This window comes from Pyrus communis, chromosome 17, assembly GCF_963583255.1.
Source record: "Pyrus communis chromosome 17, drPyrComm1.1, whole genome shotgun sequence".
In the NCBI taxonomy this organism is placed as follows: Eukaryota; Viridiplantae; Streptophyta; class Magnoliopsida; order Rosales; family Rosaceae; genus Pyrus; species Pyrus communis.
The window spans coordinates 5,137,024-5,206,882 of NC_084819.1; the positions used below are offsets into that span (position 1 = coordinate 5,137,024).

The 69,859-nt window shown below is 36.0% G+C and overlaps 6 protein-coding genes and 1 pseudogene across 8 annotated transcripts in view; 2 read left to right on the plus strand and 5 right to left on the minus strand.

The window, feature by feature from the left end:
* Positions 1 to 2,879, plus strand: part of LOC137723053 (O-fucosyltransferase 30-like) — a 3,105-nt gene extending 226 nt beyond the window's left edge. Inside the window, exons 1-3 of one of the 2 annotated variants that reach the window (XR_011066840.1) lie at positions 1 to 383; positions 748 to 2,056; positions 2,338 to 2,879. The exon at positions 1 to 383 is cut by the window's left edge and continues 226 nt beyond it. Coding sequence is in view for 1 of the 2 variants with exons in the window: in XM_068462205.1 (XP_068318306.1) it covers positions 1 to 383; positions 748 to 1,801 (1,437 nt within the window). In the remaining variant the exon portion in view is untranslated. The other variant, XM_068462205.1, reaches the window with a different exon arrangement.
* Positions 2,880 to 11,529: 8,650 nt separating this feature from the next.
* LOC137723314 (transcription factor KUA1-like) lies at positions 11,530 to 14,356 on the minus strand. The gene is made up of 3 exons (XM_068462476.1): positions 13,848 to 14,356; positions 12,582 to 12,790; positions 11,530 to 12,235 (listed from the first exon to the last, which is right to left on the minus strand). Exons 1-3 carry the CDS (start codon positions 14,122 to 14,124, stop codon positions 11,735 to 11,737), a joined length of 987 nt encoding a protein of 328 aa, XP_068318577.1. The 5' UTR covers positions 14,125 to 14,356; the 3' UTR covers positions 11,530 to 11,734.
* A 2,292-nt stretch (positions 14,357 to 16,648) lies between these two features.
* On the minus strand, positions 16,649 to 20,359 carry LOC137721725 (2-oxoglutarate-Fe(II) type oxidoreductase hxnY-like). Its single transcript, XM_068460747.1, has 11 exons — positions 20,223 to 20,359; positions 19,882 to 20,074; positions 19,307 to 19,384; positions 19,135 to 19,186; positions 18,685 to 18,806; positions 18,436 to 18,536; positions 18,271 to 18,329; positions 17,838 to 17,894; positions 17,677 to 17,722; positions 17,456 to 17,535; positions 16,649 to 16,983 (listed from the first exon to the last, which is right to left on the minus strand). Exons 1-11 carry the CDS (start codon positions 20,301 to 20,303, stop codon positions 16,920 to 16,922), a joined length of 933 nt encoding a protein of 310 aa, XP_068316848.1. The 5' UTR covers positions 20,304 to 20,359; the 3' UTR covers positions 16,649 to 16,919.
* A 1,757-nt stretch (positions 20,360 to 22,116) lies between these two features.
* On the minus strand, positions 22,117 to 25,652 carry LOC137721724 (2-oxoglutarate-Fe(II) type oxidoreductase hxnY-like). Its single transcript, XM_068460745.1, has 11 exons — positions 25,499 to 25,652; positions 25,151 to 25,343; positions 24,584 to 24,661; positions 24,404 to 24,455; positions 23,986 to 24,107; positions 23,734 to 23,834; positions 23,569 to 23,627; positions 23,133 to 23,189; positions 22,971 to 23,016; positions 22,806 to 22,885; positions 22,117 to 22,472 (listed from the first exon to the last, which is right to left on the minus strand). Exons 1-11 carry the CDS (start codon positions 25,577 to 25,579, stop codon positions 22,409 to 22,411), a joined length of 933 nt encoding a protein of 310 aa, XP_068316846.1. The 5' UTR covers positions 25,580 to 25,652; the 3' UTR covers positions 22,117 to 22,408.
* Positions 25,653 to 27,905: 2,253 nt separating this feature from the next.
* Positions 27,906 to 31,637, minus strand: LOC137721723 (2-oxoglutarate-Fe(II) type oxidoreductase hxnY-like; annotated as a pseudogene).
* Positions 31,638 to 34,529: 2,892 nt separating this feature from the next.
* LOC137723512 (E3 ubiquitin-protein ligase HOS1-like) lies at positions 34,530 to 41,423 on the minus strand. Its single transcript, XM_068462711.1, has 10 exons — positions 41,182 to 41,423; positions 40,166 to 40,556; positions 39,674 to 39,808; positions 39,385 to 39,560; positions 38,501 to 38,905; positions 38,225 to 38,383; positions 37,161 to 37,661; positions 36,442 to 36,579; positions 35,348 to 36,072; positions 34,530 to 35,212 (listed from the first exon to the last, which is right to left on the minus strand). The coding sequence occupies exons 1-10, from the start codon at positions 41,293 to 41,295 to the stop codon at positions 35,038 to 35,040; spliced, it is 2,919 nt and encodes a 972-aa protein (XP_068318812.1). The 5' UTR covers positions 41,296 to 41,423; the 3' UTR covers positions 34,530 to 35,037.
* A 4,628-nt stretch (positions 41,424 to 46,051) lies between these two features.
* LOC137723109 (uncharacterized) lies at positions 46,052 to 47,565 on the plus strand. Of its 2 annotated transcripts, none has more exons than XM_068462271.1 (3): positions 46,052 to 46,869; positions 47,007 to 47,078; positions 47,163 to 47,565. In XM_068462271.1, the coding sequence occupies exons 1-3, from the start codon at positions 46,249 to 46,251 to the stop codon at positions 47,166 to 47,168; spliced, it is 699 nt and encodes a 232-aa protein (XP_068318372.1). In that variant the 5' UTR covers positions 46,052 to 46,248; the 3' UTR covers positions 47,169 to 47,565. The 2 variants fall into 2 exon arrangements, with proteins under 2 accessions (XP_068318372.1, XP_068318373.1); XM_068462272.1 differs by having other exon boundaries at positions 47,007 to 47,073.
* The last annotated feature ends 22,294 nt before the right edge of the window (positions 47,566 to 69,859 follow it).

A 69,859-nucleotide genomic window follows, 5' to 3' on the forward strand; every position in this document is an offset into this window, starting at 1 on the left:
CTCAGAAGACACTCCTCCTCCGCCTCCCCTCTCCTCTACCTGACCCTCCTCTTCTCCCTCCTCCTCTTCCTCTCCTACTTCTTCTCCCTCACTCCCGATTCCCTCTTCATCAAGACCTCACTTTCCATTTCGCCAAATTGCCCCTCCTTCGGAGGACAAAAGTTCATCTGGTACGCTCCCCACAGTGGCTTCAGCAACCAGCTTACTGAGTTCAAGAACGCCCTTCTCATGGCCGCCATTCTGAACCGGACCTTGGTCGTCCCTCCAGTTCTCGATCACCACGCGGTTGCTCTCGGCAGTTGCCCAAAGTTTCGGGTTTTGAGCCCTGATGAGATCAGGATTTCGGTCTGGAATCATACGATTGAGCTCATTCGTAGTGGGAGGTATGTGGGTTTTCCCCTGTTTCTCTTCCTTTTGGTCTAATTTGGGGCAAAATTGTAGAATTTTGGGGGAATTGGAATGTGGGTTTAATTGGGTTTCCTTTTATTTGTATGTTGATGGCTCCAAGTTTTGGATTTTGCTTGATCCATTATCTGGTTTGTAATATGATGCTGGAAAGGTATTCGATTCGATTTGATATTGGTAGGATTTCCGTGTGGGTTTATTGGGTTTGGTTTAGTTTTCTGTTAATGGTTGAGCAGAGATTTTGAGACTCAAAAAATATAATGCACCTCATTTGATATACGATGGCTGGATACTTCTTATGATTTGTTAAATAATTACGACTATGTTTCTCTCTTGTTTCAGGTATGTTTCCGTGGCTGACATTGTTGATATATCATCATTAGTTTCTTCTTCGTTAGTTCGAGTTGTAGATTTACGGGTTTTCTTATCCTCATGGTGCAATGTGAATGTAGATTTTACTTGCTACAATGAGTTGGATGCACGGGCCTCTGTGTTTGATAGACTACAGCAATGTAGGTCTCTTCTATCTGGGATGGATGGTGACGCAAAGTGTTCATATGCTGTTAACGAAGACTGCAGAACTACCGTTTGGACATACCAAAATGGTAATGAGGACGGGGCATTGGATTCTTTCCAGCCGGATGAACAACTAAAGAGGAAAAAGAAAATTTCATATGTTAGGAAGCAGCGAGATGTATATAACGCTCTTGGACCTGGTTCTGAAGCTGAATCGGCTATTCTGCTGGCATTTGGGAGTCTTTTCACTGCTCCTTACAAAGGTTCGCAGCTACACATTAGTATCCCTGAAGCTTCGAGTGATCGAAGGATACAAACGTTGATTGACAAGATTGAATTCCTTCGATTTGCCCCAGAAATCATAAGTGCAGGAAAGAAGTATGCTTATGATACTATAAAGGCTCCTTTTCTTTGTGCACAGCTCAGATTGCTAGACGGGCAGTTCAAGAACCACTGGAATGCTACTTTTTTGAAGCTAAAACAAACACTGGATGCTTTGACACGGAGCCCTCCCCCTATTCATATTTTTGTGATGACTGATCTTCCTGAAAGTAACTGGACAGGAACTTATTTGAGGGAATTGGTTGAAGATTTGCGTCAGTTTAAACTGTTCTTTCTGAAAGAAAAAGACGAGTTGATAATACAAACTGCTAAACAAATTGTGGATGCAAGTCATGGCTTGAAGCTTGGGACTGTCCCAAAGAATCATGATGGAACCGATCAGTTTAAGAAGGTTTGCCCTCCAGGATTGCCTGATGTTCTTCTATACATAGAGCAAACAATTTGTAGTTGTGCTTCTCTTGGATTTGTTGGGACTGCAGGGTCAACTATTGCAGACATTATAGAGTCGATGAGGAAGTTTGGTGTATGTTCTAGCTAATTTCTGATTACATTGTGAAATGCCTAACGACATGAGAAATTGTAATTCAATGAGCTGTACGAAAGCAACTATGGTTCAGAAGCATGCCTGAAACTGGTCCTTTTCTTCCACTATGAAAGCTTGAATTCTGAGCATGTACCTGAATCATAACTTAACGGCACCAGCAGGCTGTCTCGACAGTCTAGGCAGGGTGCTCGAGAGCAAGGGATTTGTTGAACATGGTGGAATTCAGAAACGGTTGCAGTCTTGATGAAGGTAATACACATCTCACGCTTCGGTTTTGAGAAGCAATTTGGAATCGTCGCATCCCTATTCAGTTCAGTTTTGACTCGATAACTTTCTTCTTTTGGCTTGTCGATTGGTGCGTGGTGGTTCTTTGAGTCCAATATTTTGGTCATGCCATTAATTATAAAGACTCTTGTTGACTTTAGATGCATATTTGAAGTTCTTTTACCACAATTCAATTTTTCTTCTGTAATGTATAAATTTCTTGGAACATTATTGTTATCTCTCGTTTGTAATTTTATTTATTTTAGGGCACGTTTGGTGGGCCGGGATGAATTGGCATGGATATGACTTGCAGTACAGGACTTGATTGGATTCATGTCCATTATTTGGTACTCACTAAGCCAGTAGGACCGGACTGGCTTTGATGCATACGGAGTAGGTTGGAATTGAAAAGCTAATTAGGCTCGTCACCCCCAAAAAAATTTCTCTCGCGACGTCAGTTCATTTGCTCGCGCGCAGGAGACCATCCCTAGTTCATCGTTCAAGGTATTGGAAGAAGGGTTACGTGAGCTGGATTTTCCCGTATGCCCGTTGTATAGTAATGCACTGAAATCCTTTTTTGTTGAATTTTCTGTTAATTGAATCTTTAACCGCATATCCAACCGTCCATTGCCTGATACATGTCATACATGGGGATTATAATATTTCGCGTGAGCAGCAATCCAAGTTGAAGTTGCCCACCTTTGGCAAAAGCCAAATTCGTAACAAAATATGGACATAACTTTTCCACCCTTGACAAGTTTCCGTTGATTCAAAGGTGTGAACGCTTACCTGCTGACCAGAATGTAACACACGAAAATGTTTCTTATTCTTTTGGTTAATAATATAAAACTTTCTGGGTGCCTTGTACAAATTTCCTTGTTCTTATTAATTTTACCGAGAAGCAGTGACCTTTGGTTTATATTTTTCTTCCGAGGAAACATAAGAATTAACAAGTTGTAGAATACTTAAACACAATAGGCGGTTTATTTGCACATAGTTTACTAATTCATGTGCTATAATACGCACACTTAAGTAAAATTTATTTGCACGTAGTTTCACTAAATATATGCACTTACTATAGCATGAGCGGATTAATAATGCCATGCATTTTTGTGAAAGTCGCACTGAAAAATTAATCCTTCGAAGTTGCACTTTTCACCAATTTTATATTAATAATAAAATATCCAAAACCAAATATCTAGGGTAGTGAATTTACTAAATTGTCCTTCAGCTTCAAAGTTTTATAAAATCTACATCTTAGCTCCAAATTCGATTCCTTGCGCCCATGTGTCAATAGCAACGAATACTGCAAAAATACACTAAGAGAATGGGTCACGATACAACGGTCAACGAAAGTCAAAATTCTCGCCTCTATGAGCATTTGGGTATAACTTTTTATATTAAAGTATCGTAAAATCAAGGACGGAGCCTAACAGTCTCCAGTATACAATTTTTCTCAGAAAAAATCCTATATGATTTTATTTTGTTTTATGTATTTTGCATACATAATGTTAATGACCTCTGTTTTTCTTTTATATTCTTGTTTTGTGGAAAGAAATAATGAGCCGTAATAATTTGGTCTAACCTGGTAGGTCAAATTTTGACCCAAAAAAAAAGAAGGGAGTTTTAACGAAACATTTCCGGTACTATTCACTTTTAACGAAAAATCATAATTTTGTCTTTTTCTAATACTATTCACTACACCTTTATTTGTTATTTTTCATTAAAACTAAAGTTTTTTTGGACTTTTCGTTAGTATCCCCAATAAAAAATAAAAAAAGGCAGGTTGGATTTGCAAGATTACTGTCGAGTCTGATTCAAGGGAAACTATCCTTTGTTTGACAGGTTTCATTTTTAATGGCAGATGGGAGACTTTCCCTATTTTCCATGAAGTTATCAAAATGGAGGAAGAATTCCAAGTCTATTGCTGGTCATGGGTTTCTAGATCGGCTAATAGGGCGGCAGATTGGATGGTGTCCTTTAAAAATATGGAGATGAGCGTTTTTACTTGGGTCAACAGACATCTATCTTTGTTAGTGGATGCCTCAACAAAGATGGCCTGCCCTGTCCACATTGAGCTTGTGTTTTGCTTTGGTATTGGTGGGGTGTTGCTGCTGGAGTTGTTGCATTAACCTCTTCTCTGTATCCTCCCAAGTACCTTGTTTCAGTTGTTGCTTGCCTTGTTTATGCTTTGTTAGCCTGTCGTGGGCTTTCCCTGTAATCTTTGGCTTTTGTCCTGGTAATGTTATTTCTATTTAACCAAAAAAAAAAAAAAAACAGCAGGCAGGTCAAATCGTTTCCTCCGCCACTGTTAATATTTAATATCAGCTACGACTACAAGAAAAATAACATCCCAAGGCTTGGACCAAAACATTTCGATACACTCAACTACTAATACTATGAAGAGGATTCTCTCCGGATTCACTTTGTGAGAATTCTAGGGATTCTCATATCCTTATCGTTCATCGTACATTTTACGGTCAGTTTTTATTAGATATTATTTGTGTTTAATTTTAAATAAAAAATCAAATAATTTATGACTGTAAGATGCACGATAAATAATTAAGATATAAGAATCCCTAAAATCCCTACAATTTGAATCCGGATGAAATTAAAATCCCAAATACTATATCTGCTAATTACTAAAGCTTGCCAAAAATCCTTGACCTTGACTAAACACAATCAACAAGTTTTGGTCAAACTTTCACAATATGGACAAATACATTTTGGATGCCGTTTGATTCCCTAAATTAAAAAAGTTGGAAACGAATATAAAATCGTTGTTTTCATGTTGGATAAGTACATTCTTTTTAGAGAAATTGGTGAGTGCAATGTTGAGAATGTGGCACCTATTACATGAATATGCTTTTGCCATGGAGAGTGGGTGAAATAATTTGCTTTTTCTCAACCATTGAGAAAGCACTTATTACATTTCTTCATGACATACCAAACCTCATTAAAGTTGTGTTGACTTTAAAAATTACTAAATCTATATGGCGTGCATGACGAGTAACAAAGAGCTAATTACGTCTTCTGATGAATGTAAGCGTGCCAACTTACGACTGAGCTCGGTTGGCGAATAGAATGAATGTGATGGTCGTGTTGGACGCGCTGCTAATTTATGCGTACAAATGATCACGGCCGAGAAACTTCTCACCTTGGTATGTGTTAGACACTTCTGGGGACAACTCACTCTGTTGAAAAAACTAATGAAATGATCTCTTTAATGAGAAGACCAAAGATGCTCCTCGGCCTTAAATAGATAACGAGCCGAATTCAAACCAGTGTTGTTACTCTAAAGTAAAAATGCTCTACGATCGCTTGTAAAAATGTTTGATTGCCTGATTCATTCGAATTCAACACAGTACTGTTGATTCAAATTGAAGGTGTGTTAAGGAAGTTAGAATATTTAATGATTTCTTAGAATACAGGAGATTTGCGCAGAGCGAGATTTGGACGGCTTTTTTTTATTCAACAAAAAGTCTTGTATTTATAGGGTTGGATATTCACTTGGACCCGATGTTGTTCCAACCGTGGATCTTTAAATCAACTTCTGATGATAAAAGCAAAAATGGCCTTCTGATATATCACACATGTGGCTTAAGTGAATATTCCAAAAAGATCCACAATTGGAAGCTGTCTTCATTAATCCTTGCTTGCTGACCAACCGATTTTATCCTCTATTCAAAGGATAATCACCAAATCCCCAACGGCATCATGCATGACCTTATGCTCCTTTTTAGGTGGCCTGACATTGCAAATGGAATTCTTGGCCGATTTGCTATCTATCCCAAACATGGAGATGACCGTTATAACCAATTCACCATGTTATCATGTTAATCCCACCTTGCTAATACAAATTCTAGTCTAGCAACGGAAGGTGAATCACAATATTATCTCTTAACAATAACCACAAATTATCCTAATCGAACGGTCTAGAACACCATTTATTCAACGGTCTCGATTACACATGATGATTGTTGAGCCAAAAATAATCAAGAAAACTATAGAGGCGATATGTGGATTTTTGGGTAAAAAAGACAAGATTACCCTCAAGGCATATCAGGAACTCCTATGCGCGAGTAGCGGACAATCATCGCTTATGGGCTCTGTTTCCTCCCTTAGGTAGGCCTTGGCTTTGTTGACCTTGACAGGGTGGCTTCTGGCCACCCCTACCATGCCTATTTTGGCGTTTTGGGCGTTTGTTTGCTTCAGGCACATGAGTCGCCCCAGTAGGTCGAGCTTGATGATTCTTCATCAACAGTTGATTCTGCTTTTCAGCAAGAAGTAAAACAGAGATCAAATCCGAAAACTTAATGAACTTCTGAGCCCTATATTGTTGATGCAGGACAATATTAGTAGCAGAGAATGTCGAATCGGTCTTCTTTAGAAGATCATCTTCGGTCAAGGTCTCGTTACAGAACTTGAGAAGTAATCGGACTCAACAAACTTCAGAATTATGTTCATTTACAGACTTAAAGTCTTGGAAGTGCAAATGATGCCAGTCATGTCTTGCTTCAGGCAAGAAAGTGTCATTTTGGTGATCAAAACGATCAGCCAAAGCGATCCATAGTGCACGTAGATCCTCTTCAGCAAGGTACTCAATTTCCAGGGCGTCATGAATATGTTTTCGGATGAAGATCATAATAGTGGCTTTCTCAGCTTCGCCAACCGAGTTATCCGTCTCATCTTCAATGGCGGGATGCAAATTCTTTGTAGTGAGGTGGAGCTTCACATCTTGGACTCACTTGAGGTAGTTCCTTCCAAAGTCCTCCAAAGCGGTAAAGTCGAGTTTGTTCAAATTTGACATGTTCCTATCACAAAATAGATGGACAATATGTGGTTAGTGTAATGGAGAAAAAATCAATCCATTCACATAGGAGTAGAACATTCAAGTTCTAATAGATATGTATTGGTTTAAATTTGCATGAAAAAACTTTAGGTTTTCATGGGTGATGTTTTGAAGGAAAACTTTAGGTTTTCAAACAAGACATGTTTTTAGAAACTTCAGGTTTTGAAATAATTAAGCAGGTTCATATGTTCCTACAAACAAACACAAATATATATACAGAAAAATGCAACAAGAAAAATATGCAAATAGAGCTTCAGGTGTATGATTATAATTGAATTAATTATTTGGACTTAGGGCCAAATTTAAAGTGTGGGTGAAAAAATATAAAACCCAAAATTGTCTAAAAAAATAACCAATTAAACTCGAGGCCTAAAAAACATGGGGCAAAGCCCACTGGTGGGCTGAGCAAATTTGGAGCTATGCGGCCCAGGCCCTAAAATTGGGTGGAATAGGAAACGGGCCAAGTTAGGGCAAAGCCCTTATGCACATAGTTGGGCTGCAAGCGCAGACCTAGATGGCAGAGGCCCAAATAGGGCGTCAATCGTGTGCATCGTGTACACTGATGCACCAACACAGAGGCTGGGAACAAGTGTGGTACGATGTAGGGAAAACACAGCAACCACGCGGGCTGGGTTCTGCTGCAGCGTGGGACACGGGAACACCGTGGCAAATGAGGGTTGGTGTTTGGGCCAATAAGAGCTCCAAAGCCCGAAGGGCTGATGCTCACCAAGAACAGGCCAAGCCCAAGTGGGCTGGGATTCAGACCAGACACCCTAGCACAAGCTGGGTGAATTCATTGGAGAATGAGACAGATGCCACCGCTTCAGACGGCCGTGTTATGGTGCAAAAATCACGGCAAAGAACCTTGGGTTCGACGACGACCCCTAAAATTAAACGGAGAGTAGAAATGCTCAACGTTTTTTAGAAACCTTAAGAAAATTAACTCGGATTTTCGAAGAAAAACCGATGAGATTCAAACGAATCTCAGTAAAAGAAAACTTATCGAGGGATGATCTGCAGGTCGTCGTGGTGATGATTCGAGGGCAAGGGTGGACTGCAGGCCATCCTGCAAGGGAGAATACACCATGGGTGGCGCCGGGTTTTCTGGGTTTCAGGCTAGGAGCCCATGGCTCCGGCTTTGTTGTCTTGTCGGGTCGTGGGTTCAAAGAACCCAAATTGCGTTTTCAATTTTTTTTTTCCTTTTTTTTTTCAATTAATTCAAGGCATAAATGATATATAATTTAATGCATAAACGGCTTTTTTTTTTTTTGTTTAATACATCAATATTTTTACACTAAGAGGAAGGGGAGTGCTGATAAGCCACACAATGGGCAATCTAATTTGGTATCAAATTCGCTATCCACGAGATTCGAACCTAAGACCTCTCATTTCCAAGTGAAGAGGAATACCACCAAACTGTAGTACTGAATGGCAATGCATGAGCAATTATTTGACGCAATTCATGGCAATATCAAATTCACATAATTCAACAATTATGAATATAATGCATACACAGTTTATGTAGAATCTAAAATTCGAAAAAGTTGGATCGTGCATTATGGTGAGTGTTCATGCTATCAGAGCTGTAAAAATATCGAGATAAAAACTATTGTTTTGGAAGAACCTGATTGCATGATGATATGGTTGAACTGGTTTGATGCAAAAAGCTTCCACGTCAGATTCCTAAGCGCAGCGGTAGGAGCGTGCTGATTACATGTTGTGGCCTATATTTAACTGATAGGGGAAGGGGGCCAGCGGCACAGAGAGAGAATAAAGAGAGATAAGTTTGTAGATTTGTGTAGAAGAATGTGTGTGTTATTCCCCCAAATGTAGTACCTTTATTTATAGTAATAAGGGAGAGAATAAATCCTTTATCCCTAAGGAAGGACTACAAGTCCATATAGGAAAGAATAACTAGAATCAAATATAATCTAGGATTTACACAATCACCTTTAAACTAGAAGTTTACAACAATTACATGGTTTTCGGTTAAATTCAAAATTTTGAAACCCTTATCATTAGTTTTTCTTAATTTAAATTCAATCTTTAAACTTATATCATGATTTAGATTTGCTCTTTAAACACATATTTAGAATTTAATGTGGGACCTGTATGTGTTGCATATCATCAGACTAACATAATTTTTAACAAAAGTTAACCATGGAGACCCAATGGTGCACACTTGGTTAAATTTGAGGACCTCAATTAATAAATTTTTAGTTGCAAGGGACAATTTACCACAGTATTAGAATGATGTTGAATTCTTGCATAACGGCGTGGGTCCAAACTCCGTCGATGGCTAATCTAACATTTAATCTAACAAAATCTATCATTTGACAACAAAAAAAATTAATAAATTTCTAGTTCAATGATGAATCATAAAGTAAGATGAAGGTTTAGTGTAACCCCGTCAAAAAATATAAATTGGGGGTGCCGCCTCCTTTTCTTAGAAACAAAATCAATTTCCGATCACAAACCAACACAAGCTTAAGAGCAAGTTCACCCATGGGCTTTTACCATGGCTAGATCCCAAATCCAACCTAATAGTCACCTTCATCCATTTCCTCAAGCCATGATCGATGGAGCCTTGCGAGCAGCCATGTCGATTCTAGCCTAAGTCTGATGCATGGCAGTTATTATTCACAATGGATGAAGAGTTGCATAACCACAACAACTTATTCTAAATTAATCTCATTCGTTGAATAATTAGTGAATAGTAACTGTCATGACAGTTAGTATTCACAATTGTTGAAGAGTGGCAAGACGAAACAGTTTACTATTAGGTAATAGTAACTACAACAAATCCACTCTTAGGCCCAAATCCTCCAAATTGGTGAAAATGCTTAAAAACCATTGGACTTTATTTTGAATATTATACTCGAATCATAAATAAGAAAATAATTCAAATTAAATGGACAAGCCAGACTTAGTAGGAAGTTTCTGAAAATAAAAGTTTCAAATAAAAGGAAGGAGCCAATCTACGACACAAGTGCTGATAAGCGCAGTGGCTGTCGTGGTGTGGGTGCGGTGGTGAGAGACAGTTATGAGAATGCCGTGGGTTCATATGCGATGGATGCTCCCAAGTCTAATTTCTGTTTTGGCAGATGAGTTGTACCCATTGAAAGTGGGCCTCGAGCATGCGGTGGATGCTAGTCAGGTGAGTCGCTATAATCTTAATTATCGAGATGTACTTTTTGGGACGATGTCATTTTCTCATGATTAATGAGTTGTTTGTATGATGATTGTATTGTAATTATCTATTTTTTTCTAGCATGGGTGGCTGTTTTTCCTCCCTCAAGGTTTTGTTGGAGCCACGTTCTTTTCCATGCTCTCTGAACTAGTTCTTTTGATCTGTTATGAATGAAATTTTTTACTACCTTAAAAAAAGGAAAGTGTTATTGGCACTTCAAAATTTTTATTCTATATTCCTCACAAGTGTATTTTTCTTTCTAAATATAGAAAGTTTGGAGTGTAGAATGAGAAATTTTGAGTGCCAATAACAATTCCCAAAAAAAATTGTGACGAATTGTTAGAAGTATGCCCTTAAAGCCATCTATTCGATGTCATAACTTTTGGAATACTTATTTTGTCAAACTCTTATTTAGTTTAATGGAAAGGAAATGTTTGCTGTGAATTACTATTTAAAGTATGGTGTGTTTAATCAATAATAGAATCCAGGGAATAGAATAAACCTAAGAGAGAAGTGATCTAAGTGAGTTAGATCATCGAGACATTATTTTTATGTTAATTCTTAAAACATTCCTAACCATAGGGATTATCAACTGGGCATTAATAATCCGCTAAGGTAGTATGTGTCATGTCAACTTAACCAGGAGTATGATTAGTCTCAAGTCATTATTGTTAGACACTAAAATAAACACATAAATGCTCAAAAGGTTGTTGAGTGCACTGAATAACGATCAAGGAGAGTTCTCACATGCATTTCATGTAGGAACTCACAAGTTGCAATAATGCAAAGTAATTTTTTGACTTGGGACACAACACATTTGCTTTGTAACTACATGTGTATAACAAGGGATCTCTATCCTTCCATAGTGAAAGGAAAATACTCTAAGATATGGTTCGAGACTCTTTTGGCCCAAACATATAGATATAACTTAGGAAGAATGTTCCTATCATGTTCACTAGAATCATATTGTGTTGTAGTTATAACTGAATAGAAGATATGAAATAAATTTCAACACTCATGAGTATTGAATAGAGGGACCTAATTGTGTCGTGGTTGTAACTGAATATGTCCTCTAATCACTTCTACATAGTTGGGGTGGCCATGACATACTGTTAAGTGTCATTCATGGTTTATGAAAGTCCTGAAGATTAGCAATCAATAATCTTCTTCATAGGAAGAATTGAAAGTTAAGTTTTAAATTATGATCGACTAGCAGGAGTTACAGTTGCCCATTGCCTCGCTCATTGGAATCTAATGGCTCGTACACCATGTAAGGATGAGATTGAAGAAATGTAAATGAGATGGATATATACAATTAAATAGTTTAATTGGTATGGTTGATATTAATTGTGAAACACTATTCTATACGCAAGGGTTAACTTTCGAATGTCTACATAATCAAACATTAAGAGGACGAAAACAAAATATGCCAAAGATTTAATTAATTTTGACAAAAGATAATACAGCCCTAAAACCTAAGACCAAATTATAAATTAAAATTACAAAAAAGACATTATTAAGGTAAATCCCAGACAGAGTTAGAACTCAAATCCAAACCAGACTGCACATTTCCAGTCTTGTATTAACATTAACCTGTAAAACCCCAAGGCACGGCGGCCCTCTAAACTGCGTGGATAGGGCTACTACCTGAATTCATGCTTGAATTGCCGGAACCTGGATTTGCTTGGAAAGCAGACTGCCTAGACGACCCTTCAACCATTTTTAGTGTAAGCGAGGACGGACCAGAATGACCTAGAGGCTCCCCTAAACTCAGTTTTGACATGCCTACTAGCTCATCAACATTTATCGGGCTCTTTGAATGTATTGCCGTTGGCTTCAGAACCTCATGTTTATCCGTCATAGTGGGCTCGGTAGTGTATCCAGACCACAAGGGATAAGGAATCGGGAAAGGTGAGAAATAAGCAGGACATACCATTGGGTAATATGACTGTGAGGTATCGGGATTTGGAGCGGCCGGTTCTCCATCTGAGTTGGTGGAATCCATTGATTCGCATTCTTCATCCAAAGGTGGAGGAGCAGGCAATGGATTATTGCTTTGAGTTTCAGCTTCTGGATAGTTACCAGGTAAGAGGTCCAGTGGTTCCATTTGGGTTTCAACTGACTGCACAAATTTTTTCAAGATAGCATATGTAAATATCGTATCAACAAAAAAACGAGAATTATGCATTTCGATGCAGATTAATTAAAGTATGGACCTTCTAACCAGACAAATACTGCACTCAAATATCAAGAGACTCAAGACAGAAGTATAGGTTCTTTCTACACGCAATGGACATGACCTTTTAAGTTTAAAGAATCAAAATAAACAATCAACACAAATTGGTGAGCACACCATACAGTGTTAACCATAGGACAGAAGAAGCTCAAAACAGTAAATAGTTCATGTTGCATGCTTGAATGTGAAACACATACGCTTACTGGTTATGCAAGACGGAAAAAATACTTACATCATCTGCTACAATATCAAAGAGGCTGGAACGTCTTTTTCTCCTTGACACATTAGTCTGCCTAATAAAATATTTCTGAGCATGGCTAGCCACTTGAGTAGGTGTTCTTGATATGACGTAATTGCGAGCTATTCCACGCCAATCACCTTTACCAAGCTTCTGCAGTCCGAGCAAAAACATCCTATGTTCCTCTTCAGTCCATGGAGTGCCTAAAAGAGAAAAAAGGAAAAACCAAATCAGTCAAGACAAAAAGGAAAACTTCGTTCAACTCCTTACATAAGATCCTTAGGTTTTCTTGAAAACATATAACGTTGATAATGACGCAAATATAAGAACAACTAACGAAGAATTTTTGTGTAACAAACAGACCATCTTCGAAAAAGAACAGATAAATAGTATATAAATAACCGTATGTTTAGTCAAATGCCGGTTCAGACCACATGATCAAACATTCTGGAAAATATATTGCACTAAATCTGAAAGTTTCCAAAGCCTCTATTGCATATCAAGTGACCTCTCATACTCAGGTATCCTATTAAATGAAGTCCAAAATACCCGCGAGAGGAGGGTCACGTATCTGAAGCCCTTAAACTTAATGACTGTACATTTGGCTATGGTAGCACCCTCGTAGTTGGGAGAACTTCTTAAAAAGATGCCTTTGGTTTCTGTTGCTGTTGCTGTTGCTGTTGCAAACTTGCACAATACTTAACTATTAACTGCCATAGTTCCTTCACCTACCAAAACTAGAATAGCTTCACCGGCGTTTGGCCCCCTCTAGAGAACCAAAATTCAGAGAGCTAATTATGCAGATGACATTTTACCGCATTGGCGGAAAGCATTAATATCTATTCAACCTGGTGCAGGTACGACCCCGATCCCCCTCCCACCTAACATTTAATAATTTAACCTACTATAATTAGCAAAAAAATTAATCCATTTTTGCTAATTGCAAAGCACCCTACTTTAAGTTAAACAGTAATAATAAAACAGTAAACTCCAAAACTATAATTACACTAATGCCAAAAATAATCAAACATAATATACAGAATCCAAATCAAATGTTTCCCCGAAAAGCATACCTTTTATGTTTAAACTAATTCAATTCCAACTCTAAACCCCATATAATTAATCAAAACATATATCAAAATAGAATCCAAGCATAAAACCACAAACCCAAATGATTTAAATCCAAAATTAAGCAAAATGAAAAAAGAAATTAATTCAAAGATTAAGATCATAAAATAAAAGTGAAAGTAAAAAATGAACCTTTTTTGCGTTCGCGGCTCGAAGACGATCCGGGCACGAAGTCCTCAGAGGCATAGCCGTCCGCAGTGGCATGGTCGTTGGTAGTGTCACCAGGAGAATCCGGATTGTTGGGGAGGAGACCCGAACCCAACCCGGCATAGTGAGTCAGATTGCCCATACTAGCGCTCTTTCTGATGGAGCCGTCGGTCAATCGTACACCGAAGAGCTTGACCCCTCGGTTCGGACACGTCCGCGAGTTGTGGCCATTGTGGCTGCAATGCGAGCACCTCCGAGTCATCGGTAATGCAGAAAATGGAATCGGATCGCGAGAGTTGGGTTGGTCGGATCGGAGGATCCGGATCACTTGATCCGAAAATAGAGAGGTGGGTTGGGGTCTGCGCGAGGATTGGGAGTTGGGTTTTGCGTCGATTTGCTGTTTCGTTTTGTGAATTCGTTTGCTTGTTCTTCTTCTCTTTCGGACCCTCGAGTTTCGCAGAGCAGAGGGGAGAGAGAGAGAGAGAGCAAGTAGATTGATGAGTAAAACACTATCTATGTATCGTGGCGTGGATAAAGAGGAGACTATATGCTGTGTCGCAGGATGGTTTTGGAAAAAAATTTCGAAATATAAAATTTGTACCACTGTGTTTTAAAATAATTTCTACTTTAATTTTCATTTTATTATTATAATTTATGATAGTATAAAATCTTATCATTTGTTTATCTTATCATTAACATAAAATACTTACATAAAATTAATATAAATTGACGATCAGATGTTATTTATGTCTAAATTTCAACTAATACAAGATTTTACAAAAAGTTATCTACCCTCACATCTAGAATTAATATAATCACTATTAACCATCAGATATTACTTTTGTCACAATAAATTTCGACGTGTTAATACAAAATTTTACAAGAGATTGTCTACTCACGCATCTACACAAAACTTTGAAACGCGAAATTCACACGTATGTTTTACCACTTTACGTTTAATGTAGGACAAATTAATTGGGAGACTATTTAGGAAAGAAACTTCATTGAGAACCGCCGATTGCATACATCAAATCTTGTTTTTTTTCTTATCTAATCCTTTTTGTCATTGTTGGCAAATTCGATGGCCCACCCAACTTGCAGACCAGTTTGACTTTTGACACATCAAAATGTTATCAAATCCTTTAGTTGATTTGATTTTTTCCTTGTTTTTTTTTTTTTCCTTAACAATCGATAATATTTACATTGAAAAAAAATTAAGAAGAAGACTAAACATCATAATGAACAAGTCATAATAATGTTGTTTCAATTCACTTTTAAAAATAGTCGAACCTAAAGTTTCTCACGTAGAAGTGCAGAACAATACCAAAAATAAAAATCACATATATTTTATTTTATATGTGCTAAACAGAAGCGAAAAGTCAAAAAAATAAAATAAATTTTCATGGTTTAGTAAATTCAAGAAAACTAATAATAAGTTCTCTAAGTCTTTTCTTAAAGTCTCCTCTAATGTTTTTCTAGGTCTTCCTCAACCCCTTCAACCCTGAACCTCTGTCCAAATCCCGAAGCGTCGCTAGGCATTCGTTTCACATGTCCAAACCACCGTAATTGATTTTCTTTCATCTTTCTTTTAATTTCGGCTACTCCTACCTTACCTCGGATATCCTTATTCCTAATCTTATCCGTTCTTGTATGTCTACACATCCAACGAAACATTCTCATCTCTACTATCCCCATTTTATGTACATATTGATTCTTTACCGTCTAACATTCGTTGCCATAAAGCATTACCGGCCTATAAAAAATTTCTATGAACTCCAGTGGTATATAGTACAAATTTGCCATCTTATTAGAGTAAGATACTCTTCTTTTTAACCGGATTGAAATCCTAGTAAAAAGAATTTATTGATGCCTGCAATAATTGGACGCTATCCTCTGTACTTTTTCATTTATCTACTTTGTTGATATTTTCATTTTTTTATTGTCGATGAATATCGTACTTTTTTTAACTAAAACAAAACATTAAATGAATGAATAAACGTCTTATCCTAACCATCCAATGAAGCTAGTGATGGAGCCTCGGAAGTTGGAATCAAGTGTATGCAGACGAAAAAGGACCAAGATCCAAACGCCACGTGGAACGCGAGGGAGTCGGTGTTTGGTGCCATATTCTTCTCTTGCGTCTATCGTACATTAAAATAAAACCTTATCCAAAACCCATCATTCACAATTATCTTCGCCCACTTCTAATTCTATATAAAATAAATGGGATCCCCATTGAGTCTAAACTTTTAATCAACGGCTCTGATCTATCCCGCCGAAATGGACCATCCGACACCAGATTAATTCCGGCGACCTAGCAGCATGTCATGCTCATTAGATTTCCAACCAACAAGCGCCAAAAATAGGTAGACAATTCACAAATTTTCATACTCCCCAACCATGTTCATTACATCCAAAGCTCCAACCCACTATCGGTTGAAATTTTTACTACTAAATTTAATAATAATATCAATTCCGTACCAATCAGTATTGGACACTACATCATATGAATCAAACAAATTGACAATTCATTAACGATTTTGATTATGACATTTGTCCAGTAAAATATTGTGACATAATCATATAAGAGAGACCAAGTATCACTACTCCTATTTCTATTAATGAAAAAAGTTTTAAGTTCAAATCCCCGTAAAACTACTAAAATGAAAATAAAAAGTTTCATGTTTAGCAGAACCCAACTCCTCTTTTAGAGGATATGATGGTTGTGAATTTCATCAGCCAGATGGTTGAATTACTCGAAATCACTTAACATGTTGCGACCGAAATTCAGTCTCCAAATTCCTTCAATGTATTCTTCTCAATCCATGAAAAAAAAGTATACAGAAGTTCAACATGTTAATAATAAAAGAACTTCTGCCACAAGCGCTTATGAGCTGAAGTGCTTTTAGAGATACAATCCCAATACAAACAATAGCAATTTGTTTCCAATGGAATTATAAAACCAGGATTTGTAATAGACCTATTTGATTGTAAGAGCCGTTTATCATCACACAATAAAATCATCATCACGAACTGCAACCGCAAAAGACAGACCTTTTAAGTTGCATATGTAAGCCGAAAACGCTCTTCCAGGTAGTCCCCACTGCGGACGGGAGGAAATCTACAAGCAGAATTGGTAAATATTATCTACAGGGTAACTTGATCAAAGCGGAATACGAGAAGGAAAAAACATGAAATTTTGAGGAAAGCTTTACTCGTGTTCTAAACAAAATTTCACTGAAGAAACTGGACTAGACTCCACAGGAGGAGTACACAATAGGTTGGGTTAGAAAGCATTAGCAGCATGCACTCATCAAAAAGGGAAATGACTACCATCGAGCAACCAAACTAGCGTGTATAGAGTGGACCAACAAGGACATTAGACCACCAATGTTTCTTCTGTATAATATACAAAATCTTGTAGTATATGAGCTGTTGGACACCCTTCCCTTTCAAAAAGATTTTCTGTTTTGTAAGGGCAAGTTCTACGTCATGACATTTAGCAAAACCAACACTATAACAGAGATAAGCTAAAGCATTATGTTAGAAATAAAATATGAGACACGAGAGGACAGTCAAATGGGGGTTTATACCTTGGTGGTGATGCTTCACTGCAACAACTTTTCAGACATTCCACCACACAATCGGCATTGGGATCCATGAAGAAAGCCACCTGAAAATATTGAGATGCTGTTATTCAGCACTCTTAATTTGTCTTTTTCAATAGATCGTGAAGTAATAATACCATTTCATTGTGAAGTACAGTCAGTATTATGAAAAGCAAATAAAAATGGACCAATAGGCAAATGATTACAGAGTAGCGTTCTTGTCCTGTTGGCATCACTCTATGCAGTGTTGACCTACAAAAAAATGACAGAAGAGAAAATGTCTGCAGTCTCAGAGTCCTAGATTTTAAAACATGTATAACCACTGTAAGAAGAAAACAGACCTTAAAGTTAATAAATTAGAAATTACCTGAACAAACAATTAGTCCACCTCTCCATCATGTCCCCAATGTTTACAATGAATGCCCTAGAGATTCAAATTTGAACACCATCAGACGGACAAAGTTACCATCCAGTTGTACACAAACGCACTCTAGTAAACATGTAAGATGCCGGTAGGAAAACCAAAACAAAATACTGTTTCTTATGAATGGCCTAAAAGTAATAAAGCTATAACGAGCTCTGAACTTTTAACCGCATGATCTAAATGCTCCCTATCTAACAAAGTGAATGGAACTCCATATCCATAATTTGCTTTTAGGAAGCATATCCATATTTAAACATCATATTGCATTACATTGTTATATGGGGTATTCCGCATACATGATTGAAGAACATAAGGGCACACAAATTATTTAGCAATCATACCATCGTTTCATGAAAATTCAAGATCTTGAACTTACCCATCTATGTGAAGAACATCTTCCCAGATTCGAGGTTGCTTAGATTTGTCCCTACAAAACTGTTGAGTGTTAACAATAAGTCACAGAAAAGAATATCATAATTGAGCTTGAAAGGGAACCACTAGGTGTTCGGTGCTGAGAAAATCCAACAAACAAAAAGCATGCCTGAAGTCCAGGAACTCCATTGGATGCAAGGAGTGTGACCATGCCATAATCTGAATGTGCAGAAGCACCATATATTTCTTCATCAGTTGATCCCAGCTCACCTGAAATCATGCATACCGAAACCATGAAAGCAAGAGAAAAATAAAATAAAATACAGAAGACCAAACATACAAAAAATATTATTCAAAATATTACAAAAACAAGAAAAGAAATGGAGTACTATGTTTTAGCTGAAGAGTGCTACTACACCTGGATAGTGCAAAAGTCGAAGAAAACCCCTTGGGTTATCCATTGCCCCCACTTTCTCAAAAAAGTCCTCATCCAGGTTTAAAGCCAGGGCAATAAGAGAGATTAATCTTTTTCCAATAGACCTGAGACGCATATCCAACAAAATTCATATATGGGTGGTGCTATCCACAACCCCATTTTTACTTCTCACACACCCCTCTCAATTTCCGGCCGTTGGATCGAATGAATCGAAGAAAATCAATAGAGAAAAATTAACAAAGGTGTGTGGGAGGTAAAAGAGGGTATGTGAATAGCACTACCCTTCATACACACACACACACACACACACATAAACGTTTATAATGAAAAGCTCCTGAACAACTATCAATTATCATTCCTGAACAACAGTTCATACTTTACTAAGTGCAGAATGCTGGGAAGTAAATCGTTACAAAGGAGAATATAACTTACATTACTTTTCTATAGTACGATTCCATTGTAGGCCTCCAAGATGGAAGGATATCTGTATATTTCCTCAACGAAAAATAGAAATGATCACAAAATCAAATGTAGTACAGTACTCAACATCAAAAACTTCATTGTCAGGCAGGCTACCATAAACATTCGAAAATAGCTCCCATACCTTCTGGAGGCCATTGGTTCAAATTACTTTGAGTTGGGTCATCTAAAGGGCCGACATAAAAACTCTCTTTCGAGTCACCTATTTCACAAACAACCCAAAAGAGATAAAATCAACATCCTTTCTCGTTTTTCCATTCAGCACAACTTGGAAACTAAAGTAACGCAAACAAGCACAACAGTTCAATAGATAGTACCTGAAACATTTTTTGAATATCACAAATATATTAACACTATTCAAAATGTTAACAAGAACATTAGCGCAACAAATTGTAACTTCAACCAAAATGTTATGTTCATTATAATGAATTCATCAATGAACTACATAATTATATTAAAAAATAAAATAAAAAAACCTAGTAAATAAAAATGAAATATCCAACATATTACTTATCCTGATAATTTCAAAACAATTTCAGTAACCAGGCATGGTATGATCATTGTATACTAACCCATTTTTTAGTTTAACGTCCCTCCACTTGGTTTCTTGTATTTACACTTTAATCACCAAATTTTCAGTTTTTAACTTTCTGAGCAAAAAGATTAAAGACAAGATGAAATGGTAGGATGATTAGCAACCTTTGGAGCTGGAAGCGAAGTCGAGATTCTCCGAAAATAGTGGGGTGTAGCCTCTGTGGTGCTTGCGAGTCAATTTCAACTTATCTTCCAAAGGAAGCGAAAAGAAGTTGCTGCTCCGATCGAACACCTCTGCAAACAGCTCTTCCTCGACGCCATGATTCACCAGGTAGAAGAAACCACACTCTATGCATGCCTGTGTAATTACAAATATGCAATAATTATAGGGACATATACATACACACACAAATATAATTCAAGCTAATTAAATAAAAGAAAAACTAATTTTCAGAGAAATTTGAGGTTTTGGTGTAATATTGGAAGAAGGGAGAGAGAGAGAGAACCTGACGGATTGCATTGGCGGAGGAGATGGAATCTGATGAGGACAAGTCAATGATCGGCAGGTTCACCGCCGCCGTCGTCATCTGCTTCCTTACTTTTAGTCCTCCTGCTTTTCAAATCTCACGACAAAGAAATTAGTGAGTACTTGGCTTTTTATTTTGTCTAATGATATTTTAATATAGGTTTTATTATTTTTGAAAATAATATACAATGTTTTTTTTTTTTTTTTTTTTTGGTGTTTGTGTCATTTCATCATTGTGCCAAATCAGAAAACGAGTACGTGTATTAGTGAGTACTAAGCATTACTCATTCTAAATTACTCTAATTGTGCTAAGGAAATTCGAATCAAATGCAAGATCTATCCCCCACATATTGTTGGCAAAATAATTGTTCCATCATACAACTCTGGTACCACATATAGTGACAAATCACTTTTCGCTCACGAATTAACAATACACAAAAACAAAATCAGGAACCTAAAAATATGTGTGTGTAACTGGTGAGTTCGAAATTAAGTTGAATGTTTCAAATCTTTGCGCGCTCTATTAAACCAACCACTTCATTTCTTTGTTAAATTCTCATATTTCATTCTTGTTGTCATTTTTTCTATTTTGTCGTAAAAATAATGTTAGGGAGACCGTCTATTTAAACCATATTTTGTAAATTATATGAATACTCAATTATTGATTAAAATGCTTATTTCTGAGTATTAATCTCTCCAAATACTCAAATAATTTTAAAATGTGATTTAAATAATTGGTCCACCTAGCATTACTTTTCCGAATACCGAATACTCGATCCCTGATGCCTTGGTATTAGCATCTATTAAATTAGAGAGAATACATCGAGGGCAAACTAAAAATTATTTATTCTGTCAAGTGAGCATTTATCATTCTGATAAAACATACGTATTTAATGTTAAACTAGAGCTCCAAAATGTTGAAACTACAAAGCCCTTTTTGCTTCAAGCTCTCGGCAATCGAAGTACGTCGACAAGGATTCAAAAAATCTCCCCACTCGTGCACCATCTTTTTAACTTGTATAGAATAATAATAAAATAATACATATTTAACATACAATATAGACACCATAGCTATTGTATTTTATATAAGTTTTTTAGTAGTTTAACCTTAAAATCGTCAAAATATTTTTTCTTCTTCCGTGGTCAAAACTAGTTACTCGTGTGTAAATTCGTTATTAACTAGCAACCTGATAACAACCTGATTAGTCATCGCAAGAATGTTACTTAATATTATAAACATTGATTTGCTTGACAAATCTGAGTGACTAAACGATTTTGAAATTGAAAATATTTTAAACGTTGATTCGTTCGACACATCTAGGTGACTAAACGATTTTCAAATCCATTGAATATTCTGAAGATGATCTTTAAAATAATAATAAAGATAATGAACAATTCTGATGATAATGTTCATACGGTGAAACATTGTGACATCGCCATATAAAGTATTAGTACCCCTGTTTCTACTATTGAAAAAGGTTGCAAGTTCAAATCCCCGTCAAACCACTAAACAAAACATTAATATTCATCTTTAAGTAAAAAATAATATTGCCGTTAGTATTGTGGTCTAATAGTATTCCTCTTCACTTGTAAGTGATAGGTCTTATGTTCGATTCTCGCGAAAAGAGAATTTGAACCACATTATTGTTAGCTCATTGTGAGGTTTAACTCATTCCCCTACCCCTTCGTGTAGATAATATTGTTTATTAAAAAAAAACATATATATATATATAATATTAAATCTGATTGTGTTTCCATTGACGATTTGATCTAGCATAAACCCATCTCCTCTTTGTCAGACAAGATGATGGTTTTAAATTTCATCTGGCACATGGCTGAATTACTCGATATCACTAAACATGGTGCAACCAAAATTCAGTCTCCAAATTCCTTCGATATATTCTTCTCAATCCACGGAAAAAAGTACACAAAACTTCAACATGTTTATAATAAAAACGCTTCTGCCACAAGCGCTTATGAGCTGAAGTGCTTTTTATAGATACAATCCCAAACGGGCCCTTGGTCACCAACTCAATACAAACAATAGCAATTTGTTTCCAGTGGAATTATGAAACCAGGATTTGTGAGCTATTTGATTATAAAAAACAGTTTATCACCACACCATAAAAGCATCATCATGTACTGCAACTGCAAAAGACAAACCTTTTAAGTTGCATATGTAAGCCGAAAACGCTCTTCCAGGTAGTCGCCGCTGCGGACGGGAGGAAATCTGCAAGCAGAATTGGTAAACATTATCTACAGGGTAAATTGATCGAGCTACCAAACCAGTGTTTATAGAGTGGACCAACAAGGACGTTGGGCACGAAAACATGGTGATTTTCAGGCCACCAATGTTTCTCATGTATAACATACAAAATCTTGTAGCATATGAGCTGTTGGGCACCCTTCCCTTCCAAGAAGATTTTCGGTTTTGTAAGCACAAGTTCTACGTCATGACATTTAGCAAAACCGAAACTCTGACAGAGGTAAGCTAAAGCACTGTGTTAGGGTAACTGGAAATCAATTATGACACCCAAGAGGATAGTCGTATTGCAGTTTATACCTTGCCGGTGATTCTTCACTGCAACAACTTTTCAGACATTCCACCACACAATCTTCATTGGGATCCATGAAGAAAGCCACCTGAAAATATTGAGACGTTTTTATTGTGAAGTACAGTCAGTATTATGAAAACCAAATAAAAAAGGAACTATAGGTAAATGATTACGGAGTAGCGTTCTTGTCCAGTTGGCATCACTCTATGCAGTGTTGACCTACAAATAAATGACAGAAGGGAAAATGTCTGCAGTCCTCAGAGTCTTAAAGTTTAAAAGATGTATAACCACTGTAAGAAGAAAATAACCTCAAAGTTAATAAAATGAAAAATTACCTGAACAAACAATTAGTCCACCTCTCCATCAGGTCCCCAATGTTGACAATGAATGCCCTAGAGATTCAAATTTTTGAATACCATCAGACGGACAAAGTTACTGTTTGGTTATTCACAAACGTGCTCTAGTAAACATGTAAGATGCCCATAGGAAAACCAAAACAAAACACTGTTTCTAATGAATGGTCTAAAAGTAACAGCTATAACGAGCTCTGAACTTTTAACCTCATGACCTAAATGTTCTCTATCTAACAAAGTGAATGGAACTCCACATCCATATTCTTCTTTTTTAAGGAAGCATTTCCATATTTAAACACCATATTGCATTACACTGTTGTATGGGGTCTTCCACATAAATGATTGAAGAATATAAGGGCACAAAATTATTTTAACAATCATATCATTGTTTCATGAAAATTCAAGATCTGGAACTTACCCATCTATGTGAAGAACATCTTCCCAAATTCGAGGTTGCTTAGATTTGTCCCTACAAACCTGTCAATTGTTAACAAGAAGTCAAAGAAAAGAATATCATAATTGAGCTTGAAAGGGAAACACTAGGTGTTCGGTGCCAACAAAATCTAACAAACAAAAAGCATGCCTGAAGTCCAGGAACTCCATTGGATGCAAGGAGTGTGACCATGCCATAATCTGAATGAGCAGAAGCACCATATATTTCTTCGTCAGTTGATCCCAGCTCACCTGAAATCATGCATACCAAAACCATGAAAGCAAAAGAAAAAAAAAACAATAAAATACAGAAGATCAAACATACAAGAAATACTATTCAATAAATTACAAAAACAACAAAAGAAATGGAGTGCTATATTTTAGCTGAAGAGTGCTACTACACCTGGATAGTGCAAAAGTCGAAGAAGACCCCTTGGTTTATTCATTGCCCCCACTTTCTCGAAAAAGTCCTCATCCAGGTTTAAAGCCAGGGCAATCAGAGAGATTAATCTTTTTCCAGCAGACCTGAGACAGCATATCCAACACCAGAAATTCATAGATGGGTGGTGCTATCCACACACCCCTCTCAATTTCCGGCCGTTGGATCGAATGAATTGAAGAAGATCAATGGACAAAAATTGACAAGGGTGTATGGGAGGTAAAAAAGGGTGTGTGAATAGCACTACCCTTCATATGTATAAATATACGTTTATAATGAAAAGCTCCTAAAAAACTATCAATTATCATTCCTGAACAACAGTTCTTACTTTACTAAATGCAGAATGCTGGGAAGTAAATTGTTACAATGGAGAATAACTTACAGGACTTTTCTATAGTACGATTCCATTGCAGGCCTCCAAGATGGCAGGATATCTGTATATTTTCTCCTCAACGAAAAATTAAGAAATTATCACGTAATCAAATGTAATACAGTACTCAACATAAAAAATTTCATTGTCAGGCAGGCTACCACACTTAACATTTGAAAACAGCTCCCATACCTTCTGGAGGCCATTGGTTCAAATTAATCAGAGTTGGGTCATCTAAAGAGCCGACATAAAAGCTCTCTTTCGAGTCACCTATTTCACAAACATCCCAAAAGAGATAAAATCAACATCCTTTCCCCTTTTCCATTCAGCACAACTTGAAAACTAAAGGAAGGCAACTGAGCACAACAGTTTAATAGATAGTACCTGAAACATTTTTCGAATATCACAAATGAATTAATACTATTCAGAATGTTAACAAGAACATTAGCGCAACAAATTGTAACTTCGACCAACATGTTATGTACATTATAATGAATTCAACAATGAACTACATATTTTATTTATTAAAAAAAAACCAGTAAATAAAAATGGAATATCCAACTTATTACTTATCCTGATCATTTCAAAACAATTTCAGAAACCAGGCATGGTATGATCATTGTACACTAAGCCATTTCTTAGTTTAACCTCCCTCCATTTGGTTTCTTAAATTTACACTTAAATCACCAAATTTGAAGTTTTTAACTTTGTAAGCAAAAAGATATAAAGAAAAGATGAAATGGTGGGATGATTAGCAACCTTTGGGGCTGGAAGCGAAGTCGAGATTCTCCATAAATAGTGGGGTGTAGCCTCTGTGGTGCTTGCGAGTCAATTTCAACTTATCTTCCAAAGGAAGCGAAAAGAAGTTGCTGCTCCGATCGAACACCTCTGCAAACAGCTCTTCCTCGACGCCATGATTCACCAGGTAGAAGAAACCATACTCTATGCATGCCTGTGCAAATACAAATAAGCAATAACTATAGGGATATATACACACACAAATATAATTCAAGCTATATTAGATGAATGAAAAACAAATTTTCAGTGAAATTTGAGGTTTTGGTGTAATATTGGAAGGAGGAGGACACAGAGAGAGAGAGAGAGAACCTGACGGATTGAATGGGCGGAGGAGATGGAATCTGATGAGGACAAGTCAATGATCGGCAGGTTCACCGCCTCCGTCGTCATCTGCTTCCCTGACTTTTAGTCCTCCTGCTTTTCAAAATTCGGTCGACACTCGACCAAGAGCATCTCCAAATAAGGTGTAAAAATTGCCACATAAGCATACGAAAAATGCCTGCAAACTTTTTCTTAAGTTACCGTGAGTCATTTAAAAGTAAAGTTTTTTACTGTCAAATTTGACACAGATGTTAAATTTATTAAATAATATTTTAATATATTAATATAATATATAATAAATGTTGTTATTTTTTTTAAGTATTTGATCGGTTGCCTTAATCATTGGACTCGACAAAAAGATAAAAAGTTTATTAAATAATATTATTATTTAACATATCGGATGAAGCAAAATATTGTACAAAATGTCAAATTACCACGTAAGCTATCAACTATCATTTTGATGTTTAAAATTTGACATCTGCTTTAGAGATGCTTACGGCCATTATATTTTAGAAAGAGAAAAATCAACATTTAAATCATATTCTAAATGGATAATACTTGGATGGTCAGTAAGTACTCGCCTTTTTATTTTATTCAATAATATTTTTACACATGTTTTATTGATTTTAAAAAAATAATAATAGACATGTTTTTTAATTTTTTTTTTTGTTGGACTTTTGGTGTCATTTTTGATTGGGACAAATCAGAAACTAAGTACATAGAGTGCACTAGCAAGTAGTATTACACATTCTAAATTACTCTGATTGCTAAGGAAATTCAAATCAGGTGCAAGATCTATTCGTCTCCGTCTCGTATTGTTGGCAGAATCATTTCTCTCCCCATAAAACTCCGGTACCACAAACGGTGGCAAATGCACTTTTTACTTATGGATTAAACAATACACAAAATCAAAGTCAGTTACCCCAAAAATATGTCTGTGTGACTAGAGAGTTTGAATTTGAGTTCAAGGTTTCAAATCTTGCTAGCTCTCTATTAAACCAACCCTTTTGAGTTCTTTTTTTTTTTTTTTTTTTGGTTAAATTTTCATATTTCATTCTTATTATCATTTTTTCATAAACAGTAATGCTAAAGAGACCGTCTATTAATGATCATCTGCTGATGCATTGGTATTAACATCTATTAAACTAGAGATAATACACATCAAGGACAAACTAATCATTATTTCTTCTGTCGAGTGAGCTAATGATAAAACAGAAGTATTTAATGTTAAACTAGAGCTCAAGTGTTGAAACTACAAAGCCTTTTTTGCCGCAACCTCTCAGCAAGGATTAAAAAATTCTCCCCACCCGTGCGCAATTCTTTTTAACTTATATAGAATAATAATACAATAATACATATTTAACATATAATATAGACACTATGGCTATTGTAATTTATAATAAGTCTTTTTAGTAGTTTAACTTTAAAATCGTCAATTTTTTTTCCCTACAGGGTTAAAACAAATTATGTGTGCGCAAATCCATTATTGACGAGTTTTTAAAGACGACCCGATTAGTTATCATGTTGACCCGGAACCTAATATTTTCGTGTCGTATAAGAAACTGCCAAGTTTATTCATTACCTCCAACTGAATATCAGTTGATTTTTTACTATTAAATTTAAGAAGTTTAATCATAAGCAATGGTCAAGTCACTTGGTATTACAATCTAGTGATATTCTTTTTCACTTGTAAGTGAAAGGTCTTAGGTTCGATTATCGTTAAAGGTGAGTTTGAACCACATTATTACTAATCCGTTGTGAGACTCAACCCACTCCCCCACCCTCTTAATGTAAATAATATCGTTTGTTCACAAAAAAAAAAATTCATACAAATCAACATTAAACACTACGTCATATGAATCAAATAAATTGACGATTCATTGCAAATATGTTACTTAATATTGTAAACATTGATTTGCTCAACACATTTGGGTGACTAAATGATTTTCAAATTGAAAATATTTAAAACGTTGATGTGTTCGACACATTTAGATGACTAAACAATTTTCAAATCGAATGCATTTTCTAAAGATGGTCTTTAAAATAATGATAAAGATAATGAGCAATTCTGATAATAATGTTCATACAGTGAAACATTGTGACATCACCATATAAGAAGGAACAAGTATTAGTACTCCTGTTTCTACTATTGAAAAAGGTAAACAGAAAATTAATGTTCATGTTTAAGTAAAATATAGTCACTTAGTACTACGGTCTAGTAATATTTCTCTTCACTTGTAAGTGAGAAGTCTTAGGTTCGATTCTCGTCAAAAACAAATTTGAACCACATTATTGTTAGCCCATTATAAGGATTAGCTCATTCCCCTACCCCTTGTATAGATAACCGTTCTTTTAAAAAAAAGTAAAATACATTGTTAAATCTGATTGTGTTTTCAATGACCATTTCCTTTTTGTTAGAGGAGATGCTGGTTTTAAATTTCATCCGCCACATGGTTGAATTACTCGAAATCACTTAACATGTTGCAACCAAAACTCGGTCTCCAAATTCCTTCACTATATTCTTCTCAATCCACGAAACTCAGTCTCCAAATTCCTTCACTATATTCTTCTCAATCCACGAAAACGTATGCAGAACTTCAACATGTCTATAATAAAAGCAGCACTGCCACAAGCACTTATGAGCTAAAGTGTTATCTAGAGAATCAATCCCAAACGGAGCCTTAGTCACCAGCTCAATACAAACAATAGCAATTTGTTTCCAGTGGAATTATGAGACCAGGATTCATAATATGGATATTTGATTACAAAAGCCGTTTATCACCAAACAATAAAATCATGATCATGTGCTGCAACCAAAAAAGACAGACCTTTTAAGTTGCACGTAGCCGAAAACGCTCTTCCAGGTAGTCACCGCTGCGGATGGGAGGAAATCTGCAAGCAGAATTGGTCAATATTATCTACAGGATAACTTGATCGAGCTACCAAACCAGTGTTTATAGAGTGGACCAACAAGGACTTTAGGCACGAAAGCATGGTGCTTTTCAGACCACCAATGTTTCTTATATATAACATACAAAATATTGTAGTATATGAGCCGTTGGACACCCTTCCCCTTCCAAGAAGATTTTAGGTTTTGTAAGCACAAGTTCTACGTCATGACATTTAGCAAAACCGAACCTCTAACGGAGGTAAGCTAAAGCATTGTGTTAGGGTAACTGGAAATAAAATATGACACCCAAGGCCAAGAGGACAGTCGAATTGGGGTTTATACCTTGGCGGTGATTCTTCACTGCAACAACTTTTCAGACATTCCACCATAAAATCTTCACTGGGACTCATGAAGAGAGCCACCTGAAAATATTGAGACGTTTTTATACAGCACTCTCAGTTTGTCTTTTTCAATAGATCGGGAAGTAATAGTACCATTTCATTGTGAAGTGCAGTCAGTATTATGAAAACCAAATAAAAATGGACCAACAGGTAAATGATTACGGAGTAGCGTTCTTGTCCTGCTGGCATCACTCTATGCAGTGTTGACCTACAAATAAATGATAGAAGAGAAAATGTCTGCAGTCCTCAGAGTCCTAGATTTCAAAACATGTATAACCACTGTAAGAAGAAAATAGACCTTAAAGTAAATATATTAGAAATTACCTGAACAAACAATTAGTCCACCTCTCCATCATGTCCCTAATGTTAACAATGAATGCCCTGGAGATTCAAATTTGAACACCATCAGACGGACAAAGTTACCATTTGGTTATACACAAATGCACTCTAGTAAACATGTAAGATGCTGGTAGGAAAACCAAAACAAAATACCGTTTCTTATGAATGGTCTAACAAAGCTATAACAAGCTCTGAACTTTTAACCACATGATCCAAATGTTCCCTATCTAACAAAGTGAATGGAGCTCCATATCCATATCCATATTTTTTTTTTTTTTTTTGAGGAAGCGTATCCATATTTAAACATCATATTGCATTACATTGTTGTATGGAGTATTCCGCGTAAATGATTGAAGAATATAAGGGCACAAAATTATTTTAGCAATCATATCATCGTTTTTATGAAAATTCAAGATCTTGAACTTACCCATCCATGTGAAGAACATCTTCCCAGATTCGAGGTTGCTTAGATTTGTCCCTACAAACCTGCCAAGTGTCAACAAGAAGTGACAGAAAAGAATATCATAATTGAGCTTGAAAGGGGACCACTAGGTGTTCGATGCTGACAAAATCTAACAAACAAAAAGCATGCCTGAAGTCCAGGAACTCCATTGGATGCAAGGAGTGTGACCATGCCATAATCTGAATGAGCAGAAGCACCATATATTTCTTCATCAGTTGATCCCAGCTCACCTGAAATCATGCATACCGAAACCATGAAAGCGAAGGAAAGAAAGAAAAAACAATGAAATACAGAAGGCCGAACCTACAAGAAATATTATTCAAAAAAATTACAAAAACAAGAAAAGAAATGGAGTGATATATTTTAGCTGAAGAGTGCTACTACACCTGGATAGTGCAAAAGTCGAAGAAAACCCCTTGGTTTATTCATTCTCCCCCCCCCCCCCCCCCCCCCTTCTCGAAAAAGTCCTCATCCAGGTTTAAAGCCAGGGCAATCAGAGAGATTAATCTTTTTCCAGCAGACCTGAGACAGCATATACAACATCAGAAATTCATATATGGGTGGTGCTATCCACCCACCCATTTTTACTTCTCACACACCCCTCTCAATTTCCGGCCATTGAATCAAATGAATTGAAGAAGATCAATCGAGAAAAATTAAGAAGGGTGTGTGGGAGGTAAAAGAGGGCATGTGAATAGCACTACCCTTCATGTACACACACACACACACATAAATTTACATTTATGATGAAAAGCTCCCAAAAAAACTATCTATTTATCATTCCTGAACAACAGTTCTTACTTAGTGCAGAATGCTGGGAAGTAAATTTTTTCAAAGGCGAATATAACTTACACTACTTTTCTAAAGTACGATTCCACTGCAGGCCTCCAAGATGGAAGGATGTCTATATATTTCCTCAACGAAAAATTAAGAAATTATCACGTAATCAAATGTAATACAGTACTCAACATAAAAAACTTCATTGTCAGGCAGGCTACCACACTTCAAATTTGAAAATAGCTCCCATACCTTCTGAAGGCCATTGGTTCAAATTACTCAGAGTTGGGTCATCTAATGGGCCGACATTAAAACTCTCTTTCGAGTCACCTATTTCACAAACGACCCAAAAGAGGTAAAATCAACATCCTTTCCTTTTCCATTCAGCACAACTTGAAAACTAAAGTAAGGCAACCCAGCACAACAGTTTAATAGATAGTACCTGAAACATTTTTAGAATATCACAATTGAATTAACCCTATTCCAAATGATAACAAGAACATTAGCGCAACAAATTGTAACTTCGACCAACATGTTATGCACATTATAATGAATTCATCAATGAACTACATTATTTGAAAATAAAATGGAATATCCAACTTATTACTTATCCTGATCATTTCAAAACAATTTCAGTAACCAGGCATGGTATGATCATTGTATGGTATACTAACCCATTTTCTAGTTTAACGTCCCTCCTTTTGGTTTCTTATATTTACACTTTAATCACCGAATTTTCAGTTTTTAACTTTCTAAGCAAAAAGATTTAAAGAAGAGATGAAATGGTAGGATGATTAGCAACCTTTGGAGCCGGAAGCGAAGTCGAGATTCTCTGAAAATAGTGGCCTGTAGCCTCCTCTCTGGTGCTTGGGAGTCAATTTCAACTTATCTTCCAAAGGAAGCGAAAAGAAGTTGCTGCTCTGATCGAACACCTCTGCAAACAGCTCTTCCTCGACGCCATGATTCACCAGGTAGAAGAAACCACACTCCGTGCATGCCTGTGTAAATACAGCTATGCAATAGTTATAGGGACATACAGAGAGAGAGAGAGAGAGATAGAGAGAGAACCTGACGGATTGAATTGGCGGAGGAGATCGAATCCGATGAGGACAAGTCTATGATCGGCAGGTTCACCGACTCCGTCGTCATCCGCTTCCTTACTTTTTAGTCCTCCTGCTTTTCAAAACTCAGTCGACACTCGACCCTAACGATATTTTGACACGTTTCAAATTATCTATATACTAAAACCCGGTTGAAAAGCACTGTTCACGAGCTTAAATGCCCCTTGGTGTCTGCTTTGTTTCATGTTGTCTTACATACTTGGTACAATGAACTGATTGAAATGCCCCTCATATTAGTCTTTACAGTGTCCTTTTTTCCATTTCGTGCACGGTTGGCCTCCACTGTTCATCATGCGAGAGGGGCCACTGTTCACCAGCAGTGAACTCCCCAAGCTACCCTCCCATTCCTTCCTTGTGGGTCTTTTTTCCCTCTCTGCTGCAAGAAAATGACCACCTTGCCCTAATTGTTACCCTTGTTTTCTTCGGGGTTCTTCCGGTCTTTGGCCACATGTTGATCATCTTGTGTATCTTTTTTTCTCATTCTGACTCCCTTTTCGATTCCAGTGTTTTTTCCTTACCTAAGCCACATGTGGAGCAATGGTACATGCATGTCCACCAAAAAATAATTAAAAAACCTTACTAATCCACACCTGGCAGCATGATGCATGCCTTTCCACCAAAAAATAATAAAAAAAACCAAAAATCTTAACATGCATGCCTATCACCAGAAAAAAATAATTAAAAAACATAACATCATGGCATCTGAAACAGCTCCTCATCACTGTTCATCACGTCTTTCCTTTCTTCCGCACATCGTTCCTCGCAATACCTCCAATTTTTGCCCACGCGTCGTCCGCTGTTTTGCCACGCGTCAATTATCGTAAATAAGTTCTCTTCAATTGCATCTCTCCAAATCTTCTTCAGTTTCCAAAATCTCCTTGACTTCCTTTATATATATATATATATATATATATATATATATATATATGTGGGAATTTTAGATTTTGTGGGAATTATATATATATATATTGGATTTTGGTGCAGTATCTTTGTCAGTGTAGTAGAAGGTGTGCTAGGTTCAATTCATAGCTTGAGGACCATAGCTTTACATGTTATTCAAAAAGGTCAAAAAGGGGGACGATTTGAACAGTATAAATACACGAAAAAGGAGATCATTTTTAATTTAGAAGGTTTTGTTTGTGTGTTTGGATCCTAGGTGTAACTAGATAACGTGGTTCTCTTTTTGTTTTGAGGAACTAGCGGTTTTTTAGGGTTCTGTGTGCAGCGGCCTTTAGAGTTTACTGGTGCTTGCATTCAATCTGTTTTCAAAAATATTGTTTTGTGAAGTGATGAGGCAATCGGATTTCTGGGGTTGATGAAATTGTTTGGTGTGATGCTCTTTGTTTGTTTGTATTAATTGAGTTTATAATGTATTTTAAAACCTGAATTGTAGATTTGTTTTTCGTATTGAATCTCAAATTACTAGTGTATAGATACAAAAAATGATTTCAGCGTGTATTTTTTTGAGTTTATAATGGTATAATAATTTGTATAAAAAAAGTACGAATGACAAATTGTGACAAAATTATGTTTGGCAAGATAAAATTTCTATGTCAAATGGTGAAGTATCACGACTTGGTTTCCAGTTTTAATGTTCTTTTTATGTGATGTCTTTGCTTTCATAAATTGATGCTTTATTGCTGATACAACTGATTTGGTTTTGCAGACCATAATTTTTAAGCAACAAAATTGAGGTGGAAATTAAATTGAGGTATGAATGTTTCCACTTATTCAGGTTATTCAATTGATCTTTTCCTTTACTGGATTTTATTTTTGAATGTTGTTTGATAAAACTAATTTGGTTTTGTAGATTAAGATTTTTAAGCGAGAAAATCAAGTTGGAAATTCAATTGAAATTGTTATGAATTTGCAAATTTGTCAAGTATATCTTACATTTGTGGTTCCATTTTCACTTCACCCGTAACTATTGAATTTTGTCTCTTGACTGGATGGATTTTTATAATTTTCATGATCTACAATTGCAATGCCTTTGATCGATAAAACAAAGAAGACCCAGCTACTCATATAGAGCTTCTTTAGCATCGTAAGTTAAAATTGCATATCATTGTTTTGCTTCATGGAATTCATTATGTTTAATAGCGTACCAATTATGTGATACCAATTGTTATCTTGGCAGTTTCTAACCATTTGTAAAGTACAGATAAATGTTTAGAAGTTTGAATTATACATATGAAAGTTTCATCTATTATACTCTTTTACTAATTTTTGTTACACAATCAATAATTCACAGGTAATGCTATTCAGAGTGGTTCAAAGAATTTCAAGAGCTTCATTCATCCAATTTATGTTCATGTAAAAATTCTTTCAATAAGTTCAAATGTCTTTCAGTGTTGATAACATTAACATTTTGTAACAATTTATTATAAGCTTTGAAACATTTTTTCATACGATTTCTAATTCCGCAGCAACGCGCGGGCAATATTTCTACTCATGTTCTAAATTGATTATACTTGGTTGGTCACTGAGCACTCATCTTTTTATTTTGTTCAAATGATATATTATTTAATTTTTTTGGGGTTTTTGGTGTCATTTTTTTTTATTTGGACAAATTAGAAAGTGAATATATAAAGTACACTAGTGAGTAATATGACGCATTCTAAATTACTCTAATTACGCTAAGGAAATTCAAATTGAATGCAAAGATCTATCCATCACATGTTGTTGGCGGAATAATTTCTCTCCTCATACAACTCCAATACCACATGTATGTGGTGACAGACGCACTTTTACCTACGAATTAAAAAGTACACAAAAGCAAGGTCAGTGACTCCAGAAATACGTCTATGTGACTAGTGAGTTCGAATTTGAGTTCAAGGTTTCAACTCTTTGCTAGCTCTCTCTTAAACCAACCCATTGAGTTCATTTCTTTGTTAAGTTCTCATATTTCATTCTTATTGTCATTTTTTCGTAAACAGTAATGCTAAGGAGACCGTCTATTTAAACCATACCGAATGCTCATCTGCTGATGCATTGGTATTAGCCTCTATTAAACAAGAGATAATACACATCAAGGACAAACTAAACATTATTTCTTCTGTCAAGTGAGCATTTATCATTCTGATAAAACAAAAGTATTTAATGTTAAACTAGAGCTCCAAAATGTTGAAACTACAAGGCCTTTTTTGCCTCAATCTCTCAGCAATCAAACTACTTCAACAAGGATTCAAAAATCTCCCCACTCCTGCACAATTCGTAGCCGCTAAAAAACCACAACTTCATCTCTGATCAACTTAGATGCACACAATTGCAGGAAGGAAGAGGAAATGACCCCTCGAATTAGACAATCCCATTAAATGCATCTCAGCCGCACGGCACAGCTATAAAACAGTTTTGTCTACACTATAGTTACTTGCCCTCCGAAGGGAACCCCTTCAACTCAACCGGCACGTACAAGAAAGCCGCTCTTGCCTCTATATCCCTTCAAGGTTACCTCCTACCCAGACCATACTGAGGAAGGACCATGGCTGGACAAGAGTTCATTTTAAGTTAAAAGAAAAAGTGCATGTGGAATATCTTCATCGCTTGGAAAATCTTGTTCTTCGTAATGCCCTCGCAGTAGAAGCACGATGAGTGATCCCAATGGCTTTCTGTGGACTCTGCTCCTCTTCCTCGTCACTAGCTTCGTCAGACCTCCATCTCGGTCCACTGTTTAAGTTTCCGTCCTCAATCACATGACTCTTTTCTCCATAGCTGAAGATTAGAAAAATAATTTGTATTAAATGGAGATTAACAAAACCTTCTCCAACGGTGGTTAACCACACAGGCAACAAAGCAAGAAAAGCAACTTTAATGGGGCAAGAGGTGCAAAAATTGTTGAATTCTCACCTCAACGAAATGTCCATTGGGTCATCCTTGGAAGCCATATTCCAAGTTCTATTGTCCCTATCTCGTTGGAACCCCTTACTGTTCACACTCCGACGCAGGTCTGTTGCGGAATCTTTAAACAGGCCACGGTTGCTGCTGGGTGTAGTTACTGGATTAGAATCAGCGCTGTAAAAGTTCAAAGGACTTGAATTTTGGAATGCGTTGAACCTCTTGTTCCGTTCCGTTTCTGGTGACATTCTAGCATATTGATTGTCTTGGAGACGGCTATTTGAAAGTACTCTTGATGAACTCTTTTTCCTGTCCTTGACGGATGAGGGGGGAGTAGCCCAATGAATTCCAGGAGTTGATGCATCTTCAAAGTTGAAAGCCTTGTTTATGCTATCATCAGGCTTCCATTGTGTTTCAGAATTGCTAAGCAACTTCTCATGAAGAATTGAACCATTGTTACCAAGTTCAGAGCGATAACTGTCAACCAACCCAACTCTTTTTTTTGGTGTTTCAGATATTGACGGTTTCCAGGAAGGATTCACACAATCCGACCATAAACCAAGAGAAGAATCAATGGATGAAGGAATCAGCATACTAATTGATTGTGACTTTTGCACTTCAGGAAGTGATGCTGCTGCCATTTCAACTTCACTAGAGGTGGTAACAGCTACCTCAGGAAACTTTCCCGACTTTATTTCTTGTCGTTGGACTTCTGGCAGCAACTCCATGCATTTATCCTGTCCATCAAAAGCAAAGCATTACAAAAGAAAAACAAGGAGAGCACCATGCACCCACAAATAGAACTCCACCATGCTTCAAGCAATGGAAACACGTTTTCCCTAGAAAGACAATCAGTATCAACACAAATGCAGAAATGTTTAACCACAAAAAGACTAGTAGGCTTCTGATTGTCATATAGCAACATTAGCTCAAATAAACTACTTTTGTTTAGCTCGATCATACATTGCATTACAAGATACCGCTAAGTATCAAAATAAGAATATACGCAAAGGAATTCACAAAACTGATGACCATATACTCCACCAATTAGGGTATACTCAGAGACCAAAATGTCCTCATACAGTCTTAACACTTAAACCACTTACGATTAATCCAGCTCTCCATCCGCTCATAGATCTCATTCGAGATAAAACTTCTTCACTGACAGACTTCTTTGAAATGAACTCCTCCTCCAGGTTTTTAAGTATTTGATCAACTTGGTAAGCTTCAGAGTACCGGTACCGCTTAGAAGGGGGGAAAATGGGCAACTTATGTCAGCACATCTGATCACAAAGCTTGCTTTTTCAACAGAATTAAGTACTGACATATAGCTTGGATAAATAAGTAAATAAAATAATCTACAAACTAATAATATAAGAAGGGTGCTGATTTTCACATGCCCTTTTCACACACCCCTCTTTATTTCAGGCAATCGAGTTGAATAAATCATACAAAAACAATGAACATGATCAATCAGGGGTGTGTTAGAGAAGAAAAGGGTGTGTGTTTATCAATTCCCTATAAAAAAACCAGATGAATACTTTCGAAAATAGTAAGTGAGACTCCTGCTAAAATGCCACATAGCTAATAAAAAAGGCCTGTGATCCCTTCATTCGCAGGTCATCTTCAACTCTCACGTCATCACAGGCCCCCCAGAGGAAATAAGCTACTAATCTCAAGCTTTGGATGCATTATGAGCTACAGAACTACCAACAAATTCATGATGATTTCCCTCAAGATGCACATGAACATAGCAATAGCAAGATGCTTACCACAACTACTTCAATTTGAACCGAAGTCAACAATAAACATAGACAATAATTACCTGAATGTAGAATACGACAAGAAGGCTTCCAATAGTTGAGGAAGGATAATCAATGGTATAGTCTAACAGGCACTTGTGGAGATGTTTCTCTTCATCAGAGTTCCAAGGCAACTCTATCACTCGGTCTAGCATGCTCCGTCGTATACAGAGGACACAAATTTCAGTGACCAATATCTCCACCCAGTCTTCCCAACTCCTATATTTGCTTTTTGAATCATCAGTTGCATCCCCCAATTCTCCAAGCTTCAACGTCTTCTCCTTGACTTTGGTACACAGCATTCTTTGATGTATAAATGCTTCGGTGAAAAGTCCACACTCTACCCTCACCCGAACTGCAGTAACAGCCTCAACAAGTGATATTGACGACTTTGATGTACCATCACGCCCGGACCACCGTAAAACCAAAAGAGCGGTATCAGGATTACCCCTTTCTAATAGTACTTGTGCAATCTTAGGATGAGTTGCTGGACCAGAGATCTCCGGAAGAAGGTGACAAGCTTCCTGAGAAATTTATTATGAAGAATAATTATTTAAAATGATATTTCGAGACTAAATAATCAAATACCAATATAACAAAATGCAAAACTAAATATTTCGTGGTTTTTCCCCAGTCAAGATGCAACTAGTTTCACATATAATCTACTACTATTTCAAAGTTTTCATATATTCTTGGATCATAAACATCATACCATGAACCAATTCATCTAATTATCCTAACGACAAAATAAAAAAGTGGTTTACTTGGAACTTGAACAAGCAGCACAACAACAGCTATAGTCAAATATATCTGTCTTTTTATTTTATTTTTAAACAAGTCGATTCGACACAAAGCTTATTGAGATTCTCAGGTTGGAACCTGGCCTTCTAGAGTAGCAAGGACTGGCGAGAGCCCTTTTTTTAGAAGCCAGTCTTACCATAGACATGTGAACCATGCCTAAAATATAAATACAAATAGCATTAAGAACCTTGACACAATTGGTTAAACATGAAACTAACAGCACTAAATAAAAGAAAAATAGGCATTCAAAAGCATTAACCATCTGAAAAAATTAAAATGAACTTGCCTGCAGAGCTTTATCTGTGTGATCATCCAAAAGATAAAAGATTAAGGATTCCAGTAGTAATTGCCTGGGTATGCCAAAAGTAGCTCCAAAATCGTCTAGAAGGTGTCTCCATTGCTCATCAGTCATTGTCCAATGCCGATCAAATAGGTAATATAGAAACTGTTATAAATAAAGGAAATACAGGTATCCCTGGAGGTAGGGGAGGCAGAATTTATGCCCAGTGCAGGATATGCAGAATTAAGAAATATCCAAAATTTAAAGAAAAACAAAGGATACAATAGCTTGCTTCGCAACCACCAAATCTGAACTACCACATAGAAAAAGTATATCAACAGCAGCTCGAACATTTTCAAATGGATAGCATCCTGCAACCCCTCCTATCTTAGACCTGAGAACTGATGAAACTCCATCCTTCTGCAAAGATCCTAGTTTTAATCCCTCCACCAATTTCTCTGTATTTCCCTGCCCAACCTCCAGATTTACCAGGGCATCTTCAATAAATAGGGTACCTTCCTGTCCACTGGACTCTTCAGAGTTATTTACAGAATCAGGCCAAGAACGCTTAATTGCAGCAGATTTCCTTTCACGGACAAGAGAATGCCACGATGAGAAATCAGTATAACGAGGCCTCACTTTCTCAAGGAACTCATGTCTTATACACCATATCATAACCTCCATATGCTAAAATCAAAAACCAAATTTCAAAGAACAATTAGAAATTGTTTGCAGACACATAAAAAAATTTATTGGAAACCCAGTCTCTTTGGAAATCCATAATTGAGAACAGTTCAGAAGAAACATGTAAAACTTGACTAAACTGATAAGGTAGTAGTGATATATTACAGGTAGTGATTTTGCTGCAAGAAAGTTTTAGGCACGAGTGAAAAGATGTACAAAGGAAACAGTTAATGTTCCATGAAATAAAGTCCAAAAGAATGTCACTTCTTGTGTTTCCAAAGCTTCAGAATTTCAGGCCTTAAAATAGTAGGTAAATAAATTATTAGTTCTTTGAGAGTTTAAATAAGTAGAGAATACAAACTATTAGTTCTTTAGAGAACTAAAGCATGTATAATATGTTATCAGTCACAGAAAATATTCACAAATAAAAATCAGGCAACACTATCATGATAAACCAAAAATTAAACCATCATAGCAACAACCTGCTTTGTCTTTAATATGCTCTCTTGAAGCTGGTGAAAGTCATGAAGCTGAGCTGAAAAAGACCCTTTCAAAGATGAATCCAAAACTTCAATCACACTGGATATGCCAGCCAACTGTACTGAGAACTTAAGAAGTAAACTCAACATAGACTTCATCGGTTCCGCTTCAAGATTATCTTAGGATGGTAGATTAGGAAATAAAAATTATTCAAATAATGCAAAGTACAAATGAACAGAAAATAACTACGGGATTTATATTTGAAAATATCTGATAAAGAAAAAAGGATACAAATGCCTTGAAGTTCTGTGATGATGTTCTGGAATGTGCGCTTGCACCAATCCTTCACAACCACTTCATCCAACAAAAAAGCAATAACGGGATCACTGGATACTGCACTTTCATCCAAACAAACATCTGTAACATCTGTTTATTCTATGTCACAGAAAACATGAAATGATCAACATAAATATGAACAATTAACAGAAGTTGCAGTTAAGTTTCAAGAAAGACAAAAGGTCCTATAACGCATGAATAGCACTATCAAGAGGACATTAATCCTAGTTATCTGTTTAGCAGTTGATTCAAATTACTCCCTAGAATAATGAGTTTTTACCCCGAGGAACAAGAATGTTTATCTTTTTTTACGTACTCCCCTTTCCATATAATTGGAAGATATTAAAAGTTGTGGTCATTTTCTAAAACTGAACTCTCTATCACGTGAACAAATAATACAAAAAAAAAAACGAAAAGGTAAAGAATCAAAAGATCATTAAAGGATACAGTGGCATATCAAAGAAACTAAGTTATTCTCCAGGGCAACATCAAATAAAGAATAAAGGCGTTGGACATCAGCAGATATTTGCTCCTCCCCATCTTCTTTCTCTTGAAATCTCTTATCACATCTTTTGGGTATAAGATGAGCTTCTAGACACTGATCATAAAGGCGTCGGCATAATTTTGCGCCATTCTTTGGTATTTGAATTCTACAAATGGGACACACATCACAGCGCTGGCTACACTCTGCACATAATGAAGCATGTCCACATGAGATGAGCACATCCTTTACTTGTCGTCCACAACTCCTCAAGTCTCGTGTTGCCCGACAGCACTCAACTTTAGATTCATTGCATAAGTCAATTAGATCAATGGATGCCAACTGTTCCAATGCTTCCTGAAATTAAAATTATAAAGCAAAATACAAATGACCTCTGATCTTCTTTAACTACAAAGTACTACATATAACTCCAGATATTACAGATCGTTCGATAAGGTGAATATTAAGAATAACCAAACCTAATAAACCAAATATTTGTCTGAAATTGAAGTAAATAAGTGCTTTAAACATAACACCTTTACTTCACCTCCCAATTTTGTGCTAAGTTGCTAGCCTAAAACCGAACATTTCCGGTACACCACGCCTTAATACACTTCTCCACACACTCTCTTTTAACATTTCTAAAACCCTATATCCTAACTTTGAATGCACAAGTTCATATGATTCAACTACATGCATCAGGGTGTACCTTTCAAAACAACTTTCCCATTGCACTCAGTAGTAAAACAATATAAACAATAATTCCCAAAATCTGCCTACCCAAACTCCCTGTACAATTCACAAATAAAATTCTCCAAAACCCACCAAAACGTCACCGTAATAGCCCTATACAAATACCTCTACGGACGGATTTTGAACAAAAACGCAGACAACGGGAACCAAACCGTGGCTATAGAGACAGCTAGGGTTTTAGGCAGTATTTATTTTAAAGGACGGAAAAGGAAAATAAATAGAGATGAACCTGAACAGCTCGACTATTGTAGTTAGCTTGCGGAGCATGAGAACCCGATCTTGTGGCTGGGCCGCCATTGACGGAGCTCGAAGGTCCAGTTGGTCCATTTAATCTCCTATCCATTTCTCCGAGAGTGCGAGAGGTGATTCCCCACGAAACGCTGGAGAGATGAATTGCTGAAGTGAGGTTGAAGCTGGTGGGTTTTAGGGAAGCTTCAGAGGTGGGCGAGAGAGAGTAAGAGAAGGGGAGAGAGCGACGGTTTTTTGGGAAAAGGATAAAAAAATTGGGAACAAGAGAAAAATTAACCCAAAGTAGGCCCACAAATCCTAGCCCAACTCAATGCTAGTTGGACCCAACCCCCAACCTCAATCACCAGATTCCCCCGCATAAGATTATCTTCAAAAGAGATGTTAAATTTTGAATATAAAATTTAAATTTGACAGTTTATATGGTATTTTGACTTATTTTAATGTTTCACTCTCCATCTCCACCCGATATGTCAAATTAAATTATTATTTTATTACATTATTTTCTTTTCCTAATTTCTGTTTTATATTTTAAATCTTACATATATAAATAATTCATGATAAAAAAAAATCATATTAATTGCATTGAAACCCAGCAAAATTTTTACATTATAATTCATGATAAAAATTCTTAATAATTCATTGCGGCAAATAACCCAACAAAATAGTTCACTGTATGAAGTTTTGAAAGCACCGTATGTTAAATCGAAAGGAATATCGTTGATTAAATTGGAAGAGGCAGTATACAAACAGAAAGAGGCATGAGTTGATTAAATTGAAAGGAATTGTGTACTTAAAAAAACATAAAAAATTAACGCAGCATACAAACAGATTGCACCGTTCACCAATAACATTTATTATAATAAATGACTAAACTATTAAAATTTAATAAAAGACATTTAATAATTAATTAAAAAATATCTGATAGCAACCGCCTTTGCTGCCATTCCATGCATGCCACATAGGATTTGACATTTCAGTTGGAAACAATTCGTAGCTGTCTTTTTTTTACTGTTATAGATTATGTAGACATTTTCTTCTTTGGAGATGTTCCAAGCAGAACATATATGCTTTGGTCAATTGACTATGTTCAAGTTTATATACTTTTCCTTTCTTTTCAAAACCAAGGTCGTGTGTGCAAGAGGTTTAGATCTCAAATGCTTAAACATTTGTATTTGATTACTCTTACTCATATGATTTAAAAGCATTTTTACGAAGCGTTTGTTTGCCCTTACTAAAGTTCAATGGATTGGACATGACTAAGGGTTAACCAATCTCGTGTTTGTTCCCCGTAGGAATTAAAGTTCCTAAACCCTAATGAGACTAGCTCTCAGCCTCTTACTCGCCTCGACTAAAGCAAAGGCTAGCTGGTCTTAGCAAAACCCCTAAACAACCATGAGATTGCTAATCTTGTCTCCAAACCTATGTACGACGTCTACGACGTCTACATGCTGCAAGTCTGTAAGCATGCTTCTGGGTAACTCCGTTTGTCAACCCCATGCCCATATCTGAAACCCAACGCCACCCACAGCCTAAACCTCAACACCGAAATTCGAAAAAAAAATGCAAATCGATAACAGCAACAATCCCAATAGAAAAATTTGTCCTATTCCCAAAAGTTCCCAAAAAGTTTTCCCTTTTTCTCATAAAATTCTAAAGAGAAATGGATAGAGAAGGGGAGAGAATAGCTCTGGCTGAAGGGAGATGGAGAGACGGAGAGGGAGGAGAGAGAGAGTAGTTTTGGGGACAATTTTGCAGGAAAAATGGTTTTGAAGGATGTCGTTTTGCAGGAAAAAGATGGGAGGAGATAATGGGAGCCAGATCCAAAGAGGAAGAAAATGAAAGAATTCTCCAGAGTGAGGTTGAATGTAGTTGTTAATTATTCTTTTTTTAATAAAATATTATTAGATGTGTATTAAATAATATAATATTGCAGTTGTTAATTATTCTTTTTTTAATCCAATACTACACTAAATGTTTTACTAAGTTAGTCTACATTAGTCTATTATAAGCCAATTTAACTTGAAATTAATTTAATCCGATGCAACAAACGCATTCTTAAAATCCTTTTAATAGGCTGGAGGGATTGGGCCTTAAGGATAACAGTGGATTGGCAGGGATTGGTTAGGCTAGGCTTTGAATCTAGTCCATTGTTTGGTGTTCGAGATGATAGGTATCATCATTTCACCACCCCTACTCCCTTGCCCATCAGTGATCGTTGGTTACCTCTTCAACCAAATTTTATTCTTGTTCGTGTCATTTGGCTAGTCCCCTCCATAATCCTATCATCTCTTTCTATTCTCATTTCTTCATTCTTTCACGTACAGTTGTATTTGTAGAAACTCCACCATTTTGGCATACTTCTCATATTTTTTTTCTTCCTTAACTCTGCCTTTTGATTACAGTCATCTCCATTGCGTAAGTCAATTATTTTCGGGCCATTTCTTTCCTTTGGCCTTGCAGATGACCTTGGTACTGATTGGTTTGGCGGAAGGTTTATCTTTGTATCGATTCAAAACAATGTGCCATTCACGAGGGGTCGATTGAATTGACGAAAGGTCGTATTTGTCTTTGTTTGGTGGATCTTTGAACTTCTTAGAATGCTTGGGACTAAAGAATCTCACCTCATCCCGGAGATTAGTACCACTTTTATGATACCTAGCTGCTTTTATCAAAGACCCGTGTCGCATGTTGACAACATAACTACATTAGTAGGTGAGATTCTTTTTGTTATTTGACCTCTTTCAATTTTACCATCATTTATCTTTCTTCCTTTGATGGAGAAAAATTTGACAACTTATATATGTGTCGTCTTTCAATTGGCTTGCAAGGAGCTCTTCTGCTCATGTTTGTTTCTTTTTTTGCATAATTTTAAGCCAGTCTCACGTTGTGTAAGGCTTGGGTTAGGGCCACTTTGCCTCATAATTCAATTGATTAGGCTAAATTCTTGGGCTAAAAGGGCCTAGTTTTATTTCGGGAAATTCGCCACTTTAAACATGTTTTGACGATTGGTTGTACTATTGATCACACTTTTACAAAATTACCTTTTTGAACAATTTTGCTATGAAAGTCGAAACTGACCTTCATTAATCAGAAACCATTCAAAAACGCAGCAACACCATAACAACACACAATGACACTCTCCTTTTCCGATGTTGAACCACCACAAAGACATTGAGTTCGTGGCAAGGTTGATTTCAACAGTGTGAAAGTCAAATAAAGCTACATAACTCAAATAAGCTACCAAACTAGGAGTACTCTTTTATTATCTAAAAGCAACAAAAACTACAAAAATTGTCAAAGCTACATAACTCAAATAAGCTAAATCTTGCCACAAAAATTATCCCAACCGAGTTACAAACATTCTATTTATAAAGACTTAATTATAATAGGCAGGAACCTAAATCTCCATCTTACAAGAAAACACAGAGACATGAATGCTAAAAATACCATTACATATTAATAAACTAAATGATAACCGGTGCTTTTTCCAAAATATACACTTGATCAAGTAAGTTTTCAATCATTTTAAAATCATTCAAAGTTGACTTTTTAAATAGAGCTCAATAAGACGGATTAGGATTGTCTCATCCCCTCTTTTCATCCACTTTCCTCCCCTCCTCTCACATTCTCTATTTTGCCTTTGTATTTCTATATAAAATTAATATAAAATGTTGACATGGTTTAACCGTGATCGTTCAAATAGGAGAGAAGAAAAGAGATGGGAAAAAAAGGAAAAAGAGAATCATATTCCCAATAAGACACTAAATATCGGTTTTAGTCGCGTTACAACGAAAACCCAACATGAACTGGAGCAAAATATATAACTCGCAGACAGATAGTGACCCATCATCACCCTCAATTATATTCTCATATGATCATATCCACCGTCCGATTAACCGTCGACCTTTTTACGCTTAAAGATGTTGTACACTGACTGCGAAACCCACCTCCTCAAGGGAAGAGGAACCTCTCCTGAGCTAAGAATGAGGATTCTCCTAACCACGAAATCCAGACCGTTCAAATTTAATTAAACGATTGCAATTATTATAATTTTTAAAGAACCTTCTACATGAAACCGTTGAATTAATTTTAAACGATCCGAATTTTATGATCAGGAGGATCCTCATCATGTGCCCAGGAGAGAATCCTCTTCCCTCCCCCAAGGACCCCAACCCAATAGGTCAAAACGTACAACAAAAAGAAGCAGGATATTAAATGGTCCAACCTGGCCCACAATCAGAAACAAAAGAAATAAAAGAAACAAAGAATATTTGTCAGCTATCAATTTCTCTTATTACTTTAATTTTAATCAATCACGAAATTTTGTAATTAGTCAATTTTTCTCTAAAATTAACTTTAGCTGATTATTCTTTTAAAATTTATAAATACCCAATTATCCCCTATTTAGATTTTAAAATTTTCATCCATCTAATTTTCATTCTTTTTTACCCTCAAAATTTATTATGTGTTATTCGAGTGATCAAAATTGATGGGAAATTAGATAAAAAAATTTAAAATCTAGCAACAGAAGAAAATTGGTTATTTATAAAAGTTTAGAGAGGTCATCAAGTAAAATTAAAATTCAAAGAAAATATTAACTAATAAAAAAGTTCGAAAGATAATCGGTTAAAGTTAAAGTTCACGAGAAATTGGCAGCTCTGTACATGTTTCAAAAGCAAATAAACAAATATGCCATAAATAAATAAATTAAAAACAAGGGTAAAATAGTAATTAAAAACCGTAACGCCGTAGAGTTGTAGGCGTAGAGGGTAGAAAGACCACAGCCCCTTGGTTTTCCGTCTCCCTACTGTATTTGTAGTGGTACAACCATTAAAAGGAAAGCCCCCCACCTCTCCTCTCCTCACATCACAAATAACCTACTCTCGCTCACTCTCTCCTCCTTCACTTTCTCTCTCTAAAAACTTGAAGCACAAGCATAAACTGATAAAGGATTGATGGATAGATAGATACAGTTTGGTGTGTATGTATAGCCGGCTTGTTGGTTTGAAACTCAGAAGGCTTTAGCTCTGCGTGTTGATCAGGAATAATGGCGACAGCGCCAGTGAAGCCGCCGCTGCACAACTTCCCGCTCACATTCTTGAAATGGGGGACTAAGAACGCCACCGCCAACAACCACAACCGCTACCGCCGACCCGCCTCCGCTGAACCGGCCTCCGAGCCCGACTCCGAATCCGACCGCCACAACCGGGTCGGGTCCTCCAGGGCCGATCGCCGCCGATTATCGCTGATCTCGTGCTCGGAAAACAAGCGCCGTAGGAGCGAGGAGAGGGAGAGCGATCAAGAGGAGGAAGCTGAGGTGCTACTTCAGAAGCCCTGGAATTTGAGGCCCAGGAGACCTCCCGCGACGGCGTCGTTTCAAAAGGCAAGTGGCCCTAACGCCGCGGTTGGTGCGAACCGGGAAGGGCAGGAACCTGAAGGGCCGAACAGAAGTCAGAGCGAGATGATGCAGCAGCAGCAGCAGCCGAAGTCGATGAGGTTGAGGGGTTTGGCGGAGGGGCAAAGTGTGGAGAAGAAGAAGAAGGAGAAGAGCAAGTTCTGGATCGCTTTGTCGAAGGAGGAGATTGAAGAGGACGTGTTCGTGATGACCGGGTCGAGGCCCTCCAGAAGGCCCAAGAAGCGACCCAAGAATGTTCAGAAGCAGCTCGATGTACGTCCACTTTGCTCTTTCCTCCTTTTTTTTTTTTTTTTTTTTTCTATGTTTTTTTTTTTTTAATTTAATTTAACATGAATTTTGTTTTATTTTATGAAATTTTGTAATTTATTTGGGGTTGCATGAATTTGCAGAGTATCTTTCCTGGGTTGTGGCTGGTTGGTGTTACTGCTGATGCTTATAAGTCTGCTGATTCTCCATGTAAGGTTATCTCTTTCTCTCTGAGTTTCTGCAAATTCATGTTTTTGTGGGGTTTTTGTTGCTAATGGATGGTTGGGTTTTTGTTGCAGAGGTAGATTTGTATGGTGACCGGAAGATTATGATTGTCTCGAAACTTCGTAAATGGAAATTGCTGCTGCAGCTGTAGAGTGGAAGCCTCAATTTTTGAGGTATCATGCGCTCAACTTTTACAGAAGAAGAATTGGAATTTACCCTATACAAGGCAGAACAAAAATCCATGAGAGGGAAAAAAGGAGAGAGGATATCTAATTTCCTTTTTTTAATGTCTAGTTTTATTTTTTTTGGCCTTATTGTATTGCTCATTAGGGGCAGGAAGCAGGGTAAATCTAGTTGCTTTATATGGAAGTAGGTCTAATATGTAAAAATATATGGAGTTTCTATATATGTACATGATATAGCGTCAAGTTCAGACCTTTCTCTTGTTAATGGTATTAATCGATTAGGCTTGTCGGAGATTCGTTGTGCTTTCGTTCATTTTTTGAATGATTCTGATTGTTTGATTTGTAAAGTTTGACAGGCTCCCCTACATCGTTGGGGGGCAGGTTTTGCATTGTCTAGCAAACTGTTTTTCAATACAGGGTTTATTGACTGCATGCTTCCTTGTTCTGGAAGAGCTCCAGTTCAACTGACCGACAAGGCGAACCTTTTCTGAGGTTGAATGTAGTGTTTCCCTGCATCTGCATGTTTCGTCCATTTAACTTTTCTTTTCCATGTTAATCATACTGATGCTTGTGCCCGTGGTAAGTTTTGCATAAGGCATGTTAATGGGTTATACATATAGGTTTGCACATTTAATATTTAGGCATGTGGGATACTATAAATGTTCCTATTGTGCATGAATATATATTTTGTGCGTGTATGGGTAATTTGATAATTCGATTCCTTCTTTAATGGTATTAATGAATTTAAAGATATATCTTATTTTGCTTCAAGGTTAGGATATTTTTTAGTATATCCAAACCAGATTAATTAGTTAATGCTAATCATTCTCGACTTCCTATAGATGTCAGTCTCACATTTTCTGTCTGATGGTAAATCTCTGGTGTTCATGATTTCTGCCACTTTTCTTAGCCATAATCTGTTCTCTCTAGCTTCCCGGCTGTTAATAGGTCAGAATGGTCAAAGTGTTAACGCCCATGTTATTCCTTCCCTCCTCCAAGTACAAAAGGAATTTAGGGGAATTTGATCGGTTGCACATAAAAGCGGTGTTTAAATAGGCTTTGGGTTCAACTGTTTGACATAATAATGTTACCTTTATTCTTCTTTTATGTAGCTTGTCTTCTATCCTTTGTTATATTCTCATGTTACAAAAGCATTGCCTTTTATAGTTGCTGCTATTTCATAATTTCAGTCTGGTTGGTGCTTGAAGTCCAATATCGTATTCTCTCTTTTATTTTTCCTTGTGCTATTTTCAATTTGTTCTTAAAGTTCCTTTGTCATAAAGACTGTTGGTAAAACCAATTTCTGAACGGTAAAGGCACTTGTGTTTTATTTACTTGTTTTCTGTCATTTGATATGCTATTCCTACTGATTAGCAACAGCGTGGTATTAATACTTCTTCTGTGACTACCAAGTGTTTGACATTTATTTTCTGCTTCACAGTCAGGATGGAAGTCAGCTTTAGCTGCTTCTTCAAGTTGAAATTGGTACAAATTGTTTTGCTGTGTGTGACAGGTTTCACATCATAACAATTCCATCAAACCTTCGGAATCAAATGTTTTCCTTTGCTGTTGTTCTTTGTGGCTGAAGCCCGTCGATTGTTAAAATAGCTGAACTAGTGTTCGTATTCCTGTGCCAGCTCTGGTAAGCTTGCCTTCATTTCAAAGGTAGTATGATCGAAAAGTTAATCAGGTAGCAAGATTATGCAAATCTTTTAAGCACCTTGCTGTTTATTGTGTGAATTGTTGGCTTGAGCTCTGTTCTGGAATAGCAGGAGTTGTTCTTCGAGGAAGATAGTAGATGTCGAAACTCCACGATCTTGGATAACTTGATCTTTTGTTTCCTTTCCCTTTTCAACTACTCCTTTATGTGTCAAACTGTGATTTGCATATAAAGAGAGTCTGATTCGGTTTTATTGGGTCTTTTCTTCGGTTCGTTTTTAAGACAAATATGAACATTGAATTCCTGGTTGCTATTTTCTGAGTTTCTCTTGGTTATTGATGGCCCAATAGAGGAAGAGGTTGCTTGCTTGCCTATCCATGGCTGTGCCTGAAACGTGACGATCCCAACTTGAATGGAACAAAAGGATGCATGATGATAAACATGTCTGAGTCGAGGCATAATTTTTTTTGTATTTACCAAATGATGTGTCCGAGTCTTGTTAAAAGTAAACGAGGTCTAAGGATGCCCCAGATATTCATAAATGATACAGTGTGACGTTATTTGGTGAACAAATTTGGTGTTGCGTAATATTACTCCTAGAGAAATTTTGGGCCATTGTTAGAAGAAAATCAAGTTGCGGCTTTTAACGGTACAACGTAAAGTGGCACTTTAGAGTTTAGACGTTTCAAATTGGAGGAACAACCGAACAGGTCACCAGGAGTTCATTGCAAGTAATGCAACTTGACCACGGCCCTAACAGGTTTACCTCCCATACATTTATTTGACTCATATGATTCCCTAGCAAATTGTAGAATAATATACTTATATGTATTTAATACAATTACTATTTTGACAGTCAGATGGTAATTATATTAATACATATATTTAACTTGTGTTATATTTGACAGGTAGATTGTAACTGTAGTAAATATATGTAAAGTATTGTAGCCAATCTTGAAATTGATATTAGGAAGCTCAAAACTAGGATTAAACACACGATTGAGTTGTAGAATGCAATACCACCTCGGCAACTTGACATAATATAGTGCTACTTATAAATAAATGGTTCCATTACTAATAACACTATTATCTTTTGTAATAGAAGCCAACATTGCCAAGCTATTGAGGTAGTTAAGTTGAGACGATATTGGAATGATTCGCGTGGAGCGCTAATCCGACTTTGAAATCTTGAGAGATTGTACCTCCATTTCCAACATTCCCAAGGCAATGTATGGAGGAAAATACGCTTGCTTTTCAGATTGAATAAAATCCAACCATGAAAGAAAGAGCATAGGAAAATAGTGCGCAATGCCGCGTGGAGGTAGAAGGTCCACGGCAAAACCTTTATTGTGGATTCATAACTCATCATGTCCAATCATGTCCATTTCATATTTTGACACAACAAATAACGGACTGGACTCAAATCCATTTTAATTGGTTACAACCTATCCCAACCAGCCCATTAAGTGGTAGTGGTATTTTGATTCATGAAGAAACAACTAATTAAGGCATTGTTTAATAGACATGACTATTTAGACAGGACTATCCATTATATTGAAGGTATTTTGAAATAAGAAGTGGAAGAGAATTGCCACTCAGTACTACGGTCTGGTGATATTCCTCTTTACTTGGAAGCGAGAGGTCTTAGGTTCAATCTCGTGGATGACGAATTCGATACCAAATTAGGTTACCCATAATGTGGCTTAGCTGAACTCCCCATTCCCCTAGTGTAAAAATATTGATGTACTAAAAAAGAAGTGGAAGAGAACTTCCATATTTTATCCAAGTTAAAACTTACTCGCGAAGAAAAGATATTCCTACTAGGCCCCACCAAAATAATAGGATTAACTCTTATTATATTTTCAAGTGTGGTTTCGATATATCAAGTGCCTTCGTAACTTAATAAATTTGTAGCCTAGTTCGTTAAAAAATTTCACTATACATAAAAGGTTTATGTGCTCAATTTTTTTTCCTCAAGTATCACTTATAAAAAAAATGCATTTGAAATAATTCCATGACTTGTCTTGCACTCAATCAAAAATGATATTGAAAAGTTCCAATGAAAGACTCTTTGGGTTTTTAAAAAAGAACAAGTAACTTCATAAATTAAGAAGAAGAAGAAGAAGAAGAGCAACACATCAATATAATTAGGCAAAATAGTTAACCAATTGAAACATTACTCATAACCCTAATTCTAATATTTAAGCACGACCTAGTTAAGTGACCTCACCTAATACCGCAGCTCTGCTTTGGGCCTGGCTTAGTCAATATTGAACTAAGAGGTCAAAAATTTCAGGTTGCTCCAGCTCGATACCGGCCTAAAATTTTGGCCATAAGTTAAAAACTTCTCCTAAAATCTCAACCAAACGTAACCTAACTCTTTCTTCGGCATGGAAGAGTTCAAGTTAGGACTCCACACTTGTGTGGATGATGCCCAAATACAAAACCTTTGTTATATTTTACATGTAATGGATAAGTAAAATTCTTCTGGATAAATTATCGTTAATTTGACTAATGTGGAACTAGCGTTTCACTCGAAACTTGGTGTTTTCTTTATTTTGGCTCTACTTCTACAACAGAAAATTCACGATTTTCCTGACCCATTTAATGATAAAATGACATAAGAATGAAGACAAAAATTGAAAGAAAATCGGGAAAAGTCGCACAGTTGCAAGTTCAAGAGGAAAGTGAGATTTTTTTTTCCAAACGCGTACCATATAAACGAAAACAAAATCAAATATTCTACACCCGGGCCAAAAACTAAATTTACAAGGACCCAAAGGCCCAGTTATATTGGATCTTCAACAGAATTATGGCTAATTGGCCGTAGCTCATTAGCATATAGCGACCATTTTTCTCTACATAAAGCGTGTTTGACATAAAAGCGCTTCCATAAATAAAAGTGCTTTTATAGTAAAATGATTCTACAATTTATCATGAATGATAAGTTTAGCAAAGTAAGAATTTTATGCATAAAGAAGTAATGAATAATGTAAAGCTTAGGTAAATTAAGAAATAATCATGTAAGAGAAATGTTAATGAGACTCTCAAAGACTCTTCATGAACTCTCTGTCATCTCATATTTTTTGCACATTGTTTTATAATGTTAGCATCTGAATTATGCCAAAAAATATGAGATGTCGGAGAATCCATGAATAGTCCAACTTTTGAAAATCGCTTTAGCATTTGTCTGCCAAAAAATATGAGGTATCGAAGAATCCATGAATGGTCCAACTTTTGAAAGTTACTTTAGCATTTGTCATCATGCAATGTAAGGAGCAGGAGGCTTGGTGATCAAGGTTAAATTATGCTATTTTGTTCATATGAGAAAAGCTCATCATGCCAGCTTAAGATTGATTAATTAGTTATAATAATGCAAGTAGACCACGTTTATGCTGAGATTAAAGCTCATTAACTCGACGTTTTAGGAAACATGCTTACAAGGACGGAGGAACCCTAGAATTTATAAAAAGGGCCAATGTCCATTTGTTTATTCCACTTGGTCGCTCTCATGCTTCCAACCAAGCAAAATTAGGTTGTTTCCTAATCATTATTACCATTTTTTAACTAAATCTAATCCCATTAATAATTAACTTCGATGTGGGACTTCTTCCAGAGATTTCCAATCTCTCTTATATATTAATAATATAATTCTCTAATTAAAAATGCTAAGCAGATTGTTTTAGAAGTGAAATTCTCCATAGGCTTTTTGTCATTTCATGTTTTTGGCATAATATCTATATTAATATTATAAAACATTGTGCTAAAAATATGATGTGATGAAAAGTACATAGAAATATCACTTTGAGAAAATCTCCTTAGCGTCCCTCTTCTTTGATTGAACACTTTCATCATTTGAAGTATATTGACATAATTAAGTTGGAGAGCAAATTATATTTCATCAAAAGATTAATTAGTCTCAACTCAATCTAGTACCAAAAATAAAATAAAATAAAAATAAAATAGATATAAATTTCAAATGATTAAACTATGATAGCCTAATATCCTCTGTAATTCCCAATTATCATATAAACCCCACCAACAAAACATGCTTTTCCAAACACAATCCTTGATAAAATCATACCCACTTTTCACTTTTCCAAAAGTGCCCTTTATTTATGCGCCGGGACCACCACTCAATCAAATTAAACATGGGTATATTAGTCAATGCATCACTTTAATAGCACTTTAGACTATGAAATTTGGATGCACGTGAAACGAAAAAACTGAATTGAGCAACGATTCGTCCAATAGCTTAATCACATGGTGACCAGCTCAGCAGGTCAGAGAACCAGACACATGAGACCCACCCCAAAATGCCCATCAAAGTTAGGCCACCTTTATTGGCTGCGATCGCACGTGCAACATCTGACGGCTAGGAAGAGTCTGTGCGCGTAGGGGAACCGGCACGGCCGGTCAAGAAGGTGAGAGGAAGGCATGAGGGGCATGGTTGGGATATTAAAAAATTTGAGGGCAAATCATTTGACCGGTGAGGAGGTATTTGACCGTTGACTAGATCCAACAAAGACATGGTAAGTTTGATCGGGAGTACACGTGTGGGTTGGACAGGATACACGTGTGCTTTGCTGTCCGTCGGCTCCATAGAAAACGGTGTGCCACGGAGGATCCGCATGAGAGGTAATAATAGAAGAGCAAGTTGGTTAGTTAGAAAGGAAGGACGATTAGGAAGCTCCAAGCCTCCAAGCGAAATAGTATCATCCAATTGTTCTTTGATAGGCAAATTAAAATTAATCAATACAAATTTCAGAGTAACACATCACGGATAATATTTCGAGGATGTACGTAAAGCTTAAACGATCCATGCTAAAAAATAAACATAACTTGACTAATCTATACATTACAACATTTGTTAATTATTAAGCATGAGTCGTATAAGAGTTAGAGAAAGATCTTAAGCTGATAGTGATTTGATCAGAGACTACAAACAACCTGAACTAGCTCGAGAGAATCGCTTTCTCGGATACTGTGATCCCAAACCTTTTTTTCCTTTGAAACTTTTTCTCAATATACAAATTTACATTTTGCAAGAATAATGGCCTAAGTAAGCCTTGTAATTGCTAAACTATGTATGTGAAAGTGCATATGTATGTGTGTTGGTGTGTTCATTCATAAAATGCACATTAATTTAATTGCAAAATTAAATCAGCTGAAAATTCCTACAAAAAAGACCAATTCAATTTTCATAATAATTCATTGTTGTTGTAAGCATAATTTACTGAACAATTATGGAGGCTAGAAAGAGAGAGGGGGTGTGGCATAGAGAGAGAAGAGAGAGATGTGTACTTATGAGGTGTGTTCTATTTCACCCCATTGTGCCTTTATTTATAGTAGTAGAGAAGGTTAATTCATTACCCCAATAGGATTACAACACTAATAGGATAATATTTAGTCTAAGAGATATGGTAGAATCCTATAAGGATGTCCTAGACATGTTAGGATTTACACAATCACATTCCTAATCTAATAGGATTGCAACACTCCCCGTTAAGTGTGTAAATACTCAAACAAATGGCACATCAGGTCTTCAGCGATGAAGTAAGTACAGTTGATGAAGTCATCGGTACAATGAGCGAATGTGAGTCTTAGATTAACAGAAGAATGCATAAAAAGGTAAAACTCACAAAACCTTGTTATGGTAAAACCCAAGGTGGGAGAAAAATTCATAGGCTAAGGAGAAAAGTGAGAAGTTGTATTAAGTCAAAACTATACGTCTTCTGGACTTAAGTAGAAGAGCTCACAAGGGTATGATCAGCTCAGGATGGGTGCATCGTTAAAACCTAGTTAGGTAGCAAAAACCGAGTTGGAAAAATGCTCCTAATCATAGGAAAAAATAGTACATTAAGATCAAGTGAGTATACTTCTGGATACTCCCCTTGAGTTTGACAGAACTTCTAAATGAGAACTACAAGCATTGCATACGAATAGTTAGGCATACCAATTTCTCGAACAAGCTTTTGGAAGGTTGACTTCGGCAGTGACATCGTGTTAAGGTCGACAAGGTTGTATGGGATCGGCTTGCATGCCTTCAATCTCCTGATGCTTTGCTGAAATGATGTAGACGCAATATGTCTTGGCGTTGACTTCGTTGATGTATCATGGCAGAATCCCATAAGGATATCTTATATATGTTAGAATTTACACAATTACATTCCTAATCTAATAGAACTGCAACAATTGTTTATTTATTTATTCTTATCAAAGTTGACAAGCTTTCTTGTTTTCGTTGGCAGTTAATCAAAATGTTTGTTTGATTCATTGGTAGGAGCATGACTGCTTAAACAAAAAAAGAAAATGATAGCTAGGAATCCATGAAGAAAGGGCTTGCAAGTTGTACATCATTGTTTATGTTAATTCCGTCTAAAAACCATCAAATATGTTGAGGTGGGTTAAAATATACTAGCATATGGGCACACACAAAGTGTGTGAGAAATTTTTTTTTTTTTTGTTTTTGAAATAGGAGAGAGGAAGGGAGACGGGAGTGATAGAGAACGTGGGAGTGGGATTTTTTATTTTTTATTTTTATATAACTAGATATATGTTATGATTACATGTAAGTGAGGTTTTGAAAAAAACAAAAAAAAAAAAAACAAAATTTGGTTGTGTGAAATTACATTTCTACCCCATATTTCTTATTTATATTATGTTTTAATTAGAGAGTTAAACTTATAATTTCATAGAGTTTTAGTTGACAATAAGTGTTTTATTAATTAGTAGAGATAATAGACTGAATGACAACGCAACATGAGGGGACTGGGTGCAATTGTTGGATTTTTTTTCAACAATCACGATTATAAGATCCGAAAGCTCCGGGTAGAGTTGATTGGTAGGATCTTGGTCAGGATTGACGGGCTTTTCTAATGGCACATGTCACATATGCTTATTGAGTGGTAGATCCTACACATATTCAAAGAAATATAAGCAAATTTAACAAATGTCTAACAAACTAATGAAAACAAGGTAAGGTTAAGCGTATTTTGAGTTTTAAAGAGTAAAGTAACGATTTTTTAATTTCAGATGACAAAGTGAAATTAAAATTGAGTTCTCTATTTATTTGGATGTTACTTCTTTTGGTCATTTTTTTTTCCTATTATTAAAAGGAGTCATAATAACCATTATTCCTTCGTGCAAATCATATTTTTACACGTATATCACATGAAACAAGCGATTATTTTTATTTTATTTTTTTTGAAGTAGAGGCATCAAATCATTGAAGAGGCAGATGGGTCCAGACCCCGGTTGCGTCATAAACATTTGAAGGGCAATATGGTCATCTTGCAGATATTAAATTATTAATCATGCAGATAAAACCAAAGGGTAAATGGAGGTGGGATAATTTGAAACGTCCAATTATTTAAGGACTCATTTGACTACTATTTCGGTTTTAGTATTTAATTTTTTCCTTTGAAATATGCAAAAAGTATATGAGAAAAATTGAGAGATAAAAAAGGAAAAATAATTAAAAAGATTTGAAAATTTTGAGTTTTAATGATAAGGACATAATAAAGCGTAAAATGAATAATATCAGGATTGACTTTTTAGTGTAAAAATGTAATTTTTCGTTAAAGTGAACAGTACTGTAGGTTTTTCGTTAAAACTCTCGATGAAAAAGGACGGTGAAAGGGAGAAAAAGAATAAAAAATGAATAAAATAAAAAAATATCTAAACACACTTCAAAAGGTAAACACGAAATGATTGGTCATGGTTTTTGCAACGTTGGAAAATGAAGTTATGTAAATTTTTCCTTGGATGATGGCTTCCTCGTCAGAACTCAGAAACTTGTATTTGCAATTATAATGCAAAGTTGCAAAAGGTTTTCCAAATTCATGCATACAAAAAAGCTCGTTTGACAAGTTTCCCTCGCCAAGATAGAATATTGCCCCAAAAAAGGTTTATCCATTACCTGTCGTTATACACCGTCCAGACGTACCAACTTAGTTATGTTGGAGTCGTATGGTTTAATACAGGTCATGATGGACTTAATTTCACATCGAAAAATGTCACAACAACCTACAATATAGAAGTGGTTCAAAGCAGCGAAAACTTTTAAGATAAAACTTCACACTTCAACAATATTAGCACCGGATTGAATGCATAACAAGTTAGACATAAGTCTTTAGTCAAGGATTTGATTCACAAACCTCGCGTCCAGTGCACCAATAAAAATCAAATGAAAATGAATAAACGAAATACGTGAAGAAGTTGGAAGGCTACAAAGTTCCCTTTGTTTCATTTTTCCTTCTTTTTCGTAGTCTAAATCCAATATATGTCTTTAATCAAGGATTTGATTAATCTAAGTTGGATTTTATGTGTTTGGCTTTATGAGGCATGTGTACGTGAATACGAGTGATGATTATCAATTTGCGAACTAATAGAATTTTTACCACTTGTAAAAGTAGGGATACAAACAGTTAAAAATACTTGCAAGAGAACAATGTAGTTTTAGTATAAATGGCTTAAGTAATATCGTTTTCTATAGAAATTAAATGAATAATTTGTATTTAAACTAATTATGAACTAATTCATTGGTAGGAGCATGACTGCTTAAACCAAAAAAGAAAATGATATTTAGGAATCCATGAAGAAAGGGCTTGATACATCATTGTTTATGTTAATTCCGTCTAAAAACCGTCAAGTATGTTGAGGTGGAAAAATATATAATGGACTGAATGACAATGCAACATGAGGGGACTGATTGCAATAGTTGGATTTTCTTCAACAATCACGACTATACGATCGGGATGCTCCGGAGAGAGTTGATTGGTAGGACCTTGGTCAGGGTTGACGGGCCTTTTTAATGGCACAAGTGACATATGCTTATTGAGTGGTGGATCCTACTCATATCTCCACATACACATATTCAAAGAAATGGAAGCAAATTTAACAAATGTCTAACGAATTTAATGAAAACAAGGTAATACGAAGCGTATATTGAGCTTTAAAAAGTAAAATAATGATTTTTTAATTTTAGATGATAAAGTGAAATCAAAATCGAATTTTTTATTTATTTGGGTGTTACTTCTTTTAGTCATTGTTTTTCTCATTATTAAAAAGAATCGTAATAGCTGTTCTTTCTTCATGCAAATCATATTTTTACACGTATATCTCATAAAAGAAGCGATTATTATTTTTTGTTTTTTGAAGTAGGGGCATCAAATCATTGAAGAGGCAGATGGGTCCATACCCCGGTTGCATCATAAACATTAGATGGACAATATGGTCATCTTGCTGATATTAAATTATTAATCAAGGGAAGCACTCAAATGAAGGAGGGGTCTTGCTTCACGTGCCATTCACATGGGGTGGGGGGATAGAACATTGTACGGGCAAAACTTGGGTGGACCGTGGATGAGGGAAGTAGGCTCCATGATGCGTGTCGGATAATATGAACAAAATTGACCCGACGTAACCCACCTATGATTCTTCCATCATTTCCCAACCTCATAACACTTTTTCCTAAACATAAGTTAACAAATGACAACATTTCTGATTTATTTTGGTGATTGTATTTTGTTAGATTTCTCTTTGCCCAATTTCTCTTTCATGATAATTTTTCAAGATAAAACAATAGTAATTTTATCGATAGATTTAAAAGTTTGCATCATGAATTAAATTCGGAAGCTTCGTTGAGCTAACAAAAAATTAAGATTATAAAATAAGGCCAACTTGACCATTTTATATGCTACCATATTAGCATATCGATGTACATGACAAATTCTAGATGCATCAAAGCCACGAAGTTCGAATTGGATGTCATTAACTAGTAAATCCTGTGGGGAAGAGACGTCCCCATAAGATGTAAAAAATTCCACTGCAACAGGGCATTTTGTATGAAATAATTTTTTGAATTGAGTGAGAGCGTTAATAAATTAAATGTTAGATTAGTTACCAACAGGGTTCGAACTTATGCCGTTACGCAAGGGCACAACACCTTTTCATCACTGTGGTAAAGGGCCACTTGTTGCATGAAATATTTTTCAAACAAAATCTCCAGCATAGTCAGAACTCACCCTCACTTTTTATTTTGTTATTGTATTTTATTTATATTCTTAAAAATTGAAGCAATTCAATACTTCATAATAACCACGAGTTGGTGGTCCAATGGTAAATGGTGGATTACGGGGGCTTCCTTCAAATTAAAAATTGGATGTCTTGGGGCGAAACTCGCTGCTGGTGTGGAAGCCAGACTTGTGGCCAGTGAGAGGCTGAAATGCCTCTGTAAGTCTTCTTGGCCCCCAGAAGGGGTGGATAACTGTGACTTGCCACCAGTTGTCCCCTTAAAAAATAAAAAATAAAAAATAAAAAAAACATCATAATATTGTCTTGGTGGATAATGATTTCTAGAAGATTTCTAAAGCTAATTAAGCACATTAGTATGTGCCCATACACAAAATGTGTGATTTTTTTTATTTTTTTTAAATTGAAGGAGAGAGGAAGAAAGTGAGAAAGAATGTGGGAGTGGAGAGAGCGGGAGACAAGATTAATTTTTTTAAAAATTTTTAAAATTAGAAATGTTAAAATTATCTGTAGGTGATACTTAAACAAAAAAATTGCTTTGTAATTACGTTATTGCCTTTAACTTTTTTTATTGTGATAGAAAACTAAATAATCTTTTCACTCTTTTGGTTGACAAAGATGATTCTATTAATATGTAATTTAGATTATTTGCTAGAGTAACAAAATGATTATTTATCCTATAGTTTATTTAGCAATTAATAAAATATAAAATAATGTGCATATACTCCAAACTGAAATTACACACGTTTATTTTGCATATTGCAAATGTTTTTTTTTTTTAAAAGCAGTCTTCATAAATGTTTTTTTTTTTTTTTAAATAGAAAGTTTGTAGTGCATAATGAATTTTTTTTAGAGTTGATAAGAATTTCCAAAGTAATTGATGAGGAGGATGAAGGTTTATGTAGTAATCAAAGCATGACAGAATATGGTGAAGATGATAAGTGATACGAATTTAGTCACAGCATCTTAACAACATGTGCAACTTTTTGATTCACTGTTTTCAGCATTTATTTTTTCTTCCAATAGATGAAATGAAAGTAAATTGAAATGAGAAAAAAAAAACATATAACAAAAATAGGATTTTTCTAACTCCTCTTGTCCTAGAGGCTTTTTTTTTGTATATTCCAATTTCATCTAAAAAAAGATAGGCTTTTAAAAGTTAAAAAAAAAAAAGAAAAAAGAATATTTTGATGGAACAAGAGGGAGGGAGGGAGTCGAGGGACCTGGTTCACGTGAGTATCACATGCAGAAGGGTGAGGGGCCTCGTACGGGCAACGACTCTCCCAAATTCCAATCACACCCAATCCACACCCCAAAGGATATGGTGGGGATTTTGTCGGCTAGTGGGCAATGCCAAATTAAACAAATGACTCAGAAATCAAAATCATGAGGTTGGCTTTTAGGCTCAGCGGAGATGATGATGAGGAGGAGGAAGATGATCATGCGTGTGGGGCCCCACTTTGAGAAATATCGTGTGTGGTGTAGGGGACACGTGGGACAGCTAGCACGCACCCGTGGGGACAGTTAATCATCACCCGACATGCTGTCGGTCTCCAATTATTATATTATCCTCCCCTATTTATTACCCATCACTTCACACGCCCTACTCATTTGCTGTCTACTCACCCTACTCAATCACCTTCTTCTCAAATTCACCACTTTTTTTTCTAATAAAAAATTAAATGCCAAACTATTTTTGTTGGATCGAGTGCGTGAGTTCCTTTAGATGTTGACTCGGCTGCAACAGTAGGGAATTTTCGGCAATAGTCGAAAGTCTAACAGAGCAATTTTATACGTATAAGAATTAGGAATTTCTCTTCCAACTTGCTCTGGAATGGACGTTATGGCAAAAGAATAACCGGTAGGAATCAAAATCACATTAGATATTAGAGTGCATGCACATAATTACTTTTTGTTAACCAGTTGACTCTATTAATTCGAAAAGTTATAAAATGGTTAGTAAGCCTCGCGATAACTTAACTAGTTTTTTTTTTTGTGTTTATTTATAAAAATGATTTCCACACAATTATTTTAATTTTTTGGTAATCAGATTAAATAAATCAAACGAAATAAAAAAAGATAGAATTTATCGTATAATACATGTACAAGAATGAGAATTTTGAGTAGCTAGTTGTGCATATGTCAGCCTTCCATAAGAAAACTGGCAAATATGATCGCGAAAATAAATAATATTTTAAATCATAAATCATTGGAATATGATTCTCTTCCCTCTTTTTTTTCCTCTCCTTCTCTCCCCTCATGTTTGAACGATTACGGTTAAATCACGTCAACATCTTATATTAATTTTTTTTAGAAAGAGAAAAACAAAATAGAGAATGTGAAAGGAATATATGAAAAGAAGAATGTAGATATTCTTAGTCCAAAATCATTTGGTAACACATGATATTATTCGTTCATTAATGAATAATGAATGATTGAATTGAAGGCAAGAAAGTGACTTTCCTCGGAAACATAATCTGATTATTTGCACAAGCACCCAATTATTTTTATTTAATTCGTTCGTGCATATATTTATAGATTTTATTTTATTTTATTTATAGAACACAATCATTTCAGACTGCCACAATATTTACTTCTATTTTACCAAAATTGAGGTAGTTGAATTCAAACCCTCTTCCAATATTAAAAAGGAAAAAAAAAACCACCGAGACCAAAATCTTTACAAGCGTGAAGAGATCTTAGGTTGTTGAAGAGATCTTCTAATATTCAAAATCTTTACAAGTTATTTAGTACTACGATTTAGTGGTATTTCTCTTTATTTTTAAGTGAGAGGTCTTATGTTCGATTTTCGCTAAAGGTGAATTTGAACCATATTATTATTAGTTTATTGTGAGGCTTAACCCACTCTCCAACCCTTGATGTAGATAATATCGTTGGTTTAGAAGAGATAGCCTTGGTCCCTCCCCTTTAAACCCTTTAAAATACAAATTGGAAAGGAATCCCCATAATTTTGACTTATCACCACCCCCCCCCAAAAAAAAAATTTCCCAAGTTGACTGGAAATTTTTATTTATTAATTATGCTGAATTATGTATTTACACTAAAAATAAGGGTTTAGGCTAGCCTCAGAACTAACCAATTATAATAAAGGCTTTTAGATCCAGGTCAAAAAACATAGAGTGTTTTTAGGAGTGAGTTCAGTTATTTAATTATATGTTTTTATTTCTTTTATACTCATTTTATATTTTCTAACAATATTAAAAATCAAATAAAATCTTCTAATATTATGCATTTTCCAACTCCAAAAAATCTAATTAATATCTTATAACAAAAAAAATTAATATACTAACATAAATCTATCTGCAAAACATTATACTCTAACTCAATTAACAAATATATGAATGTATATCATATCTATACGTGAGATATAAAACCTAACTAAAAGGTAGAAAAAAAAAACACCCACAAACAAGACACATTAATTTGTGACAGGTTGATTATTAAAAAATCAAAAAGATAATTAGAAAAAAATTTAATTTTTACAATATATCTTATCATTGAAGAAATAATTATTGATATTAAAGTTTTGCATAGCGTCTGCTTTTTACATGGTATAAGTTTGAGTGAGTTTGATGTCGATTCCAGTTGACATTGAAGTTTCCAAATAAAAAAGTGAATTAAAATTAGGTGTGTGTATTGTCATGCTCATGATTAGATTAATCGATCCAGCAATCTCACATTTTTAAATTACAAGAATATAGAAATAATGATTGGCTCATTATCTTAGGACTGTTTTGTCATTTCCGGAGCTTGAAGTTAAACAGCTCTCATCTCATCAGGACCAAGTTGCATGAGAGATGTGTTGTGTGGTAGAACCTGGAGATGGAGACTTGAACAAACACAGCCCCACGCTCGACTGTATCCCACGACTCCTCTTAGTGGCAAAGCCACAACAGAGCAAGAGATTCGCCCCTCTGATCGCTAAAAATTTCATAACGAGCGAGGATCTGTCCCTCTAAATTTGTATGGGAGGTGTGCGACAAATTACTTTAATGAAATTCAAGCCTGTTGTTGCTTACTATGGGTGTTAACATTGACAATGGCATCCCTGCATAAGAGCAAGACCGATCTTAATTGAATATAAACGACATTAATATGTTTACTATCTAAAAGAGACAAGATGGTACACACGATTTTTGGTAGCCTAAACTTTTTTGGAATTTTTTTACCCGTTTTTTCAATAATTCTTGGCTTCATCATTAACTCTAATAATTGGAGGATGATCACTCAGTATTATAGTCTAGTGATATTTTTCTTCATCTTCATTTGGAAATGAGATATCTTAGATTCGAATATCGTAGATGGCGAATTCGATACTAATTTAGGTTATCCATTATATAATTTAGTCGAACTTATCTTCTTCACAGTGTTAGCATAACTTCCCCTCCTCTTCTAAAAAAAATGGGGGGAGGGGATGGAGGGATTTGTTGTGCACGCGCGAAGGATAGTGGTGGGGAAAAGGAAGGAGGGGTGTGGAGTGATGAGTTCAAATGATTGTGATGAGGAGGGTGTCGGGAAGTGGAGGGACAAGATGACACGCACGATTGTGTGAAGTTGTATGGGTGGGGGGGGGGCCCACAGGTTGTAACAGAAAAAGAGAGAAGCGTGCGAGAGCACGTGTCCTGAATGGGCCAGGCAGGACATGTTGGTCCACGTGAGTTTGGGTGAGGCAATGCTCATTTCTTCCACGCTTCCCTTAATTTTGCAGCCCCTCCGTGACCCTTCCCACGTGAACTCCTCTCTCCTGTGTCCCCTTCATCTTCTCTCTCTTGTCCAACTTTGGCTTGGCTGCATGGCTGCATGGCTATTTGGCTCAATCAGCTTCAAACTCTCTTTAACTTGAACGTTCCATTTGTTTATGATCATGCATGTTGAAGAAGGATAATAAATCTTTGGGTAATGTTAAAGAAATCAAATTATTAAATTAAATTTTGTAAATTAAATGATGGAATGTTAATTATTAGAGTATTGCTTAAGTGTTTATTAACATGTTTATTTTATGTTGATGATACATCATTTAATTTAAAATTTCCTCATTGTCTCACATGTTCGTCTTAGTTAGATACAGTAATTTCAATGATGACATGGAAAGAAAAAGTAGTAAACTTAGGGAGGTGTATTAAGTTGGAAATTTAAGAGATTTTAATGAATTTATAAATTCATAGATTTTGATGAAATTTAATTGATTTATAAATATTCTATGCAAAGTTTTGAGGGAATATCTTCAAATTCTTAAGATAGAGGTGAGATTTAAGAATGTTTATAATACATTATGAAATTTCTTTAATTTTCTCGAATTCCTCAACTTTTCTAATTGAATACACCTGAAATGTTATAAATTCTTTTAAAATCCTGATTAAATACACATAAACTTTCAAAAAATCACTTAAAATCTTAATTGAATACATTTGGAAATCCAGATGTAATTGTTCAAAAATATTGGGAGTTAGTTGGAAACTTAGTTTTAACCACACGATGTTGTTGTGAAGCATGCTCCAAATTCGTTGGGTTGATTGAGAAACTAGTACATGCAAGTGAAAGTAGGAATGTCAAAACCCACATTAAATTGCACATACATTTCGAAACTTAATATTCACGAGGTGGCATTTACAATTTGCATTTAAAACATTTTTGACTCATATTCCCACAGCCTGTTTATCTCATGGCCAAGTTAAAAGTCAAATACGCAACCTCATATAATTAGTGGTCGATATTGGCCAAGTTAATGCACTTTGACCCCAATAAATAAAAAGTGGTGGTGAATCTGGTAAAGCAACCGCAAGCCGCCTTCTATTACAATGGTGTCGAGGAGTTTTGCTCTTGTATTATTATGACGTGAGTTTCAATTTCGTCGATTTTCTAATCTAACAAATTTAGCGTTAAAAAAAAAAATAATCTTTTAATGCAGCCACAAGATCCTAGCCGTCCGTAAAGGCTCGGCTCTCAGCCATTTGAGAAGTTTAGTCACACAATTATTAGTCCTCTTTGAAACGCAGCGTATTGATCAAAGGAAAAAGGGTGAGAAGGCGACGTTTTTGGTTGAAAGCAGAGACCCCGTGCCCCCACTCCCCTCGTGGGAATCGAATGGGGATGTTACGAAAAAGGATTTTCCGCAAAAGGAAGGCTTATCTGTTGGGTATCCAATCAAGGCCGTCCGTTCCAAATTTTTTATGGTTGATGGTTGTTCAGCTTCGTTATAAAGCGTACAGGATCTCATACGGGGGGTCATCAATGGGAGATTCACCTCAACCGTCTATCTTACCAGTATTCCTCTCATCCTCAAGAGTAAATTGTCGTGTGACGACTAGTATTATCATCCTAGTTGAAATTGAATCCCTAAATTATATTTTTGGTAAATTAAGACTTAACTTCTGAGTAGCGGCCAATTAACACTTTACTGTTAGATTGCATCGCATTTTCGTCAAAATTTTGAGCGAGTTCGTTTTTTCATCATTTATTCTTACATGTCATCTAGGACAACCAATAACAATAGGACACATAAACTAGAATAATTGAAAACTTGTGAACACATAATTATAATTCCTAAATTGCAAATTAATAAAATTATGAAACTTATAATATTTGTCTTCATTATAAAAATGTTAAAAAAACAAAACAAAAACCTAATAACTTGTTGCCCACCTGCAATGGATAGGATTCTCACATCCTATCCGTTCATCATATATTGTGGGTTTAAAAAATTATTTTGAATTTTTTATTTAAAATTAAACACAAACAGTACCTAACAAAAACTAACTCTATAATATACGATAAATGGATCCTCACAAAAAGAATACGAGAGAATCCTCGTCCACCAATGACTCCCCTTACTCTCCCTCGCCAATGGTGGGATGTGTGGCCCCCGACACTAATGGTCAAGATTCGGTGTGATTTTGCATCTGGATTTGATGGTTTTGCTTGCGGATGCCTATTTGCATGGCATATAATAGATATGAGTGCCACCAAAACTTGCATTAATTTTGTTCCGAGCGCAGAAGGAAAAAATTGCATTAACTTTGGGTTGGTATTTCCTCATTAATCTTCTCAACGTCTGCTTCCTTCACTTCTTTACAGCAATGTAGGTTGTTTTTTTCTTAAAAATAAAATATTTCAAAAGTTTTCAAATCTTTTATCATCTATTGAATATAATTGGAATAATATTAACCAAAAAAAATGTGTTCAGAAATACAGGATCAATTACCTCTATTAATCAATTAAAATTTATGTTTCAGTATTGTGGAGCAAAAAATAATCAAGAAAAATATGGAGGCGACACATGATTTTTTGGGTGAAAAAAACAAGATTACCCTCGAAGCACATCGGAACTCCTATGTGCGAGTAGCAAACAATCATCACTCAATCAAGGTAAAAAATGATCAAAATAGGTATTTATTCAAAACCTATTTCGTCTATCCTCATCAAATATTCCCCACAAGCTAACTCCCAAATTATTTCTTTCAAATTATATTGATTAGCTAATTAATTGATTTGTTACTTAATTAATTCATTAATTAGCTAATTGATGGTGATTAACACCAAAAAACCACTAAAGTGGCCGGTTCCCATCTCTCCCAAAGGAGCCGGCCACACCTCTATAAATATCATCCCATTTTCTTCAAAAACCTAAGTTCAACACTCTTACAAAAAGCCCCCTTCATTCATCGTGGGCACGTAAGGCTCTTGGCCTTGACCAAATGCGTTAATTGTTTTGTAGGTGCAATTTTGTCCACGAAGAAGAAAGCAGAAATTTGCATCCACAATTATCACAACGTGTAATGTGAGATATACATTTTGTTACTATGTATGTATTAGTAAAAGCTTTGGAAGTCAGAATCCAAATTGTTGTTATGCTCATGCATCAACTTACTCATGAAAACCTAGAAGTCAAAATAAACACTAGGGAAGTTAAGAATCAGAGTAAATTCAAATCTGTCTTTAAATTGAGTTACTAAACTCACCCCTCTCTTGACAAAGAGATTATAAAATGGGCTTATTTTATTTTTCGATAATTACCTGATGAAGGAGAAATATAATTGAGTCCAAGTGACAAATATAAGTCAACCAAAATTGGTAAATATTGTCAAACAAGTTTTTTCTTTTTCAAACGATAGCGCATTTATTAAATATGCAAGAAAATTTTTACATGCCTAACAAGGGTATTAAAAAGCCATTTAGAGAATTTTGTCTAGGGTTTGATGCTTCAACCTGGAGAGTCAGATTGACTGTGGCTACGGACAGGGTAAAATTCCTAATAGCTTCTTCGGGTCCGTAAGAAGTAGATAAACGTGGCTTACCACCAATTGTTTCTCTTGTTTTTTATTTTATTTTATTTATTTTTTATAAAAAGGGTAAATTACATTTTACCCCCTCAGGTTTGGGGTCGATTGCAACCTCATACAACATCTTTAAAACATTTCAATTTCATACATCCATCAGAAAATTTGTTAAGTGATGATGTGGCAAATATGGGATCCACATTTGTGCTAACGTGGTTGCCAAATTTGTGCCATGTGGCAGTATTTATTTATTTTTTTATGCATTTAAAAGACAATAATTTACCCTATTTAAAATATTAAAAAAAACCTAAAACTCATCTTCCCCGACCCACCTTCTCCCTCTCCTCCACTCTTTTCACCTTCCCTCTCATCCAAAAAACCCACTCGCAACCCAAAAACACTCCCCTCCCCCAACCGACCCCATCCCCGCAACCCAAACGCCCCCATCCCACTACACCCCTACCTGCCCCACAGCCCCTCAACCGACCCATTCCTCGCAACCTCAGATTCAATCCAGAATTCAAAACCCAAAACCCTTCGTCTCTCTCGGCATCTTCGCCATGGCGACCAACGGAGTCATACATCCTCCAAACTGCACCACCACAACACTAACCCACCGCTATTCTTCCACACCAGCACTCCTTCGATTGTCAAATACCAAAATCCCCTTCCGATGTCGTTGCTAACTGCATCTTGTGGCGTCTGATCAACGTCAATTCAAGGTTAGAATGAGAGAATGAGGAAGAGAAAGATATGAAGGAGGTCGTCATAAATAGGTGGGAAGACAGCATAGGGGGCAATAGGTTCCAACCTTTCCTCTATTTTTTTTTTCTTCTGGGTAATCTGTTTTAGAACACACACACACATATTTTTTTGGTTGATTACAAATCTAAGTTTTTTGGTTGATTACAAATAATCTGGGTTTTTTGGGTTTTTTTTGGGGGGGGGGGGGGGGGGGAGGGGGGGTTGGGGGTTTGCGGGGGAGGTGAGGGTGGAGTGGGATGGGGGAGGGGGGTTTGGGTTGCGGGTGAATTTTTGGATGGGAGGGGAGGTGAAGAGAGTGGAGGAGAGGGAGAAGGTGGGTTGGGGAAGATGTGTTTTAGGGTTTTTTTTTAATTATATATATATATTTAAATTTTTTAAATTTTAAAAGGGTAAATTATTGTCTTTTAAATGCATAACTTTTTTTTGCCACGTGGCACAAATTTGGCAGCCACGTTAGCACAAATGTGGATCCCATATTTTACACGTCATCACTTAATGGATATATGAAATTGAAATAAAATGATAAGTAAATGTATGAAATTGAAATGTTTTAAAGATGTTGTATGAGTTTGCAATCGACCCCAAACCTAAGGGGGTAAAATGTAATTTACCCAAAAAAAAAAAAACTACACAACATTTAAACATTTCAAATTCTTCTTCAAAACAATAAAAATATCACAAAAAGGAAAACAAAATGGCAGATATGAATCTCCAAATAAATTTAATTATATGTCAAAAAATAAACAAATAATGAATGAATTAGTAAAGAGGTATTTGTTGATTTGCCCCTTGAACTTGTATGCAGTTGCCAATTTCCTCCTTGAACTTTAATTTTAGCTGATTACCCCCTTAAACTTTTTAAATTAGTCAATTTCCCCCTTGAACTTTTATTTTAGCTGATTAACCCCCTGAACTTTTATAAATAGCCAATTCCCCCTTGGCATTATGACACACCCCGACCTGGGAAGGTCGAAGTATTCTGGCCATCATCGTGACGTGACATAACCATAAGGGTAAGTGATGTGAAAAGTGAAAATTTTAAAACTAATTAGAGCTAATAATATTGAAAAGTGAAAGAGCGCGCAGTCGTGGGAATGACCCATTACAAATATTCAGAGCTTAAAAGACAGTACAACTACCAAAGAGTAGGCAAAGCAGCTAAAGTACACTTATTACACAACAGTGATAAGTTCGTACGTCTAAATCGAAGATAATGTCAGAACTGCTAAAGGATGCTCGAGTGTCACGAAGAAATCAGCTATCTAGGTTTTGGAGAGGGGAAAAACAAAGTTGAGTGGGTCAGCAAAACAATGCTTATAAGAAAACCTTTATTTTCGAAATTTACTAACCCCTCACCGTAAAACAAGTATAGTTTCCTTAAAACCAAACATACTACAATATAAGTATGAAGAATCAAGTGCATGCCAACAGTACATATATATATATGTATGTATCACAGAAATGTGCCACAACATGAATAATTCAGCAAAATAGAATTTAGGCATGTGTTTGACTATATAATAACACTCAAGTATATACTAACATCAGTCTATGCTAATACACATGTCGGAATCACCTAATGTGACATGCACAACAAGCTGGATGTATAATATACACTCTAGTGCTACAATCACGTGAAGCTTGCGCTAAGCACAGTCACCTACAAGTTGGAGTCACCTAATGTGACATGTACGATAGCCTAACACCTAACTTGGATCCAAGATGAGCATACGATGCGGAAGGTGAACATACACGTGAAGGCTGGCCCTGGCCCCGGACGGGAGCATTAACACATGGGTGTAGTAATGATAAGCTAACTATATAAATAT

Excerpts from the sequence above, each read along its gene's own strand:
- LOC137723314 (XM_068462476.1), bottom strand. The coding sequence starts at position 14,124 with ATGACTCGGAGGTGCTCGCATTGCAGCCACAATGGCCACAACTCGCGG. Across the intron at positions 12,791-13,847 it reads GAGCCGCGAACGCAAAAAAG|GCACTCCATGGACTGAAGAG; the intron begins GTTCATTTTTTA and ends TTTCTCTTTTAG. Across the intron at positions 12,236-12,581 it reads TTGATATTGTAGCAGATGAT|TCAGTTGAAACCCAAATGGA; the intron begins GTAAGTATTTTT and ends AAATTTGTGCAG.
- LOC137721725 (XM_068460747.1), bottom strand. The coding sequence starts at position 20,303 with ATGACGACGGCGGCGGTGAACCTGCCGATCATTGACTTGTCCTCATCA. Across the intron at positions 19,187-19,306 it reads GAACCAATGGCCTCCAGAAG|ATATCCTTCCATCTTGGAGG; the intron begins GTATGGGAGCTA and ends GGAAATATACAG. Across the intron at positions 18,330-18,435 it reads ATGGAGTTCCTGGACTTCAG|TTTTGTAGGGACAAATCTAA; the intron begins GCATGCTTTTTG and ends AACACTCAACAG.
- LOC137721724 (XM_068460745.1), bottom strand. The coding sequence starts at position 25,579 with ATGACGACGGAGGCGGTGAACCTGCCGATCATTGACTTGTCCTCATCA. Across the intron at positions 24,662-25,150 it reads CTTCGCTTCCAGCCCCAAAG|GTGACTCGAAAGAGAGCTTT; the intron begins GTTGCTAATCAT and ends TTTGTGAAATAG. Across the intron at positions 23,835-23,985 it reads TCGACTTTTGCACTATCCAG|GTGAGCTGGGATCAACTGAC; the intron begins GTGTAGTAGCAC and ends GCATGATTTCAG.
- LOC137723512 (XM_068462711.1), bottom strand. The coding sequence starts at position 41,295 with ATGGATAGGAGATTAAATGGACCAACTGGACCTTCGAGCTCCGTCAAT. Across the intron at positions 40,557-41,181 it reads ACAATAGTCGAGCTGTTCAG|GAAGCATTGGAACAGTTGGC; the intron begins GTTCATCTCTAT and ends TTTTAATTTCAG. Across the intron at positions 36,073-36,441 it reads GATGGAGAGCTGGATTAATC|GATAAATGCATGGAGTTGCT; the intron begins GTAAGTGGTTTA and ends TTTGATGGACAG.
- LOC137723109 (XM_068462271.1), top strand. The coding sequence starts at position 46,249 with ATGGCGACAGCGCCAGTGAAGCCGCCGCTGCACAACTTCCCGCTCACA. Across the intron at positions 46,870-47,006 it reads ATGTTCAGAAGCAGCTCGAT|AGTATCTTTCCTGGGTTGTG; the intron begins GTACGTCCACTT and ends ATGAATTTGCAG.